Source organism: Scleropages formosus, chromosome 13 (genome assembly GCF_900964775.1).
Source record: "Scleropages formosus chromosome 13, fSclFor1.1, whole genome shotgun sequence".
NCBI classification, from domain to species: domain Eukaryota; kingdom Metazoa; phylum Chordata; class Actinopteri; order Osteoglossiformes; family Osteoglossidae; genus Scleropages; species Scleropages formosus.
Window position 1 is genome coordinate 4,848,690 of NC_041818.1, and position 72,089 is coordinate 4,920,778.

Here is a 72,089-nt window from a genome sequence, read left to right on the forward strand (position 1 = left end):
GTTTAAGTATCTTGGGGTCTTGTTCACAAGTGAGGGGAGAAGGGAGCGTGAGATCGGCTGCAGACTGAGAGCAGCGGCAGTGGAATTTCTCCATGCTAGTAATGTAGATCATGCACCCTTATTCTTTAACCTGCAGGCTTATTTTACATTTGGCATCCACCAACAGTTTCTTGCTCTACCACCATCACAGCAGCCACCTTAGAACTGCTGCTCCTTCTCTATACCAGCAGTCTTGAATGTGATCATTCAGACTCCATTTCCTGAATTCCCCCTGAAGGCGGAAGTCATTCTTCAGGTGGAAACTATATTATGTGCTTTCCTAAAAAACATATGAACTCACCTCACTGACAGAATCAGAGATACCCAAAGTCACTGCTAGAGAAATATGTGCCCCCCTCAACTGGGTTGAAAGCATATCCACACACAAGGTTTCATGGCAAGCCATAGGTCTGCTTCTATCTTTCTGTTATATAAACAGCTCATTTTATTAAGGCAGGTTGCCTTTGCTGATTTTCAGCATTTGACCAAAGTATTTGGATGCATATGAATAAAAGGTGATCTCCTTCAAAAAGCTGATGAGTCCACCATTTGAACCATGGCATTTATTTAAGATCTATTTAAGAACTATAGTAAAATAGTGAGATACTTTATCAACATTAAACATTGCTATGGGAATATAGATTTCTTTGTTCATATTCTTTGTTTTGACCATTGACTATAACAGTATCATAATAACAATATAACTCCGCCATACCCAATCTCCACCATGGCCAGTCCCAAGCCTGGATGAGAAAGGAGGAGGGTTGGATGAGTGGCCAGTAACCCCTCCCTGTAAAACATTGCTAACTACAGAAATGTCAATGAGAGATACTCAGGACATCTCATCCTTGGGAGAAGATAGACCCTCATCAAAAGGGCATATGATGCTGGGCGCCTTCCAGGTGCGGACAGGAGTGAGGCAGGGCTGCTTGTTGTCGCCTTTCTTGTTCCTGTTGGCAATAGACTGGGTCATGAGGACATCCACAGCACAGAAACGAAATGGCATCCAGTAGACACCGTGGACACAGCTAGATGATCTTGACTTTGCTGATGATCTGACTCACCCCTCCCACACCCAGCAACAGATCCAGGAAAAGACCAGCATTGTTGTGGACAACTCAGTACGACCGGACCTCAACATAAACAGAGGGAAAGACAAAGTCCTAAAGGTCAATGCAATGCCAATGAAATTCCCATCACGCTTGAAGATGAAGCGTTGGAAGAGGTAAAGAGCTTCACCTACCTTGGTAGCATTGTCCACAAGCAGGGTGGAACAGAAGCCAACGTTAAAATATGAATAGGCAAGGGTAAGGGTAGCTTTCCTTCAGCTAAAGAATGTTTGGGGATCCAGAGACCTTTCCAACACAACCAAGATCAGTCTCTTCAACTCCAGTATGAAGTCAGTTTTACTCTGTGGAGCTGAGATGTGGAGGACCACTGTTATCACCATTAAGAAGATTCATACCTTTATTAACAACTGTCTGAGTAGGATCCTCCAGATTCAATGGCCGGACACTATTAGCAAGCAGGAGCTGTGGCAACATACAAGACAGCAGTCAGCAGATCAAGAAATTCTCCAACGATGTTGGAGATGGGTAGGCCACACCCTTTGCAGACCAATTTGTAGCATTGCTAGACAAACCCTCTCATGGAACCCCCAGGGGAAGAGGAAGAGAGGGCATCCAAGAAACACTTGGTGCTGTGACCTGGAGGATGGCCATACCTGGGGGCAGCTGAAGAGACTGGTGCAGGTCAGGACAGAGATGCCTGGAGAGCTCTGGTTGACGACCTATGCCTCAGGAGGGGTAGTAGGCATAACTAACTATCTGTAAAAACACCAACTGTATTCACTGCTGTATGTTTGTAAGATACATTGCACTGGGTCTTTTTCATAGCTTATCAATACTGCATTGTCATCACATTTAAATAGTCTGCATGGAGTGTAAAGTGCCATGTTCTTTACAGTAGTTTCCAGTTAACCATTTGCTTTTCTGAAACTGGGTTTAGTAGACAAATGACACAGTTTTTCCTTTTTTATCTCACTTTTATTAAGTCTAGCTTACCCCACCACTAAGTATATGTATGTCATATTATCTAAGCACTGTTCATGTTGTGGGGGTGCAGTGGCGCAGTGGGTTGGATCACAGTCCTCCTCTCCGGTGGGTCTGGGATTCGAGTCCCGCTTGGGGTGCCTTGCGACAGGCTGGCGTCCCGTCCTGGGTGTGTCCCCTCCCCCTCTGGCCTTACGCCCTGTGTTACTGGGTAGGCTCCGGTTCCCCGTGACCCCATATGGGACAAGCGGTTCAGAAAATGTGTGTGTGTGTGTGTGTGTGTGTGTGTGTGTTCATGTTGTATGTCACTAGCATGTATGTAATATGTATTTCAAAGTGATTGTGATTTATTTATTACAGTGCCTTTTTGTCCTTTATTTTATGTATAATGCTGTAGCCTCGTGCAATTTACTTTGGCGATTAATTTTAAAATTTCCATTTTATTTTTCTGTATATTTTGTATGAATGGTTGAATGCAAGGGGGTGCGGTGGCGCGGTGGCGCAGTGGCGCAGTGGGTTGGGCCGGGCCGCAGTCCTGCTCTCTGGTGGGTCTGGGGTTCGGGTCCCGCTTGGGGTGTCTTGCGGCGGACTGGCGTCCTGTCCTGGGTGTGTCCCCCTCCCCTTCCGGTGTTACCGGGTAGGCTCCGGTTGCCCGCGACCCCGTATGGGACAAGCGGTTCTGAAAATGTGTGTGTGTGTGTGTGTGTGTGTGTGTGTGTGTGTGTGTGTGTGTGTGGTTGAATGCATCATTTACGAGTTTACACTGTGACCTGCCACCCTGTGGCCAATGGAGTAACTGCAGGTTAGATATTTTAAAGCGTGCCGAAAGGGGGCGCTAAAGTCACGGTGAGACCTACTGGAAGCCTTAGAAGGGAAAAGGCCGAGGATCGGGAGAACAGTTACATGCGCTATTCTGCAAATCACGGCTGGATGTGTAAATACAAACAATTAAACATTTAAAAGCATCGCTTGAGTTTTATGATGGAACGAAGTCAATGCTCCCAAATCGAAACTGGTGGGTGTCGTATTCATTCGCGTTTGTTACAGAAATGCTAGGGCGATACACCTTGGACAGGATTGAATTGATTTTGATAGCCCTTCTTTTATTTCCAGAATTATATTACCTCATCGCAAGATTTTTGCAGTCGGGACCGTGCAAAAAATCGGCTCAGGTATATTTAAACGATCAGAGGAAAAATAACTCTATTGTTCACACAGTGATGAAAAATGAATAAGTATTGTTGTGTGCTTGCAGGTGCTTGTGGAGGAACTGGAGGAGTATGAGGTACAGTACAAAACTTCATTCATTCATAGCTGAGCAATTTTGGGTCGTGTGGCCGAGACCGGTCCGCATATTGTATTCATGTCTCGGTTTTTAATTTATAAGCACTCCTCTATACAAGATTAACATACATGGGTGTGTACTGCAATATCCTGTCCATTTTTTGCCAGTTGATTCCTAAAAGATGGAGTTGGGACGGGAAACAGCACAGACAAAACTTCGCGGACTGGGTGGGTATTTAATAAGTTTTCTCTACCTGTCAAGCGCGCCCAACAACTTATGCAACTATATATAGTATATCTTGGAGGCAGCGAGCTAAGTACAAAAAAATCACGGTTTGTGGAAAATCGTAGTGCACTATGAGTCATTTATTCTCCCAGCATTTTGAAAAACAATGTACAGTACTGGAAGATGGCAAAATTAATGAATTGAAAATATATGTTTCGGGTGACACAGCGACGCTTTATTGTGCTTGCACTAAGGAGGCGGGGTTACTGGAGGATCGAGAGAGTGGGCAGTATGTCTCAGCCACTGACCTATCATAGGCAAGATTTTATTAATAAACTCAGCGAAATCTACATCCGCTGCCTCTGATTGGTTGGGAATGTTGCTGAAACCCAATAGGGAGGCGGAGCTGGCTGCGTATTATAGTATACTGTACTGGTATTGTTCTCCGCAGTCGCTGAGAAGACACAAAAGATCACTGCGCCGAGTTGTTGTGTATAAATCATAATTTCAGTTCAAAATTCGGGCGTTTTTTTTTTTTTTTTTTTTTTAAATGTTTATTTTGTTATTTTTTAATTCTTAAGATAGCCCAGCGAATTATTGTAACATTTTTTCCGCCGAAGAGCTGACAGCAATTGCCAATATAGCAATCAAAACTGTGCTCTGTTCCACTTGCCCTGCCTCATAAAGCAGTTTAAGCAACAGGAAGACAATTATGATTTTATTAATTAATAATAACACTATTAGCAATATTAATTTGTATGTATGTTTTTGTTAATGTGTTGATAGAAAAGATTTGTCAATAAATTCATTTGGTCCAAAGTTCACTAAAAGTGTCCCTTAGCTAAATAAGCATTTTAACAGTAAATCAAACCCAGATATGTAAATTGCATACATATTGTTTTTATTAGCATGTTCATTATGTAAAAACAAGAAATAAATGTCATTTCATTATCTAAAATGCCCTCGGTCCATGCACTTTATGTGCTCTGAATTGTAGGTCTGTATGGATGGAAGTGTCTGTTAAATGCACAAGGGTAAATTTCTAGTGTTTTTATTAACTCACCAATATTTTTTCATTTAGCTGCTTTCCTATGTAGTGACTTACAAATTGTAGCCACCGACAGTTTATTACCCATTTATACAGCTGCATCGTCTTTACAGGAGAGTGTCTTACGCAAGGAAAAGATGGTAGAATATGGGATTGGAACCTGTAACCCACGTTAATGAGTGAACTGGCATAATGCTGGACTGACACTGTCTTCCCATGTGCTCCAGGTGCTGTTGAACCAGCACATCCCGTCAGACTACCTGCTGCGCGTGTGTCAGCGAATAGGACCCCTTCTGGACAGCGTGGCCCTCCCCAGTGTGCCTGGAGTTCACACCCTGCTTGGGCTCGGACGCCAATCCCTTCTGCGTACTGCCAGGGGTAAAACCGTTCTCTTGAGAGAACACGTCTATCACACTTCTCTGCAGTTGCCTCACTTAGTTCTAAAATGTGTTTTACATCCTTTGTTGAGCAGTCCGTCTATTCTGTTGGACATGTTTTAAGCTTTTTTTGTAAATTCCCATCCAACAACCAAAAGCTTCTTTGCTCTCGAAGTTACAGTGACCTTAGGTGTGTTTCCGGCAGGCTGTGTTCACAATGCGTGGAGCAGTTCTGCTTTTGCTGCCCTTCATCGGGGAAGACCCCCAGAACCACCGGTGCAGCAGAAGAACCTGCCCAGTATTGGTGAGCGCCCCTTTCACTGTGTAAAAACTTGCAGGGTCGGTACAATTGTGGGAGCAGCACATGGACAAAGATTCAGAATTTAAGATAACTTTATCACGCTGTTTGGAGTTAGTGATGAGTCCTTACAGCTTACTGGACTTGCTGTTTTCAGGTTGCATGTCTGCTCTTGTGAGCCATAATGGTCTGCTAAATGGTGGCACAATGTACCTCCTGGGCTCGGGGTTCGGACAAGGGCTCAAATCTAGCTCCATGTCTCCAGGAACACACTTTTATTTTCATAATGTGGAGGCAGCTGGTATCCTAGTAGTTACAACTGCTGTCTTTGGACCCAAAGGTTGCAGCCAGACCACGGTAATCTCTGTACCTCTGTGCTCTTTGCTAGTTCACATCCTGGGTGCCCGGCAGCTCACGGGCAGTGCCCGTTTCTGCAGCACTGTGCCTTCTTCCACTTACCAGCATATGAAGATGCACAAGCGCATCCTGGGCCACCTGTCCTCTGTTTACTGCGTGGCCTTCGATCGCACTGGCAGGCGCATCTTCACGGTATGTATGTGCATCTTGCAGTGTAAGTCACCTTGGTGAATAAGGTGTGTGGGCTGATGGCACTACATAGAGTTCATTGGAAGTCGCTTTGGAGAAAAGCATCTGCTAAATAAATAAATGTAAATGTATGTGTGTATTATCATATCAGCAATTGTGATGTTGTCAGTTATTAACATACAGGGGGTCCTCAATTTATGATAGTTCGACTTGCAATTTTTTCGACTTTACAGTGGTGAGCTGGTGATAGATGTTCAGTAGAAACTGTACTTTGAATTTTGAATTTTGACTTTTTTCCTGGGCAACCGATATGCGGTGCTCTCTCGCAATGCTGGGCAATGGCAGCGATCCGTATCTTCCAGTCTCACGCAGAGGTGTATATTAGGTGTATTAAATGCATTTCTGACTTACGATATTTTCGACTTATGATGGGTTTTGGGGAATGTAACCCCATCGTAAATCGGGGACCACCTATATTCAGTTTTGGTTATATGTGACTAGGGGTAAATTTCTCCTACGTGTGCTTTGTGTAAGCGCTGGGGTATTGGCGTGGTCTTGAATCTTGCGTTCCTTGCTTTGTCTTTCATCCAGGGTTCTGATGACTGCCTCGTGAAGATCTGGGCCACAGATGATGGCCGGCTTCTTGCCACTCTGCGGGGCCATGCGGCTGAGATCTCCGACATGGCTGTCAGTTACGACAACATGCTGCTCGCCTCAGCTAGCTGTGACCGGGTCATTCGCGTGTGGTGTCTGCGGACGTGTGCACCCATCACTGTGCTGCAGGGCCACAGCACCTCCATCACCTCCATACAGGTGACTCATATTCCTTCCCAGTCACCAGGCTTGTGGGGGCTGAAATCTTAGACTCAGGGGTCAGGAGGAGAACAGCAGCGTGGGGAGACAGCTTGCATATACATGTTCATTAAACACCCTGGTGACTCAGCAGCCTTTTCAGACCTGTCCTCCTCTTTCAGTCCTAGTGTGGGTGTAGTGTGAACATTGTCTTTCAACATAACACTTTCAGCCCAAAGTGAGAAATGAACAGTCACCATGTGTGTCTCTCCACCTGCTTTGAGTTGTGGGGTCTACTCTTTGTTCCCAGTTCTCCCCATCAGGCAGAGGAGTGATGCGGTACCTTGCCTCCACGGGGGCAGATGGAGCTGTGTGTTTCTGGCAGTGGGATTCCCTCACCATGAAATTCAAGTGAGTGCATGAGCCTCTCCTTCAGCCCATAGCAGCTGTTGATTTCCCCTCTTGCTCTTTAGTTGATAAACTGTACACAGTACCTTTTTAACTACTGTGTGTGCCTGTAAAATTGTAAGGTTTATGTAGATTTAAAATACAGCCCACTCATAATCCTTGATCGGAACATTGCATTTTCCTTATTTCATTTCTTTTTGCTTGTAGTGAACGTCCAGTGAAATTCACAGAGAGAGCCCGACCTGGTATGCAGATTTCCTGTTCATCCTTCAGCAGTGGTGGGTGCTGCCTCCAAAGTTTTTGGAAGTATTTCTCTTGCTATGAAAACAATGACACACTGGTACCTCATCTTATGAAGGTTTCAGTTGTAAATTTTTGAAGAAACGACTAACACCTGGTTTACTTATCTATGTTTAACTGTGTTTTCTTCATCGATCTATGTTGTAAAATTTCTGTCTTTTGTGGAGCAAAATTGACCCGCATTTCTGCATTCTGCCATTTGTTGGCACTAAAACGCACGTTACAGGAGAAAGACCTCTATTATAAAAGTGTTATGCACTTTTACCGTGTTTACAGGTGTTGATTGCTTTGAACAAAAGTGTTATAGTGCTATATCTAGGATATTATAGAAGCTTACCTATAAACTAAATGCCTTAATTACATTAATAATAATTGTGCATATGGCAATGTAAGTAAATGAAAGTAGCTTATACCTGATAAGATTGGGTGTGTCTGTGATGAATCGATCAACAATATTAAATAAAAGGTTGTAGAGGTGATGCATTATTTTCAATCATTTAAAATCTGTTTTATTTTTAGTGCAGTTCGGAAGTTTCTAAAAAATAATAAAAGTCTGTTGCTGTGATTTAGTGGTGCTGCGGGGGTGGTGTTTATTCTGTCCTGTGCCGTTATCAGACGAGGCTGCAGACCCTGCAACGTGTTTTTGATTGTTTTAACAGAATGTAACTTGTTAGAAAGTAGAGTGACAGGTCACTGATTGCAATACTGTAAAATGGAGTTTTGAGTGACAAACCAATTGAGTTGCGAACTGAACTCTGGGCCCAGTTGTGTTTGGAGCCTTTGGATGCAGTCAATTTGAAAGACTGTTTTTGGTAGCAAAAGTACCTGAGGTGTTCCTCAGCTGATACATACATGCTGTTTTCCTTCACTTCAGGTGGGATGTTTCTGGCCACAGGAAGCACAGATCATGTGGTCAGAGTGTACTACTTGGGTTCTGAGGTTCCAGTTAAGCTTTCACAGCTGGAGGGCCATACGGTAGGAGATGGGCAACTGCACACTACCTCTGGACCTTCCTGACTCCTATCTGATTTCAACATTAATGTCTGCTTTGTTTTCACAATTTTCAGGACAAAGTTGTGGCTGTCCAGTTCTGCAACACCAGTGACAGGTACAGAAACAATAGTGATCATACAGTTTTTTTGCCTTGATAAGTTTTTTGCAAGCTTGTTAGTAAAATCTGTTTTTTTCATAATGGTAATTGTAACTAGATGCTGATTTCTTCACACAAATCCTTTTCCATTCCTCTTAAGTTAACAAAGGATTTGATTTTAAGGATTTCTACTGGTTTCTGTACAGATTATCATATATAGATGGTTTATTATATGGACAGTATATGGTTTATAATAATATATGTAAAATTATATATATAATGAATAAATGTAGATTTTTGTAGTGCTATTTCTATAAATATTTATATACTTATGCAGTATAGCTATAAAAACCTTAATTTATTCATTCTACACATTATTATAAACCATATAATTACATATACACACACAATGTCCACAACTGCTTGTCCTGAGCGGGGTTGCAGTGAACCAGAGCCTAACCTGGCAAAACAGGGTGCAAGGCCAAAGGGGGAGGGGGACACACCCAGGACAGGATGCCAGTCCACCGCAAGGCACCCCAAGCAGAACTTGAACCCCAGGCCTGCTACAGCAAGCCCTAGCAGAACCCGCTGTACCACTGTGCCCCCCAATTACAAATACAAATACAAATACAAATACACAAACATTGACTGAAGCTGTTCGTCCCGAGTGGGGTTGCGGTGAGCCGGAGCCTAACCTGGCAACACAGGACAAAAGGCTGGAGGGGGAGGTGACATACCCAAGACAGGATGCCAGTCTGTCGCAAGGCACCCCAAGCAAGACTCAAACCCCAGACCCACCAGAGAGCAGGCACAGACCAAACCTGCTACGCCACTGCACCTTCCCAATTACAAATACCTTATAATTATATTATTATACTATAATTATGTAATTTCATATATAGTACATATGGAATGAATTAGTGAGTGTTTTATAGCTATATACGGTATATACTGCATATTATACAGGTATTTCCCATAATATGGATCTAATTCTTTCTTAAGAGCAGTCCCTACCTGTTATTTCCACAATCAGCCTCCAACACTTAAAAACAGTCTCAGCAAACAATCAAAACATTAGGCTGACAAGGACAAGAATGAAATGAACAAAGACTTAATTAGGGTAGACATTTTATTTTTTACTAAATTACTCTACACTAAGTACACATAAACATGTGAAAGACACATGCAATACATATACATTTACATTTATTTATTTAAGGGGGTGTGGTGGCACAGTGGGTTGAACTGGGTCCTGGTTTCTGGTGGGTCTGGGGTTCGAGTCCCACTTGGGGTGCCTTGTGATGGACTGGCATCCCGTCCTGGGTGTGTTGTCCCCCCCTCCAGCCTTGTGCCCTGTGTTGCTGAGTTAGGTTCTGGCTCCCTGTGACCCCATATGGGACAAGTGTGTGTGTGTGTGTGTGTGTTTATATTTAGCAGACACTTTTCACCAAAGCAAGGTACATCTCAGAAAACATAAAAAACTAGCATTGCACCAACAGAAGGAGAGATATGGATGCAGACACATGGTTTCTGAGTACAGTCAACTTGTCACATGCCACAGCATAAACCAGTATACATTACACGAGAAGCTGCATAAAGACTTTTCCATTATTGAACACATTGTTAGAAAAAGTTATAAAGCATAACAAACATGTACATGCTTTTTGCCCACTTATGACATCAGGGGAGAAGTGAGTCACAAAGAGATGAGTTTTGAGACCCCTCTTAAATGTAGAGAGGTACGTGAACAAAAAAAAAACCCATTAAAAAATGGAAAACATTGCTCAAAACTGTAATAAAACAACTTGGAAAACAATGCAAAATTAAGAAGAGGTTATTATACATTGCTGAAATATCTCTGCCTCAATGGTGACTTCTACATCATCAGGGAAAAGTCTGCTTCAAACACTGGAAAAAAGTACCAGATACCAGGATCAGTCGGTCCATTTACCAAATACGGGTACAACATTTCTTGAACCGTTATACCAAAATCTGTAAACTGGGAGTCTATATACGTCGGTATACCTCTGTGTGTGTGTGTGTATGTGTGTGAATAGCATTTCTGAGTATTCTGAGTATTTCTGAGCCTATCTAACAATGTATTTCTAAAATACTTTGAATATGATGCCATGCTGTCCTGATTTTTTGTTTTGCAGTCCAGTACCATTCCTGTTTAGGCTGGATCACCATGCTTTGTGCATAGACAGTGCTTCTTCTGTATGTCTGTGTGCTAACTGGCCTTGTCCCCCAGCCTGAGGTTTGTGAGTGGCAGTCGGGATGGCACTGCCCGTGTGTGGCACTATCAGCAACACAAATGGAGCAGCATCACCTTGGACATGGCAGCTCGGTTGCCTGGGTAAGGGCAGTCCTGTGAGGAGTGAAATGTCCGGAGTGGACTGAGATTTTTTTGAGAAATCTCCCCTCCCATTCTACAAACATTTTCACTCATTTACTTTTATTAATTTAGTTGACAATTTTTTCCAAAGTGACATACAGTGTTTAGCTACCTAAAATGATTTACCTATTTATACAGGAGGATATTTGTTTTTTTTTTTTGGAGAAATATACCATAAGAGCCTTACTCAAGTGTACTACAGCAGCAAAGAAGATTCTAACCAGCAATCTCTGAGTTTAAAAACAGCAGTTCTAATTACTGCAACATCTGTAGTACTTGTACTAACTTGTACAGTATTCATGCCAAAATGGTAGTTTACCTTAAAATGGCAAATATATCGGTGTGCAGCGGTGTGGGTTTGGATGGGGCGAAGAAGGACACACAGGCAGCATTCATGATGAACGCTTATTGGAACACCAGGAGACAGGGAAATAATGCTGTCGGTCAGAGGACCCTGTTTCCTCAAGACCTGCACTTCAAGCTAGCCTTCCCAGCCTGCTTAGCACCGCCAGGCTTTCTCTTCTTCCCACTAGTAAACACAGTCACCCCATCATTCTCCCCAGAAGTGCCCCAAGTGGTTGAACACTTTATTTACAATTTACCCACCATTCATGTATTTACAATAAGCAAATCTTCCTGCCAAAACACACAGTAACGCGGGTCGTTACAATATGATGAAGGTGGAAATTCATTTAAAGATCACAGACCTATAAGCCAAAGTACAAATGAAAGGGCTGAAAACAATTTCTGAGGGAGTGTGTTAATACCAATACATTGACAGTAATTTGTTTACAGGTACAGTAGTGGTTAAGGAACCAACAGGTTATAGGCTTTAGCTGAAAGTCAGTCTTGCTGCTTTACAAATTTATTGGAAAATACTTGAATTGCTTCACTAAGTATATAATTGTACTATTGGGTACAAGTCTCCTTGGAAAAAGATGGCCATGAGTAAATAATTTGATTGCGACTGATGGTTTAGGATCCACTGAATGTGCTCTCTACTGCTCCAGGAGCAGTGCTGTGTCCAGGGAGGATAAGATGACCAAATTGGTGGTCACTATGGTGGTCTGGGACCGTCGGGATGGCATGGTCATCACAGCAATCTCCAACTACCTCCTTAAAGTGTGGTGCTCTGTGTCTGGTCAGCTGCGCCACATTCTGTCTGTGAGTAGCTTGCACCTGGGCTCTGCTCTTCCCGGAACCCTAACAAAACCCTTCTAAAAAACCCTAAAAAAATCTTTTCAATTCAAAGGCGTGGATATAAGCATTAAAAATATGGTAAGGTAGGAGGAAAAAATCATTTTTGGAGATGCTTTTCAAACTCTGAATTTGAATGCAGCATCATGACACCAGCTTGAATAGATTTTCTGGAAACTGTTATAAAACCCTGCAGTGCCATGGATCATGCAGTATACAGCTTGAAATTTCCACTCTCCATCAGGGTCATGATGATGAAGTGTTTGTCCTGGAGGCTCATCCCTTTGACTCACGCATCATGCTCTCAGCCGGCCATGATGGCAACATCTATGTCTGGGACTTGTCCACGGGTGCCAAAATCAGGAACTTCTTCAACATGGTGAGTCACCTTCCAAAGCAGACTGTGCTGATGTGCTCTGCTGGCTGGACTTTTACTAAAAGTGGAGAAAATGTGGTGAAAATTCAAGTTTTTCCATAGCTTGTGGACATGTCCTGTTGAAAAAAATATGTCAGATGACCTATTGTTTAAATATAATGCACTGTCAATGGCTAATTTCTAGGTTAAGGTCTTATATAAAGTAAAACAAATCTAAGCACACAAAGGACTGATTAAATGGCAACTAAATAAGTACAATAATGTGTTATTAATGTCATTTTTGAGGTTTTATTCAAGATTACCCCGGTAAATTTTGAGTACAGTTGGTTGCATTATCTATCTGCTGCTGCAGTTGCATAAAATTCCCACAAGGTCATGAAAAAGCTTTGTAAAAAAGTTATGTATGTTTATATGCTGTATATTTATTATACACAAATAACACGTATTACATTTTTTTCCTGTACATACAAGAGATATATAAAAAAAACAGAAAAACAAAACTCCAACTGATAAGAGACTGACTTTGAATAAATTAAACTGAAAGCCAGATACAAATGATTTGTTGTCTATTAAGTGAAGTACTCATTACCAGCTAAATGTCAGTGATAAAAGAGGTAAAAAAAAATCAGCGCATACATGTGTGAGTATTTAAAACAACAAAAGTGTGAAAGTGGGCAAGTAGCCAGTGGCTGTTAAGGGTTGCACTGTTAAGGGGCAGTGTGTCAATAATCATGGTACCATATACCAAACAAAAAAAAAAAAACTGCTCACGAGTCTAACATCAGTCCCAGGAAGACAGACACTTAACAAGACAGCTGCCACAGAATGCCATAAAAGTTAAAAAGGAACTGAGTCAACGCGTCTATAGTTCCATCTGACCAAAAACAGCATAACAAGACCTTCATAAAACTGGCGCTTAGGGTACAACTGCTATAAAAGGCTTTTATGTAAGATAGTTTCTTTCCCCACGCTGCTGTGTGCATGAACAGCTGATTGTTTGTTAGTCTGTACAATACTTTCTCCCTCTTACTTTTTCTCTCCCTCATTATTTATTCCATCCCTCATTATTTATTCCATCCCTCATTATTTATTCCATCCCTTGTTATTTATTCCTTCCCATCCTTGCACTTGTTGCATGTATGTGTGTTGGTTTGTGTAGATGTATGTTGATTTTTTTATCTACACTATGCGCCATTGGGAACAAAAGCTAAATTCCTTTTTTGTGTATGCATACTTGGCCAAATAAATCAGATTCTGATTCTGATTCTGAAGATTAGTGCACAAAGCACAAAATATTGACCTGTGAGTGGTGAAAAAATGTCCACGTGAGTCTTCTTTCAATATCTAGATGGGTTCATATGTAATAAGTCAGATGATACCTTCATCTCATGTAGTTTGCTGCCAATGGCTGAACCTGGATTTGATCTGCAGTGTTTGGTCAGTCATTGCATGGGAGATACTGGGTTTGACCAAGATTGTATAAAAGTCAATTATTATGAAGCTATTTTTGGACATTAAGTGCACGCTATGTTGTAAAAATGTTCTCTTTATGTTTTCATATTTCGTGATGATAAAGCCCTGATTCATGCAGCTACATGGATCAACAGTAGCTTTGCAAACACCAGATGTAAGCATTACTAAACCTTCAGTGAAGTTCTTGAGCACAAGGTGTGGAGTACTGTTCCATCTTCTTCATACCTAAATCCCTTCTTGGTGAATAGTCAAAAATTCACTACACACAGGCTTGATTTAGACTTGGCAGTGTAACTTTAAAGGGAATAAACTGTTCTGAGGGCAAAGGGTTGCCTAACTCCTTTTCAGTTTCTTGAAAGTAATCTATGTTGTGGTGTTTCCAGTATTTTGTCTTCTTTCTGTAGTTGTTTTGATAACTTATCTTGTGTTCTGCCCCTCACTCAGAATTTCTGAAAAGACAGAATATTTCAGGACAAATGATTTTATGGCACTTGACACTTTATGTTGAGACTGCTGTAATCCTATTTATCTGTCACCCTAGATTGAGGGCCAAGGTCATGGTGCTGTATTCGACTGCAAGTTTTCCCCAGATGGACAGAATTTTGCCTGTACTGACTCCCATGGTCATCTTCTCATCTTTGGCTATGGGTGCCGCAGGGCTTATGAAAAGGTAACCCTGGTCCCCCTGGGGTCTTGACACTGATGTCTCACTTATAATCAAGGGCATAGGTTTGCAACCTGAAGGGTTCTGGTTCAAGTTTCAGAACCTGTGGAAGGCTTTTAACCTGAGCTGTGCCTATAAAATAGTATGATATACAAAGGGACAAAGCTGTAAGTTGCCTGGGGTTAAAAGCAGAAGCTGACCAGGTAAAAACCAAATGAAAAAATTAAAAGTAATGATTGTCAGAGGTGTCTTGCTGGTGTGTGGTTCATTGATGTCTATACTTAGTTTTCTATTGCCCTTTGTCCTCCTGGAAGCTGCGGTTACAGGTTTATAGCCCTCAAGGACACCTTATAGCCCCTTAGCCTTGAACACAGCATATCAACTGGCATCACTGTCTCTGATGATTAGTTTCAGGTTTCTTCTTTTTCTAGATCCCCGACCAGATGTTCTTTCATACGGATTTCAGACCGCTGATCCATGACTCCAACAACTATGTCCTGGATGAGCAAACTCAGCAGGCTCCCCACCTCATGCCACCTCCTTTCCTAGTAGATGTTGATGGGAACCCTTATCCCTCCTCCTATCAACGTTTGGTCCCAGGCAGGGAGAACTGCAAGGAAGAGCAGCTGGTACCACAGCTGGGCTATCTGGCCAATGGTATGAGAAACTAGAGTAAAATTCTTTAGCTGAATTAATACTACAACAAAGGCAATAATTAATGCTACAATAAAAATATGGTTGATCTGGATGGTTGTAAGTATAGTTGACTTGAAGCCCATATACTGTAGGTCTCACAAAATCTTTAAAAAAATCTTGAAACTGTCAGCCTTGCACTTGTGTTTAAAACATGAATATACGGCCAGCGCACTTTGTTGTTTGGTAGCTGAAGGTGAGGTGATGGAGCAGGTGATTGGGCAGCGTACAACTGGCGAGGAACCAGAAGTGAGCCCCTTGGATGACCTCATCAGAGGCCTCCAACAGCATCTAGACAGTAACCTGCATTCTGGAGTTGAGTCTGGGGGTAAGAGCACAGGGCAGTATGACTGGACTTAATCTTAATTTTTTTTTTCTTACTTTGTTGTGAGAGTTAATGAAATGCATAAAATAGTTGTTGGATTTCTTATTAGAATAAGTCCTTTCATGCTGTATTTTTGGCTTATCTTAAATGTCTGACAACTGCTTTGTCAACTTTCTTTAACAAAACAAAACTCAAAAAAAAGTTTTGAACAAAATACAAAAAGTCTTGCGTAACCAAACTCACAAACCTGGTGAAGTGGTAACCTTAATTTTGGAGATATATTTCTTTATGTGTTTGGGGTGGAAGCCAGGACACCACCTCTGACACCTTCTTACATTTATTTATGCTTTTCTCCAAAGCAACTTACAGCATGAAGATTAGAATTATTTACCCATTTATACAGCTGGGTAATTTTACTAGAGCACTTCTAGAGTAGCTTGCTCAAGGATACTACAGCCAGAGAGGGGATCAAACCTGTAACCTTTCAATCCAAAAGCAGCAACACTAACCACTATGCTATTAGCTGTCTCTGTAGTGTCCCTTTTTATGTCCTATGTTCAAGACCTTGGATAAACCAAAATGCCATAAATGTATAACAAGACAAGCTGGTTAGTCATGTCTGTAAACGTTCACAAATTCCTGGAAAACTAAAGGACAGTTAGAAGGTATTATTCAAAGGCTTCTATTCATTCCCCTCACAGATTCTTTTAAGTATTAAATAGTTTTGAAATCCAGTTTAGTTATAAGGAACTATTATTAGGGGTACAAGATATGGATAATTTACTGTTATGGCATTTAGACACAAGTGATCACTGCATGGCCTGAGATCCCATCCTTCTCTACAAAAAAGATATGGATTATTCCTAGGTCTAACATCTCTATTATACTCCTTTACAGCTTTCTGTTCTGTCATGGAGAGAGGAAACGCTGTTGCCTTTTAACATTTACAGGCTAGTCTCTGTTAATAAAAATAAAGAGGACTGACTGATGTCCCATGAAGTTCTAGTTCCCTGCAGTTTCGAATGAATTGTTCTCTGGATGAGCTGGTCAGAGATCCACGGGAGGATCCAGTGGCGCAGCATGTTTGTCCTGGGCCTGCTCTCTGGTGGGTCTGGGATTCGAGCCCTGCTTGGGGTGCCTTGTGATGGACTGGCATCTTGTTGTGGATGTGTCCCCTCCAGCCCTGCACCCCATGTTACTGTGTTAGGCTCTGGCTTGCCATGACCTTGCTCAGGACAAGTGGCTTCAGACTACGTGTGTGTGTGTGATCCACTCCTTGTCTCAGCAGAGTAAGTCTGCTTGGAGATGTCTGTTTCGTTCCTGACAAAAGCTGGACTGGAGTGTGGCATAGTCCCAGCCACTGGTGGTGGCCATAGGGTGAAACTTCAATACATACTCCACTGAACTGAATCATGAATCAGTTGTAGGAGGTGATGGTTTTCTGTTGATTCCAGGCAGTCGTGGCCCCCTTGAGTGCTTTGCTCTTCAAGAATGAGATCACAAACTACCTGTACTGGAGGTGTGCTATATGCTCATGGCTGGTGGGAAAATGGAGAGAACACTGAAGATGGAACCTTGAAATTCCCCCTCTTTATCATGGTCAAGATGATGAAGCACATACTGTGCACAATCAATGGTACCAACATGAGTAGAAGCAGTAATGGACTAATGTCTTGATTTTTATAATGGGCCTATAGGGTTTTGGCTCAGTTTGGTTTGTATCAATGGGTTTATACAGTCCATTTTATGAGGTTTTATTTTTTGATAAAGCTAAGTTGTGCTTGCTGCTTACCCCAAACCCCAGTGCAGTTTGCAGGTGTGGGGCTTGGCTCACATCTCAACATGGGGCTGCGACGGAGTGGACAAGTGGAGGGAGTGCGGCAGATGCATCACAATGCTCCCCTCAGCCAGATGGCTACCAAGAGGGACCTGCTGGCTTGGAGCCGCAGAGTGATTGTAGGAGAGATCCCCCCTGCAGTGTGCAGGTAGGAGTGCAAACCCACTGCCTGGGCAGTCCATGACCCAGAAAGAAGTCACAGCAGTCACAATCATTATTTTATTTTCTGGTCTTTGCGTTATTATAAACAAGCTTGCTTTATTGAATAATTTTTAGAGTTCACATTTTAATTTTAACATTTTAATAGATCAGAGTGACATATATTTGAACACAATTTGGGCTCATGGACAAAGACCAGAGAGGAACATAAAGAAACATAAATGGGAATTTCACTAATCAAGTCAAGTGGGTTTTATTGTCATTCCTCTATATAGCTTGAATACAGTGGAATGAAATTCCGTTTCTCCGGGACAATGGTGCAACATGGTCCGAAAGCACACTTCATGTCACAAATCACCATGTTTAAATATAACAAAACATATAAGAATAATGTATAACTGGAAAAACCAAATTGAACTGCTGCAAACGATCAGTGAGATCAAAATGTCTTCTCCCTACATCTGTATGGTAATTTGTTTGAAATGTAATTGTGTTTTTCTTCTGTTTTGCTGTAATGTTATTATCATTAGTATTTCATTGCTCATCTGGCAGTCAGTCTTGCACTTGTTGTCCATTTGTATTTTGTGATTCAGAATTAGAGCAATTCAGTTTAAGTGTTTTGCTTAAGGGCACTTTAGCCAGGCCTTTCATAGGAGAAGAATCAGTAATGTTCTGGTTGCAAGTGCACATTGTTAACAGTTGTGCTACTTTGGTTGTTTGGTTGTTGCATCTACAGTTCTGCAAGGAATTATTTGACCTTTTCCCAATTTTTCTGTTTTTCAGCTCCTTCGCAATAAATTAAATCAGATCTGTTTGTCAGTTCTAGTAGAACAGGCAGTCTCCAGATTACGAACAAGTTCCGCTCCTAAGTCTGTCTTTAAGTCAAATTTGTATGTAAGTTGGATAATTGTAGATTTCATCGGGACAGAGCCTTTTCCATGCTCTGTTATTTTCGTTTTGTCCTTTAAAATTGTCCCAATCTTTGACCGACTGTAGCCTAACGCTTTTCCAATGTTCGTTGATGTTTAACCTTTTTCCGATCGCTTTGTTATTTCCACTTTAGTTTCAGTGGTGATCGTTTTCCTTTTCTTTGATGCATCACCATCGCTTGCATCACGTTTACGCTTTGGTGCTATGGTTACAAAGGTTAAAAACAAAAAAAATTAAAGCCAAATACGGTAACACACAAGACACTGTTAACAGCAACGTGGTCCGACTGGAAAGAACAAATTCTTTGTCCTACCTCGGGCTCACGCGCCCACAGGCCAGTGAACCGCTGTAGACACACAGTGTTTTGATGCGCCTCACAAAGTAGTGCCCATTTGTTATTATGAATCGTTGTATGTAACTCAAATTTTTAATGTAATGGACTTTACGGGGGATGGTTTGTGACTACAGGTTGTACGTAAGTCGGACGTTCATAACCTGTGAACTGTCTGTATATGGAAAGAGCCTAAAACAGATAAAATGACACAGAATTGTTTTTATATTATTTTCTTGGTGTGATAATATGATTAAATGTAATTTCATATTAAGCAAAGGGGTGCCTGATCTAACCAATGACTTTCAGCCCTGTATATGATATGCTGTGTGTCTCAGGGTGATGGAGGAGTGCAGGCTGGCCAAGGCTGAGGCTGAGTGTGCCCTCTATAGTGCAGGAAATAGGAAGAAGCCCCCACCTACTTTTTCAAAGGTAAACACTTCACCCAAGTCCTTTGTATGGTCACAGTTATTTCCTTTCAGAGCCTGTTATCGTTTAAAATTTTTTTATTGTCAATATTATTAAATATTTTTTAATTTGCTATTCAGCTTTAAACTGCTTACAATTATTTACGTATTTATACAGCCAGGTTATTTTTACTGGAGCAGTTAAGTACCTTGATCAAAGGCAGTACAGCAAGAGATGAGATCCAAAACTGCAACCTCAGGCAGCTCTAACCACTATGTTACCTGTTGCCCCCCGAAGTGCTGTCTCTCCTTCATCCTCCACCTCAATTTAATACCTCTGGCTAAATTTCTTCTATTATTGTTTTTTATTATTATGCTTTTACTGGGTATTAGTACATTTTGTGTGATGTGTGGAGTGAAAAAGGGATCGAGGAGCTGCAGGAGCACTCTGGTCTAGCTGTGAGCCACTGTTCTTGTCAGGCTTTCTTATTTACATCATATCGTAAATACTCCTGCCAGTGCACTCTACTCGCATGTGCAAAAGCTGTCCTGCCTCTTACTTGGTAAGAGCTGTCTTTCCACTTGCAATCTGTGTCCCATTATGAATTGCTGTTTCTGTTGCTGCTGCTGCTGCTGCCAGTGCTGAGACATCCCACCCCATGGAGCTGTCCAGGTTTTTGACATGTGCATTACATGCATCTTTATTTAGCAGAAACTTCTTCAAAGCAACGTAAAAATGAGACTAAACAAAAGTGCATTTTGCAAAAGGGCAGGGAACTGATGAGTCCTTGGTCTGCTCTGCTTCACATCTGTGCTATCCATTACATTCTTAATATACCTATTTTATGTGCACTATTGTTCCCAGTTATTTTTGCTGTTGTCCTCCTGCTGTCCTTCAGTGCTTAGTATGTTGACCATCTTTGTCTTAATTGAAGCTGTAGTTCTATTCTTGAGAAGGAGTCAGCTCAGTATTGTCACCTCCTGCTCCTATGAACAAGCTCTTGTACGCTACCAGCAGGGCGAGCAGCAGGGTCTTGGAGTTCGCTGGCTGAGGCAGACCCAGCGCAAGCAGCAGCGCCATACCTACCAGACACGCTCTGCCATCGAACGCCACACACGGGAGAGGCAGATGAGCCTGGACAGTGAGGTTGAGGTACCAGCTATGGCTACACCTGGAAAGGCGCATGTTTTTCCACGGGTTTCTTACTTTGTTTTCAATTTCGGTGGGTGTGCAGAATCAGCAGAAGACAGAGAGGTCCTCCAGTGAGCCTTCCTCCGACTGGCAAAGGGACAGCAGTTCCAGGTGAGTTTCAATCACTACTTAAGTCCTTTGTATGCCTTATGTCATTACGAGAACAGATAACCTTTACCAGCTCACTACCTCATCCCCATAGTGATTCCTCCAGTGAGTACTCGGACTGGACAGCAGACATAGGCATCAACCTACAGCCCCCGAGGCGGTCAGTCATAGCGCTGATACAAAACCTGGGCAGCAGTTCTTCTGAGGAAGACGAAGGCTCCAGAAGGGAGACAGGGAAACGGAAGTCAGAGAAGAAAAGAAACAGTAAACAAGCTCGACAGGTTAGTCATGTAAAGGTGTTCAAAAATATTATTACATTTGTTTGTCAGTTTGTTTAAAACAGACGCAATCCTGATTTAGAGTCTGAGATGTCATTACTAAGAACTGGACAGAATATATCTTTTTTAAATCATAGGAATGGTGTGGATGGTGTGCATGTTGAGCTTTATTAATGCGTGGTCTTGCATCTTGGTGGCTGTGGTGCAATAAATGTCACGTTTCACCATGTAGACGTGCACACGTTCATATTTACAGGTGGCTCCCGACTTACAATGGGGTTACGTTCCGCAAAACCCATCATAAGTCAAAAATGTATTGTATACACCTAATACACACCTCTGCGTGACAGACTGGGAGATGTGGATCGCTGCCGCTGCCCAGCATTGCAAGAGAGTATCGCACTGCATATCGCTTGCTCAGGAAAAAATCTAAATTCAAAATTCAAAGTATGGTTTGTACTGAATGTCTATCGCCAGCTCACCATCGTAAAGTCGAAAAAATCGTAAGTCGAACCATCGTAAGTCGAGGAGCATCTGTATTTGTTCTTAATGTGAAACTTTCCACGAATGTACACTAAAGAAGGAAGAATGTCTGTGTGCAAGTGTTTGTGTGTGGGTGTATGTGTATGCAGACTTACATTGTACATTTACACGTATTCATTTAGCCCACGCTTTTCTCCAAAGTGATGTACATCTCATAGAAAATACAATTTGTGCATTACCTAGTCCAGACTTGCTGGCATTGCTTCTATGTTAATGTTTTCATGAGTGTCATCATCACTACCTCTGTATACATGAGTGTGTTAGTGTGTTTTCTGTATCTACGTGCACATGCTGCATGCATGTGTCCCCTTGTGGAAATGCATTGGGGCCAGCGCTACTGTTTGTGCAGAGACCCAAACTGCTGCCATCTCTTCATGGGAGAGACATGGAGGAGTGGCGGCCCCCACCTTGGATCATGGACACCACGCCTCGGCGCTCACCCTTTGTCCCCCAGATGGGGGATGAGGTGAGTTTCGCAGCCCTGTACCTAAGTATGAACTGGAGACAGCTGTAGGGAGAGACATAATTCCAACAATATATGTTAAAATAGTACCGTTTTAAATGTACATTTATTCATTTAGCAGATACTTTTCTCGAAAGTGATGTACATCAGAGAACAATACAACGGTGAATACACCGAACAAAGGAGAGATTTAGATGCTGACGTGTGATTCTGGAGTGCTGTCAGTTTGACTCATATTCCTGTATAAACCAGTGTACATTACATCAGCAGCTCGTACTGAGTTTGTTTAATTGAAGTATTAAACAGACAACGTAAACATTCATATTTATTATGCGCATAGGAGATCAAAGGAGAAGTTAGTCTGAAATATGTGTGTTTTAGATTTACTCATTTAGCTGATGCTGTTCTCACTTACAATGTTAAGATATTTACAATTATGCACCTATCTATACAAGTGGGTCATTTTTACTCAAGCAATTTTAGGGTAAGTACCTTGCTCAAGGGTACTGCAACCAGAGGTGAGAATTAAACCTGCAACTTGTTGGTCCACAGGCAGCAGTGCCAACCACTATACTACCAGCTGTCCAGCTGTTTTGAGACCCTTCTTGAACATTGAGAGAGATTCAGCAGCTCTGAGTGACAGAGAAAGCTCATTCCACCACATCTGAGACAGAACTACAAACCTTTATGGTTTAAATCCTGGACTTCATGAATGCGGGGATCACCAAGCAGGCAAAGGTGGAGGAGTACAGCTGTCTGGGATTTGGGCATAGTGAGTGATCAGGTCTTGTAGGTATCGGAGCTTTGTGGGCAAACATGTAAACTGAAAATAAGAATTTACTCCATACAGAAACTTCATGAATTCTGTCTTTATATGCAGGCAGCTCTTTAGGGGTATAGCTAAACCAATACACATACTGTAGTTTCTAAAAGAGCATAGTGTCTTTATTTATTGATTTCTTTATTTTGCTAAGTTCTTCCTTGTTCACATATGGAAGCTATAGTCTGGTGGGTTCACTCCTGGTGTGAGATCTTCATTTCTGGTCCCAGAAGGCTGCACTGTCAATCTGCTTTCCAGCTCTCAACACCAAAAGCCTCAGTGCTGACAAACACTGCAACATTATATTGGTTAGGGAAATAATTACTTCAAAATGGCACTTAAGTGCATAGGTAGAGTATAAAAACCTTATTATCGTAGCAGCCCTCTACGACATGGAGTGGGAACCCCTAATCAGTGTGTACTCAAAACCATCCCCATCTTGAACACACACTGAGGAACTGCAGCACATGGCCCATGACATCCTTTGTTTCAGACAGTGTTGAGAACATTGCAGTACGTATGAGGCCTGAATAATAAAGTAGATCTCAGACTGAGTACCATGAGTACTATGTCCACTTCCCTATTACTCCCAGTTTATATAGTTTATCTTTCGTGACCAGTGTTCAAAAAATACTTCGATGAAGAGATTTTTACTGTGGTCAGCTACAGGTTGTCCTCAACATATGCAACTTACAACACCCAGCATCTCAACATTTGGTTGTAATATCTAATGACGACCACTCACCCTGCGGTACAACAATGTGAACTGGCTGTGTTGCCACAGGCCACCATATTTGTTATTGTTTCCATCTCAGTCATTGTTTGGGTTACAAAACGTTTCATTTATGATTCCCTTCAATTTACTTTTTCTTTACAAAGACTAAAAGGGGGTGTGGTGGTGCACCGGGTTGAACCGGGTCCTGCTCTCCGGTGGGTCTTGGGTTGAAGTCCCAATTGGGGTGCCTTGTGGCAGACTGGTGTCCTGTCCCGGGTGTGTCCCCTCCCCCTCTAGCCCTATGCCCTGTGTTGCCAGGTTAGGCTCTGGGTCCCCATGACCCTGTATGGGGCAAGCAGTTCAGACAGTGTGTGTGTGTGTGTGTGTGTGTGTTTACAATGACTAGCAAGCAAAATGAGTGTTTAGCTGTTGGTAAAAAAAAAAAGCTGAAGATAATAGATTACAAAATGCAGGGGAAAATGATGAAAATATAATTCTGTACTCTATTTATTACTAATTGTTATTGGTATCATTTGAAAATGAATAGTGTATGAAATTAGTAAAAAAATATAACAAAGCCCTACTATCACCCATTATATTGTATATCATTCATGCATATTAATTGGTTAAATATGTGTCCTTATGGATCATATGATACAGTATAAGGGGTTTTCAACTAACAACGAAGCTGACTTTTAATGAGGTTGTTGGAACAGGACTTCATTGTAAGTTGAGGACCACCTGTATTAACGACCAGTTGATTACTGTACGAATTAACATACCCAGTGATTGCTGTGATCCTCCATGACTCCAAGATTGCAGGTGTAAAAGTTTCAGGTGGACTCCTGTTTGTCCCGTCTAGCTCATCTACTTCCAGCAGGGCCACCAAGCCTACGTGAAGGCAGTGCGCAGGGTCCGCGCCTATAACATTAATCTGCGGAAGCAGCCCTGGAACAAGATGGACCTCAGGGTAAGATTCTGGATACCAGGAGGGCAAAACAGACCTGACAATCCTGCTTTGAGGATCTAAAAACACTGAACTTAATCCTTGATCCTTGCTCCATTTTGAGACAGTTTAACTTTCAAGATGCATTGTCATGCACTACATTTCATTCATGATTGCATGTATTATACTGTGCATTTTTATTATGATACAGACCAGATTTCTCTCAGGCCTTGCAGATATTCTGTTTGTAAAGAACTGTAGTTGAGCTTTTTTAGTCTGTTTGTGCTGAAAAGTGGCTCCCATGTATAAAAATTTGTTTTTTTTAATGTAACTTTTTTACTACTTTCCCCAGTATTTATTAATCCATCTTCCATTTCATGAATATGAAAAGTGACAGTCATGTCGACAGGGTTTCTCAAGATTTAATAGAATAGCTGTGGTGCTGTGCAGATAGGGGCACATACTTGTTTACTGTTGGCTTTAACTCTATCCATATTTGCTTTTTCAGTATGTCCCAGACTGTATTACAAAGTTTCAAATAATGATCTTTTTCCTATTACAAACTTTTCTGAGAAATATTTAGTATAAATAGGTTCATAAATAGATCTTTCTCCATCAGCTGCTCAGTGGGAGGGAGAGAGAGACAAATAGTTCTGCTGTGTTTCCATCCGAAACACAGAGCTGTCATTTTGCTGACAGTTATATTTATTTATTCATTTAGAAGATGCTTTTCTCCAAAGCGACTTATAATGCAGAGTAAACAAAAGTCAGAGTAAACATTTCATCGGCAGACAGAGAAATACAGAAACACACAGGTGATTCTCTAAGTAAACTCAATTAGTCCTATAGCACTGTTTTGTCTGCACACATTACACAAGTAGTGACATTTAGAATCTGAACAGAATAGAGAAATAGAACTGATTAAGAGCCCTGGGCCACTTCTGGTTGCATTGAACAAACTAACTTTTTGACTAACAAACTCTCAGTCTCACTGTATTTATATGATGTTTTTATTTGAAAGCAATTTTTAAGCTACTTACACTGATTTACCCATTTATACAGCATGTTTTTTTAATGGAGCAATTCAGCGCAAGAACCTTGCTCAAGGGCACTATAGTGGGAGATTTGTGGTTGTTGCTGTTCTGTCAGGACCAGGAGTGCGTGAAGGTGGTGGGCATCAAATACGAGGTGGGCCCGCCCACCCTCTGCTGCCTCAAGCTGGCCTTCCTTGACCCCATCACAGGCAAGATGACCGGGGAATCCTTCTCCCTCAAGTGAGTACACACTGGCTAAATATTTTACTCTCCCAAGAGTACTGCAATGCAGTCTTTTACTCCTGGTTGTCTGTTTGACCATTCAGGTATCACGACATGCCTGATGTCATCGACTTCCTGGTGCTGCAGCAGTTCTATTGTGAAGCCAAGGAGCGCAACTGGCAGCCAGGTGAGCATCTGTCACAGGACACTGCCCTGTATGCTATAGGTGGCAGGTAGTGCTGTTTTGATGGATCCTGCAATAATACCTGTGAGCAAAGTAAGACTGTAATTGTTTAAATAAAATATTCAGCTTTTTTAACTGTAATGCCAGTTCAGCTGAGCATCAGAGTAATAATAATAACAATAATAATAATACAGATTGTATTTTATTGACCACAAGGAAGTGACAGATTGATTACATTAACATATTTGTCTTCCTCCGGGCACCTAATCCTAACCATAAAAAACATCCTCATAGCAAACATGTACCTCTATGCACTAGGTAGCTTTTTATAAGGTTTCTGACAGAGCTATAATAAATAAAAATCAGATGAATGAAATCTGTTCTGAAAATACCTCATCTCATCTCATCTTCTGTCCCGCTTGTCCTAAAAGGGTCGCGGTGGCATCAGGGAGAGCAGAGAGGCCCAGCTGCCCCTGTCCCCTGCAGCCTCCAGCTCAGCCTGGGGATCCCCAGCCGTTCCCAGGCCAACCGTGAGACATAATCCCTCCAGTGGGTCCTGGGCTGACCTTAGGGCCTCGTCCCAGTTGGCCGTGCCTGGTATACCTCCAAAGGGAGACGCCCAAGAGGCATCCTTATCAGATGCCCGAACCACCTCAACTGGCTCCTCCAATGTGGAGGAGTAGTGGCTCTAGTCTGAGCTCCTCCCGGATGTCCACACTCCTCACCCTGTCAGAGAGAATGAGTCCCAACACCCTGCGGAGAAAACTCATTTCAGCCGCTTGTATCTGCGATCTTATTCTTTCAGTCATCCCCCAAAGTTGATGACCATAGGTGAGGGTAGGGACGTAGATCGACCAATAAATGGAGAGCTTTGCCTTATGGCTCAGCTCCCCCTTCATCACTACAGTCCGGTACAGCAACCGCATTACTGCTGCCGCTGCTTCCAGTCTGTGGCCGATCTCACGCTTCCTTCTTCCCTCTCTCATGAACAAGACCCCAAGATACTTGAACTCCTCCACCTGGGACAAAAACTCTCCCCTTACCTGGAGGGGGCATACCATCCTTTTCCGTGAGAGAACCATGGACTCAGACTTTGAGGTGCTGATCCTCATCCCCACCGCTTCACACTCGGCTGCAAACCGTTCTAGTGCGTGCTGGAGGCAACCATGTGACAGTGCCAAAAGGACAACATCATCTGCAAAAAGCAGAGACGTCATTTTCCGACTCCCATACAGAATGCCCTCCCGACCTTGACTGCGCCTTGATATCCTGTCCATGAAAACCACAAACAGGAGTGGAGACAAGGCACACCCACACTGAACAGGCTTAACTTAATGCCAAGTATGCAGACACAGCTTTCGCTCCGTATGTACAAGGACTGAATGGCCCGCAGTAGTGGCCCCGGTACCCCATACTCCCGAAGCACCTCCCACAGAATTTCTCGAGGAACATGGCCATAGGCCTTCTCCAAGTCCACAAAACACATGTAGACTGGATTAGCAAATTCCCATGCCCCTTCAATTATCTGTGAGAGGGTAAAAAGCCGGTCCACTGTTCCACGGCCAGGGCGGAATCCGCATTGTTCCTCTTCAATCTGAGGCTCAACTATCGGCCGGAGCCTCCTCTCCAGCACGCCGTCATAGACTTTCCCAGGGAGGCTGAGAAGTGTGATGCCCCGATAGTTGGCACACACTCTATGGTCCCCTTTCTTAAAGATAAAGACCACCACCCCAGTTTATCAGTCCAAGGGCACTGTCCCCGAGGTCCATGCAACATTGCAAAGGCATGTCAATCATGACAGCCCTGCAACATCCCAGCATTTCCAGGCGGATCTCATCCACTCCCGGTGCTTTGCCACTGTGGAGCTTACCAGCTACCTCAGTGACTTCCATCAGGGAAATGGACTCTGACAGCCCAAAAGTCTCTGGCCCTGACTCCTGTAAGGAAGGCATATCACTCGGGTTTGAAAGTTCTTCAAAGTGCTCCTTCCACCTCCCGACAATGTCCTCATCAGAGGTCAGAGTTTCTCCAATCCTGTTAAACACAGCCTGAGCGAAACTCCTCCGACCCCTTCTGAGCTGCCGGATGGTTCTCCAGAACCAACTGTATGGCAGCCAATCGGGGGCTTGTGAGTATCCCCACACCCGCCCGGCGCCTCTCACCTCGTGCAACTCCTGAGTAGGAGAGGGACCACCCCATATCGAGGAGTTTGGTTCCAGAGCCAACACTGTGAGTGGAGGTGAGCCCAAGTGTATCTAGTTGGTATTTCTCAACCTCCCACACCAGTTCTGGCTCCTCTCCCCCAATAAGGCACATTCCACATGCCAAGAGCCAGTTTCTGTCATGAAGGGGCTGCAATGCCATGCACCACCCTGCCCTCTCCTGCTGCCTGGTATACATTGCACCCAACCCCTATGTTGGACCTTGTGGGTGGTCCTCCCACGATGCCTTTTCGGGCTGAGCCTGGTTGGGCTACGTGGGCTGCCTGGCCACCAGGCGCTCACCTAGGAACACTACCCCCAGGCCTGGCTCCAGGGATAGGTCCCGGTGACCCTATTCCGGGCAGGGTTAACGATCTCCTGTTTACTTTTTCCATGGAGGTTTTTGGATCACGTTAGTCTGGATCTTCACTCCAGACCTGTTCGCCTTGGGAGACCCTACCAGGGACATAGTGCTCCCAACGACATAGCTCTGGAGATCCCTAGATCGCGCAAGCCCTTCCGCCACGCCAAGGCCCTGATCCAGGAAGGGCTGAAAATACCTGGGATGCTAAAAACCACCCCCTGCCTGACACTGCTTCCCCTGCCCTCTTTTTGCTCTCCCCGCTTCACCGTCTTCTAGTCCTGCTGAGTGCATTTTGCTGCCAACTAGTGGCAGAATGCAGAAATGCAGGTCCTTTCACTGTACAACAGACCTCGAAAATAGCATGAAGGGTGAAGTAGCAATTAAAAATGAGTAAATAAAATGTTAAAATTTTTGAAAATTCATAACAACAACAACAACAACTACTACTACTACTACTACTACTACTACTACTACTAAAATAGGGGCAGCACAGCAGTGAGTAGCACTGCCACCTCACAGCCCCTGGGTAGTGCAAAATAATCTGGGTTCAATCCATGCTTAGTTCATGTATAGATTGCATTTTCTCCCTGTGTTTTCCTGGGTTTCCTCCCGCAGTCCAAAGACGTGTAGTTCAGGTGAACTGGTGACACTAAATTCCCTATATTATGTGAATGAGTGAGTGTGTGTGTGTGGTTACCCTGCGATGGACTGGCATCCTGTCCAGAGTAAAATCCCCTCACTCTTGCTCCCATATGGTTCTGGGATAGGCTCCGGTTCATCACAGTCCTGCACAGGACGAGTGGTTCTTGAAATTGTATGGATAGATGATAATAAAGTAATAATAATGTTTCACATTCTCATTCTATGTATGTGTCTTTCTTCTGAAAGGGTTGCGCTTCCGCAGCATCATAGACGATGCCTGGTGGTTTGGCTCTGTAGAGGACCAGCAGCCCTTCCAGCCTGAATATCCTGACAGCCTGTTTCAGTGCTACTCAGTGCGGTAAGAGTGCAGGCGCCATCAGTTCCGTCTGCCCCTACCATCAGGCCATGGTTATTGCCAGGCCTTAGAATAACTAACAAAAGAAGGTATAAAGAGGTTATCTGGAGGACAGGAGTAACAGTGAAATGGATATAATTTTTTAACCCTCACAGGCTAACCTCCTTAGTAATCATACACTAGTTACCATGGGGTGGTTTTCTCACCCCACAAAGTTTTAGAGCTCCAGAAGCAAGTTAAATTGTTTTTACATTTATTCAATTTATTGAATAAATAATTTAACTAGCACTTCTCCCCACAGCAACATTAAGCCCTCTGCAGTTAGTTACCCATTTATAGAAATGTTTAACTTCACTAGAGCAATATAAGATAACTACCTTTCTCAAAGATATAGGAGGTGAACCTGTAACTTTCGGGAACCAAAGGCAATAGCACTAGCCGCTATGCTACCTGCTGTCCTTTGTTGTTATTGAACAAATACACACAAAGGCAGAGTAGTAAACATCAATCTTCTCAAATTTGGAGCTGGAGGACGTCAATACCAGTTGCAGCTGTTTTTGGCACACTGTTGAATCCAAGGTTTACAGAATGATTTTCCCAATTGTAAGATGAACATTCTGTGCACATCCCTCCTTCTGCTTCCTGGATATGCACTCCACCCAGGATATTGTCTGGTAACATTACAAAGCTGTTGTGTACAGAGTGAAAGCAAAGTGAAAAGCATTGACAAAGACTAGCGATGAGTTCCATGATCCACAGATGTAGATTGACACTGGCATATCAAAAGTTGGCGCAGACGCTTAAAAATACATGGTTTGATTGCAAAGCTTTGGAAAGTGATACTACAAAAACTGGCATGAAGTAAGAAATTTACCCCATCGTAGCTTACAGGGGTTAAGTCTAAGGTCAGTGTAAGTAAGGATGGGATGTGATGTGATTAGTGGACTTCTTCCTATAGTACAGATGAAACAGATTCATTAGCCATATTACATTTATTTATTTAGCAGACACTTTTCTCCAAAGCAGCTTCCAATGAACTCTATGTAGTGTTATCAGCCCACACACCTTAGTTACCAAGGTGACTTAGACTGCTGGATACACTAATTACGATGGGTCACTCATCTATACGTCAGTGGAACACACTCTTTCTGTCACTCACACACCATGGGTGAACCTGAACAGCATGTCTTTGAACTGTGGGAGGAAACCGGAGCACCTGAAGGAAACCCACACAGACACAGGGCAAACATGCAAACTCCACACAGACTGAGTGGGGATCAAACCCACATCCTGTCACACCACACAGGCACTGAGAGACAGCAGCACTACTCGCTGTCCTGCTGTATATTGATTGCTTTGTAGAAAGGGTCTGGTGTTAATGCTTTAATGGAAGTATGAGCTTGTGTGTGTCTCATGGCGTCCAAAGCAGATGCTGTGAGCCTGCTACTGTGGTCTTCTCCGCAGGTGGGATACTGGCGAGAAGGAGCGTGTCAGTCCCTGGGACATGGAGCCTATTCCAGATGGAGGTTGGTTGTGCAGATCTCCACCTGAGTCTTGTTCTTTCAGCCACATAAGCTGCTCAGCTCTGGATCTGGAAAGAATTAGAGTCAAAGCAATTGAAAGATTGTTGTAATAACAACAGTATAAAGATTTGCAGTTTAAACCCTCCCGTTCTGGGTGTGTCCTCTCTCCTCCGGCCTTGCGCCCTCTGTTGTCGGGTTAGGCTCCGGTTCGCCACGACCCCGCTCGTGACAGACAGTTTCAGACTCTGCGTGTGTGTGTTTAAACCCTTAAGCAAAGTGTTTTTGAATCTGTCCAAGGTGACTTACAGGTTAGGTACAGTACAGTAATGTATTTAATATAATTATTTGCACATCTTTGCAGCTGGGTGGGATAGACACATACATACAGTAGGACACCACCCCTTTTCAAAATTTGTATTTTATGCTGTATGACACTTAGAAAATAAAAACAAATTAAACTGGTATTTTTCCATGTTTATTTAAACTCAGCGACCCACATTAACCAAGTGAAAACACGATTTTAAAACATTCTGGAAATTATTTTTTATTACAAATTAATTACATGTATTATAATTACCTGATTTGGATAAGTAAACCCCCTCCTTAAAATATATTTGTAAACTTGCCCAAGTATAACCTGTCACCTTACAGCTCACACAGCAAACTGTGATGATTTTGCTTAGTTCAGGATTAAAGCAGCTGTTTCTGCAGGATTCCACTGCTTGGAAGTGTATTCCAAAGTGAAGAATTCACCATGGCCAGAAGAGTGCTTTCAAAAGAACTTTAAGAGAAAGTAGTGGAAAAGCACAAATATGGAGTGGGTATTACAAGTAATAAAAAGATTTTAAGGCTTAAATGAGCATGGGCATGAGCATTTGTGATATTGATGCCATGCTCATTTAAGTTGGCATCAATATCACAAATGCTCCACAGATCAGGTCTGTATGGGAAGGTGGAAGACTGCATCAAGTCTCACTTATGTTTGGCTAAGAAGCACCTTGAAGATTCTGTGGCTACATGACAAAAAGGTGCCACTTGGTCAGATGAGGCCAAAGTCAAACTTTTGATCTGGAATGCAAACGGAGCATCTGGAGAAAACCCATAGAACCATCAAAAGCATCTCCTACCATCCAAAGAACACCATTCCCGCAGTAAAACACGGTTGTGGCAGCATCCTCTTGTGGGGCTGTTTCTTTTCAGTTGCAACCAGGGCACTCGTCAGGGTAGAAGGTGGTGCAAAAACAGGCAAATTCCTGAAGAAAACCTGCCGCTCTCAGATATCAAGTTGAAAATGGGAAAATAGTTCACCTTTTGGCGCGGTGGCGCAGCGAGCTTGGCCGGGTCCTACGCTCTGGTGGGTCTGGGGTTTGAGTCCTGCTTGGGGTGCCTTGTGCTGGACTGGCATCCTGTCCTGGGTGTGTTGCCCTCCCCCTCCTGCCCTGTCCTGTGTTTCTGGATTAGGCTCCGGCTCAACACGACCCCGCTTGGGATAAGCGGTTTCAGCAAGTGTGTGTGTGGGTTCACCTTTTCACCATGACAACGGCACTGCAAAAGCAGCTATATAGTGGCTGAAAGACAGGAAGGTGAATGAATATTCAGAATATTCAGAACCCCAACGTAAGTCTTATGAAAAATCTTTGGAATGACTTGAAGAGGGTAGTCTATCAATGGTTATCATGCAGTTTACAGAATTGCACTTGAGCAATTCTGTAAAGCGGAAGTACTCCTCTCTTGGGGAGCTATATGCTGGTATAGATGTTTCCAAACAGACTCAGGGCTGTAATCCAAGCAGAAGGTACTTCCACCAAGTTTTAACTCAGAAAGGTGTTCTCTTATCCAACCGAGTTCTTCTACTTCATTTTCTCTTGATTACTTTTCACTTGAATTTTGCAAGGGACAATTTGCAAATAAAACTGGAAAAGTCTGCTTGTCTTTGTCCTTTTTGTAAACATTTTGAAAGGGGGTGATGACATTCTACACCCACTGTACATACACTCTTTGGGCAATATAGTGTCACCAGTCCACCTGAAACACACATCTTTGAACTGTGGGAGGAAACCAGAACACCTGAAGGAAACCCACTCTGTTTATCTTCTTGCATTACTGGAGTGAAAATCAACTTTTTAGGGTGAAAAGACCTTATAATTTTAAGAAGTTGTTATAATTCATTAATTCTCACTCTCCATATTGTGCTCTTGTTCACTACACCAGCCTCTTTGCCAGTGGAGACAGGCCACAGCGTCCCAGTGAGGGGGGAGGAGCTGAAGGCACTGCTGTACTGCCCCAAGCAGGGTGAATGGGGTGCTCTGACACAGGACAAGGACAGTGATCGGGTGATCAAGGGTATCAACGACCTGCTCACGCTTGGTAATCCATCTTTACTGCTGCTGTCAGCTTTACAGCCGTATCCTGTTTTGCTGGTGTTATTGCACCAAGACTATAGAACCACTACAGATCTGGTTGGAGCTTTGAGTAGCAATACCACTGTGACTACAAAACACATTCTGTCATTATCTTTGTAATGGGTTCCTAGTCAGTGACTAGGACTGGAAAGAGAAATATGGATCACTGATTGATGCCAGTGATTTTGTCTTTTTGTCAGACATTGCAAAAGCATTCGTCTCTCCAGTGGACTTGAACTCTTCCCCCGAGTACTATACTGTGGTGGCCTACCCCACTGACCTTAACACCATCCGCCAGAGGCTTGAGAACCGTTTCTACAGGTGAGCCTTGGCTACTGACTCCTCCCTGATGAACTCCTTCACTTGGGTGACCAGGCCTCTTCCGTCTGCCATTCAATTTCCTACACCCCTTCTTTGGTTTTCAACACACCTCATTTTGTTTGACCCATGGTTTTATGGCCATACATATGTCATTTGCTTTGACCACACCCCTGCCCTTGGGCTTTGACCAACAAATTGAACTGCTTGCTCGCAGAAGACGAAGTTATCTATATTCTCCCTCTACAGGCGGATTTCTGCTCTCATGTGGGAGGTGCGCTACATTGAGCACAACGCTCGCACCTTCCATGAGCCACAGAGTCCAGTTATTGCTGCAGCCAAAACGGTGACAGATGTCCTACTACGCTTTATTGGGTGTGGCTCTCTGTCAATTACAGTACCCTGGAAAAATTGTTGTTACCTTTGTACCTTAGCTTTAGCGTGTTGATTACTTCCTTTATTATAAATTCAGTGCAGCTGGGTAAGTTACTGTCTGAAGTTTCACTATTGATACCTGGTCTTTTTCCTGTTTGTCTACACTCCTCTCTCAGGGACCAAATGTGCATGGACATCCTGAAACTGTACCATAAGATGAAGGTGGAGATGGGCAGGGGAGTGGAAGAGGTGAGGTTTCGGAGGGAGCAGTTTGGGATCTCTGGGTGTCACTTGGGTGGAGTTCTGTAGCGGAAGGTACTATCAGAGTGTACCAGTCTCTTACATCCACAGGAGGAGAGGGTGGACATGGGTTCGGATACCCCTGGGACATCTACAGGGCAGCAGGTGAGTGGAACTCTTCCAACATCATGGCAATAAAGAGAAAGAAAATACATTTCTGGAATTCAGTAGAAGATATTATTTGTTATTATTTCTCATGGATTAAAAGAACAGCGACTAACAGAAACAGCTTCCATAGTGACAAACTGGACACCGAGAGGATGTGCGTTTGATCTCGGCTCAGTTTTTGTGGAGTTTGCATGTTTTCCCCATGTTTGTGTATGTTTCCTGCTACACTCCAAGCTTTCAAGTGAGTAGATGATTCTAAATTGCCCGTAGTATGTATTGTATATACGTGTGAGTGCGTGTGTTTCACTAGTATGTGGATGAGTGACTCATTGTACGTATTATGTCTAGAATTGTCACTTTGTGGGAAAGGGTGTGGGATAAATACTACTATGGGTACTGTGCAAAAGTTTTAGGCACTTGGGGGGGGAAAAAGAAACTGTGAAATGAGAATGCTTCCAAAAATAACGCTCTTAATTAAACTTCCTACAAAGCTTAGGACTATCCATCGTCAACAACCGCTCGTACCGAATGGGGTCACAGTGGGCTAGGCCGGGTCCTGCTCTCTGGTGGGTCTGGGGTTTGAGTCCTGCTTGGGGTGCCTTGCGACGGACTGGCGTCCCGTCCTGGGTGTGTCCCGTCCTGGGTGTGTCCCGTCCCCCCCTCCAGCCTTGAGCCCTGTGTTGCCGGGTTAAGCTCCCATTCACCGCATCCCTGCTCAGGACAAGTGGTCTCAGACAGTGTGTGTGTGTGTGTGTGTGTGTGTGTGTGTATATATACGTACTTACTTTAACGACATACGAAACCCTTACTGTAATACTGAAACTTTTTGCAAAAGGAATGCTTGGAAGTCTAAAATTTGCTCTTTCCCATTGACACCAATGCAGAAGACATTAAATAACTGTCTAAAACAAATATTTTTTGAAACATCTAAGTACCTAAGACTTTTGCAGAGTACTGTATGTAGTGTTCACTGGAAGTCTATGTGTGTGTCTGCTAAAGGAATAAATGTAAATCTACAATATATCAAATGAGTGGTCATGTACTACCATCTAAGAAGATCTAAAAGTTTGACTCAATTATCATGCAGGTCACGTGTTATTTTTTCTACTTCGGTCATCCATATCCCGTATTAACAGAGGAAATATCAGGTATACACTGCAACAATACAATACATTTCCTTGCCAAGTGTGCATTTCATGTTAAATTGGTATGGATTGCTCCTGAATTCAAAATACATTTCAACACACACTGATCAGCCGCAACATTAAAACCACCTGCCTAATATTGTGTAGGTCCCCCTTGTGCCACCAAAACTCCACAAAACCTCTGAAGGTATTCTGTGGTATCTGGCAACAAGATATTAGCAGCAGATCCTTTAAGTTGCGAAGTGGGGCCTCCATGGATCGGACTTGTTTTGCCAGTACATCCCACAGATGCTCGATTGGATTGAGATCTGGGGAATTTGGAGGTAAAGTCAACACCTTGAACTCCTTGTTCAGGAATGGTTTGAGGAACATGACAATTTGCCACTTCCATCAGGGAAGACCGTTGCCATGAAGGGGTGTACATGGTCTGCAACAATCTTTAGGTAGGTGGTACATGTCTAAGTAACATCCACATGAATGCCAGTACCCAAGGTTTCCCAGCAGTACATTGCCCAGAGCATCACACTGCCTCTGCCAGCTTGCCTTCTTCCCAAAGTGCATCCTGGTGCCATCTCTTCCCCAGATAAACGATGCACACACACTCGACTATCCACATGATCTAAAAGAAAACGTGAATCATCAGACCAGGCCACCTTCTTCCATTGCTCCATGGTCCAGTTCTAACGCTCATGTGCCCATTGTAAGCGCTTTCGGCAGTGGACAGGGCAGCATTGAGGTTTTCAGCAATTTGTGCTACAATAGCTCGTGTGAGATCGGACCAGATAGGCTAGCCTTTGCTCCCCACGGGCATCAGTGAACCTTAGTTCCCCGTGACCCTGTCGCTGGTTGTCCTTCCTTAGACCACTTTTGGTAGGTATTAACTAGTGGTTGCCCAACTTCAGATTTTTAAAAAAATCGACAGTTCTGTGATGAAAGCAGAGTCGACGTTGACTAATCACTGATTACGTCATGAACAGAAACACAGGAGAAGGGGATGCTTTGCAACAACTGACAATCTGTATTTTCAAACTGAATAAATATGCTGAAAGATAGCTCATACATAGGCTGCATTTATAACATAAGATGGGACATTGTAGCCGGGTTAAAAAAAAAGCCGTTTTTTTCCATCTTAAAAATAAAAAACAAATCATGAATTACTGTTTAAAAACCATTTTTTGCTCAAAATGTAAAATATTTCTCATTTACAGTTTCTCGCTGTCTTATTTTTTGACTTTCAGTTATTTCATTTTGTGGTATTCTTGAAGAACCTGCATGTAAACGAATTGAAACCGCTCATAATCCATCAGTGGCTTCATCAAACATGCTGCCTTCGCTCTGAGTTATTGATCATAAGTTAATATGGATCACTAGGTGCTTTTCAAAAGCAGCAAGAGGGTGTCTTACAACGTTGCGCTGCGACAGAATCTGACACTCATTGTAGAACAATCCCGTGCAGCACCACGTTGTACTAGATCGTCTGCTATCTCTGAATGTTGCTCTAGTTTGTATCATTTATAATTTGAGCAAATGGCTCCACAGTGGACATTTTTTCCCAAAGACTGCCAACAAAGCTCACTTTTACATCCAGGTTAGGCTGCTTGTTAGACGTTTACATATTTAGCACTTTTCTCCAAAGCAACTTCCAAAGAACTCTATGTAGTGTTATCAGCCCACACATCTTATTGACCAAGGTGACTTACACTGCTAGACACACTGCTTACAATGGGTCACTCATCCATACATCAGTGGAACACACATTCTGTGTCACTCACACACTACAGGTGAACCTGAACAACACGTCTTTGGACTGTGAGAGGAAACCCATGCAGACACGGGGAGAAAATACAAACTCCACATGAACTGAGCGGGGATCAAACCCACGTCCTCTTGCACCCCCCTGGTGCTGTGAGACAGTAGTGCTACTCGCTGTTCCACCATGCTGTTACATTAGAAATATTGTGCACTTTAGGGCATTCATCATATTTAGTATTGTGAGATTTTGATTTCTACACTTTGTATGATTAAGCAGAAAGAGAAAATTAATAAACAAGTCCTTTCTTTGTATATGCTCAGAAACCATAAAAAGCAGTTTCTCATTTTTCTCTTAGATAATTTGTTGTTTTTCATTTTTAAAACAAAAAAAAAAAAAAAAAGGCAGTGTAATTCACATTTTTTCAATTTCAAAGAAAATGTATGAACGCAATGTACACGGACAGATTTGGATTGTTAGCGGATGCCTTTTTAGATGAGTGTGCATTGCACTTTTACTTTTGCTGTACTTCATGATGAATTTGCATATTTTGCAAGTGACAGTAGCATAGGCTTCATCTTTAGAGAAGTATTTCCACACACTTGATTAATCGCTGTTGGTTTGCTCCAATGACCTACAAGGCTCCTCACCTTTTGTCTTCTAGGAGGCTTCCATGTTATTAGTGCCATAATCACGTGGTCAGCAAATAGTCAATGTCAGGCAGTAAAGTTGACAAACTGACCAGTTGAATAGTCTGTGCAACCCCTAGTACAAATCACTGCATACTGGGAACACCACACAAGACCTACCTTTTTGGAGACGCTCTGACTCAGTCATCTAACCATCACAATTTGACCCTTGTGAGAGTCGCTAAGATTCTTATGCTTGCCTATTTTTCCCGCTTCCAACACGACATTCAAGGACTGACTATTCACTTGCTGCCTAATACTGTATATCCCACCCCTTGACAGGTGCCATTGTAACAAGATAATCCATGTTATTCACTTCATCTGTCAGTAGTTTTAATATTATGGCTAATTGGTATAGAGGGAAAATAAACAAAAAATGTGTGTGTGTACTGTCGCTGCTGCAATGGGATTAGAGGTTTAACTGCAACTGTGTCTTTGTATATTCAGTCATTGCTATATGTGGGAAACTTTGTAGACTTGTTTATAACAAAGCTCCTGGTTTAGACAGTAAGTATACTTCTGCAAGGCTTTATTATGCTGGTAAAGATATAAAAGCTGCATATATCCATTGTATAACAGGCTATGTACAGAGGGGGGAAAGTACCTAATGCATCAAATTGTTCAGTTGCACAAGAGAGGAGGTTTCAATGGCTCTCTGAGATACAGATTGGCAGGGGACAATTTTCCTGCGCAGAATGGCAGGAAAAGGTGAATAATATCCTGTGCACGCCTTAGTTTCGTTCCTAGCCAAGAAGGTAAACAGGGACTTTCTTTCTGAGACAATTTGTTGAGAGTGAAGTTGAATTAGCAGGGGGTGTGGTGGTGCAGTGGGTTGAACCACAGTCCTGCTCTCCGGTGGGTCTGGGGTTCGGGTCCCGCTTGGGGTGCCTTGCGACGGACTGGCGTCCCATCCTGGGTGTGTCCCCTCCCCCTCCGGCCTTGCGCCCTGTGTTGCCGGGTAGGCTCCGGTTCCCCGTGACCCCATATGGGACAAGCGGTTCTGAAAATGTGTGTGTATGTGTGTGAAGCTGAATTAGCTGAGTCAAAGAAGCACTGGTTCACACTGCTACTTCAGGGTGAGAATGGATAAGCGGGGACACTAAAAATCTGAAGAGGTTTATGACATAGGTTTGACAGCAGACTTATTTTTCTGCTCAGATACTGAGGTGCACACTGGCAAATGTGTCATAAAGTTTGAAGCGGACCTGGTTGTTGCTGTAGCCAATGTGATGTATGGAATAGCCCCTTGTAATTTACACAGAGCTAGCCACACTCAGCTATTTGGTGCCTTCTACTACAAATGCTTCAGTAGTGTAACTTCCGTCAGCCACCTTTGACGACAAACCATACACTGACATGGGCAAAAGACCTTACTGCAATCAACCAAGATGATGGTTGCCTGTAAACAGGTTAGAAAGTGAATGAGGGCCTTGTAGAGCTGGCCTTAGTTTTTGGCCATAAGCAGGAATGTAACCCCCTATAGTGTAACCAACACTCCAATATCCTTTTTAAAATGACTTCATATAATTGCAATATACAAACTTATAGTGCACATATAAATGATGATATATGTGCCATCATGCTGACCCTGACTCATAGCAACCACTTGTGTGGTTTGCAACAACTATTTTAATGTCACCAAAATACAAAATTACAAAGTGTAATTTAGCAATAGAATTTTGACAAAATACAAAGATAGCAATGTCACTATTTGTATTTTTGCAAGAACAATACTATTAAATACATAATATAATATTTTATAACTGCTTGAATCATTAAATAAGAATTTATGAAATAACATTTCATTAACAGATTAACCTAGAATAAACACACAGAATACATAGTTGAACTATTTTAATGTCAAAAAGTAAAATAAAAATGGCACTTCCACTTATTTTTAATTATTCTTTACATTTTGTTATGCCATTCACTCTATGGTATTAATTTATGTCTTTTAATTTAATTTAACCCATTACATCTTACTTGTAGGCCTTCCCTTTTCTTCATCTGCTATCTCAGGATGTATGGCATAGGTTGTCTCTTTTATGGTCTCACATAGATAAATCACAATGATATAATACAGAGTAAATAACAGTAATAACGTAATTGTGGAAAAAGTAAGCACACTCCCACACTGCTTTATTGTTTTCCCCCTTCCTTGGCAGGTGAAGGACAAAAAGACAGATGTGGAGGAGTGGCAGGACCAATGCCGACAGCTCCTGGACCACATCCTGGAGAGAGAGGACTCTGTGCCTTTCCGTCAACCCATCAATCCCTCTGCCTCTCCGGTAATCCATCCCATGTCTTGCAGTGTTTGGACATATTTGCGTACTGCTTCTGGCTAAAGCCCTGGCCCACATTCTACAATTAGCAAAAGAGAGCATCAAAAACATGCATTCATAGTCCATTTTCAAAAGTGGCTTGTCCGATACAGGGTTGCAGTTTTCTGGTGTCTATCCTGAAGACATAGCATATAAGGCAGGGTACACCCTAGAGAGGACATCACTCCATCACAGAACTGTCATACATGCTCATTCTCTCACACCTTCACTTAGTACAGACATTTTAAAGCCAACAGTCACCAATTTACAACCTTAGACTGTGCTAGGAAACAGGAACACCCAGAAGAAAACCCCACAAACATGGGAGAATATTTAAATGTCACAGGATTGACCTTGAACATACTAAAGCTACTAGGTTTGCACTGTGGAATATAAAATTCGACATGGATTTCTCTTCAAGGAAAAGCTATGATTTTAAATTATTTTTAATCAAGTTTAAGTATAAAATATTAAGCCACAAGTAAAACAATAAACTGAAGGTTTCAGCTGCAAGTTTCAGGCATTTTTATGATTTATTAATTACTTCAAAAGACTGGCAGTCCTTCAGTTATGGAACTTACAATCGCTTGGACTTAGGATGGCCATCTCATTAACTTTAGTAAATTATTTTTAAATCCTAACATACTGTGGCATGAGGCACTCTGGGTTTGGATGGGGCAAAGGAGGACACACAGGCAGCGTTCACTGTTACTCATGTTTTATTAGAACACTGGCACACAGGGAAATAATACTCTTGATCCAAGGACCCCATTTTCTCAAGGATCTGCACCTCAAGCCAGCCTTCCCAGCCTGTTTAGCAGCCCCAGCCTTTCTGTCCACACACTGCCAAACACATCTGCTGTATGATAACATTGACTGGGTGCACTGCTGCAAGACTACATATTTCTTATTGCTTGGGTCTCAGTCAGTGTTTGACTGCCTAGCACTGGACTGTGTTTTGTTTACAAAACTTTTCATTTGTGATCCCTCTTAAGATAATTTTCATTTAAAATGGCTAGCAAGTGAAAAGTGTGGTGGTGTGAAAAGAAAAATATAATAATAATAATAATAATAATAATAATAATAATAATAATGTGCACACCACCCTCCATTTCACCTGACTATGAGGGTGGTGCCTGGGTTCTATTCTAACTAGTAACTAAAATGTTATAACCCAACTCAAGTATTTCAACAGAACCACTTATTAAATTCTCCAAACACCTTAATTAAAACCCAAAAGAAATATTCAAAGTTATTGTCCAACACACAGTCCCCTAAATCCCATCAGTCAAGCAAATTAAATGCAAAAATAACCTAAACATAAAACAAAAACTTCACAAATACACTCAATAATATATTACAAACAACGAATAACCTCACTACTACACTTCAAAACACAACAGCTCTAGAAGTTTCTAGCAGAACGGAACCTTCTTTTGCGCGCACACAATGATGATTAGTGCCTGGAATACTCCTTAGGCTTAGTATTTCGAACATAACACACCCCCTCCTGATCGCCGCTTGTGTACGTTGAGACCCAAAATAAATGGTCGCTTCACTCTTGCGAGTGCAGAGAAAAGAATCGCAGTTTACCTTGTCAGTCGTCTACTTGCGTTTTGGGCAGGTGAAAACGGAACTTCACGCGGTAGCACGAAGAGCCGGGTTCGCCTCAGTTCTCCTCCGTCACTCTGGCAGTTCGATGCGACGGACTGAAAACTCGTAATTTCTTAGCGGGCTGTCTCGTGGGACCACGCACGAGTAAACCACGTATACTTAAACTTCAGTAATACACAAGCAGCGTGAAATGACATTTTGCCTCTTTTTGGTTGTTCTTCAAACAACCAGGAAAAATATCACCTCACACTCTAGTCCGAAGCGTTCTCTCTAGAACACCTCCTTTTTTTCCCTCCCTGGGACCTTTCTAGAAATGTCTGGAAACTTTTCCCACTCGTTCCATCCCTCTTTTCTCTCATTGGTTCTGCGCCAAACCGAAACCCAGTCAATTCACAATAAATGCAAACTGACATAAGTATAGGTTGCACCTGTTCCAACATGTGTTGGTATGGCTTCAACCAAACTATATCAAATTTAAGAAGCTTTATTTAAACCTTCCAAATGAACACACAAACTAGTAGTGCTGTAGGCTACAGGGCTACAATAATAATAATAATAATAATAATAATAATAATAATAATAATAATAATAATAATAATAATGTACAGTATTTCTAACAGGGGGGCGCGTTGGTGCAGCAAATTTGACCGGGTTCTGCTCTCTGGCGGGTCTGGGATTCAAATCCCGCTTGGGGTGCCTTGTGTCCTGTCCTGAGTGTGTCCCCTCCCCTTCCAGCCTTATGCCCTGTGTTGCCGGGTTAAGCTCCAGTTTGCCGTGACCACACCTGGGACAAGTGCTTTCAGTCTCGGTCTTAGTACGTCAAGCAAAACCACCTACCAGCAACATCAGCAAAGAGGAATTAAAAGTACTGCTAAAACAAGTACGAGAACACCCAAACATCGTTGTTCTCCCAGCAGACAAAGGTAACGCAACGGTTATTTTAGAGACAACAACTTATAAAAACAAAATGAAGGATCTACTAAAAGACAGCTCCTACTGTAAGATACGTAACCCAACCAGCAGCATAAAAACGAAACTGCATGGATTGAGCAATAAGTCATCCATTGATGAGACCAATAAAAGAAATTACTTTCAATTGACCCTCACCCGCTACTCCTCTACGGGTTACCCAAAATACATAAACCAGGGATACCGATCAGACCCATTGTCAGTGCTATTGGCTCTGTCACACATGAAAATGCCTGATTTTTTGGCACAAGCACTCCAGCCATTCACCGTGAAAACTCCAAGCTACATCAAGAATTATACACACTTTACAGAAAAGCTGAGTTCAGTGAAAACCCAAGACGACGAAATTTTGATCAGTTTCGATGTCATCTCCTTTTTCACCAGCATTCCTATCAAAAACACTGTTTCCCTCATACAAGAAAAACTACCAGAGGACGTAGCCGCAATTGCAGATCTCTGCCTTCATTCCACCTATTTCTTGTTCGATGGAACATACTACAAACAAAAGGAAGGTTCACCGATGGGCAGCCCTCTATCACCCGTCGTCGCCAACCTGTTCATGGAGGACTTCGAGGAATGAGCGCTCCGATCAACAGTACAAAAACCCATCTGCTAGTAGAGATACGTTGATGACATCTTCCTGATATGGAGACATGGAGCGACCGCCTTGGATGATTTCTTACAGCACATAAACTCAAGACACATCAACATCAAGTTCATGATGGAGAAAGAAGAGAACGGCAGCCTCCCCTTCCTAGATGTTCTCGTAACGAGGAAGAGTGACGGCAGCCTCAGCAACAAGGTTTATCGAAAACCGACCCACACAAACCGGTACCTCAATGCAGCTTCCCACCACCACCCGGCTCAGAAGAACACGGTCGCGAACGCCTTGATCACAAGAGGCATCCGACTAAGCGATGAAATTTCCTGGAAGGAAGAAAAACAGATACTTCTGAAGCGCTCTCGGTGAACGGTTTTGAGCACAACTAGGTCATGAAAATCATTCGCCGGCACGAAAATCAAAAAACATCAGGCAATAGGAAACAAAGAACAATCAAACCAACCAGATTGCCTACCTCTCCTACGTAAAAGGCACCACTGACAAAATAAGTGAATTACTCATAAAGGACGGCATCAAGACCACCTTTACTACCAGTTCCATTACAAAAAGACTACTCGGCACAGTAAAATATAACCTGCCATTGAAGATTAGCGGATGTTGGCGCAGCCATCTCTGCATTAGAGAAGTGGTAAATTAATTATACTTAACGGAGGTAACAAAGTACACGCTCACACCGTCGGTTTTCTTAAACCGGAAGAGAAGAACATTTATTTACATACGTGCTTCATCAGAACACACACACACACACACCTTCAGAACCGCTTGTCCCATACGGGGTCACGGGGAACCGGAGCCTAACCCGGTAACACAGGGCGTAAGGCCGGAGGGGGAGGGGACACACCCAGGACGGGACGCCAGTCCGTCGCAAGGCACCCCAAGCAGGACTCGAACCCCAGACCCACCAGAGAGCAGGACTGTGGTCCAACCCACTGCGCCACCGCACCCCCTCATCAGAACACATCACGTACAAAGGTCATGTGATCGATACTTCGCCAACATGAGAGCACACTGAATAGAACCTCCAACAGCGGAGTCTACCAAATACCCTGCAGCTGTGGAAAAACCTACATCGGGCAGACAGGTCGACTTATCTCAACACGGCTCCAAGAACACATAAGAGCGACAAGACACAATAACTCAGCAGTGGCTGAACACTCACTACAAACCGGTCATGAGAGCCATTTTGAAGAGACCACAGTGATTGCACCTGTTCCCAGATACAGGAGCCGTGTAGTACGTGAGGCGATCGAGATTGAGAAGCACCCCAACAACTTGGAGGAGGGCTTCAAACTATCAAGAACCTGGACACCTCTCATTTCGAGTCTTTGCTCCAGACTCAAAACGACCCGACTGCCTCTCATTGAAGCTCAGTTCAATGAGCCGACCTGTAACACGAAAGATACAGCGCAAGTGGAAAACACAGTGGGGGCACTACCTATGAGGACCACCCACTACGACCTCCAACCCCGATCCCGCCCATAAATACACCCACCCTCGTCGAACACTCCAGTTCACATCGAGTCTCTACAAGATGTGGCAGCTCCCTGATGATACTTCCAACAGGGAAAGCGAAACACTGGAACCAGTGTCCTACACGACACGGTCGAATCCAGAAGAGTTAACTCCCCAGTCAGTTGACACCAACCGCGGAAGCCTACGGGTTTTGATATGGTTTCAGTCAGTCAATGTGTGTGTGTGTGTGTGTGTGTGTGTATGTATAACTTCAAATTGTAGGTAGACTAACATTGTAAGTAGCTTTGGAGAAAAGCATCAGCTAAATTAATTTTCATTTATATTTACATTTATTTATGGGAAGCATGGTGGCACAGTAAGTAGTGCTGCTGTCTCACAGTGCCTGGGTACTGTGAGAGGACATGGGTTTGATCCCTGCTCAGTCTGTGTGGAGTTTGCATGTTCACCTGTTTCTTCGTGGGTTTTCTCTGGGTGCTCTGGTTTCTTCCCACAGTCTAAAGACATGCTGTTCAGCTTCACCCATAGTGTGTGAGTGACAGAAAGAGCGTGTTTCACTGATGTTTGGATTAATGACCCAGTGTAAGTAATGTATCTAGCAGTGTAAGTCACCTTGGTGAATAAGGTGTTTAGGTTGATAATACTACATAATGTTCATTGGAAGTTGCTTTGGAGAAAAGCGTCTGCTAAGTAAAGAAATTTATTCATTTAGCAGACACTTTTCTCCAAAGCGACGCACATCTCATAGAAAATATATTGTGTGCATTACATTAGCAGAAAGAGAGACTTAGATGCAGATTCGTGATTCTTAAGTGCAGTTAGTTTTTACTTTCAATCAATGTACATCACATGAGTAGCTTTATAAAACTTTATACAAATATTGATGATTCCTATCCATCCATTGTGGGGGGTGCGGTGGCGCAGTGGGTTGGACCGCAGTCCTCCTCTTCGGTGGGTCTGGGGTTCGAGTCCCGCTTGGGGTGCCTTGCGACGGACTGGCGTCCCGTCCTGGGTGTGTCCCCTCCCCCTCCGGCCTTACGCCCTGTGTTACCGGGTAGGCTCCGGTTCCCCGTGACCCCGTATGGGACAAGCGGTTCTGAAAATGTGTGTGTGTGTGTGTGTATCCATCCATTGTTTCACAGACATGATCTCAAAGTTATAGGGCATGAACATTCAAACCTTACATGAACTTAATGGGTGAACTGAGTCTGGAAATGTGAGTTTTAAGGCCCTTTACAAATGTGGACAGAGATTCAGCAGTTCTGAGTAAGAGGGGGAAGTTGTTCTATGAACAACGAAGCCAGAACCGAGAACCTTTGTGCTTTAATACTACATACTGATAACGCTGCATAGTATCCATTGGAAGTCACTTTGGAGAAAAGCATCTGCTAATAAATAAATGTAAATGTGCACTTTACCTTTCATGCGTGAGAACACCAAGCGGGCAACTGTGGAGGAGAGTAGCAGTCTGGTTGAGGTGTAGCGAATGATCAAGTTTTGTAGATAGCTGGGAGCAGTTCTCTTGATGCTTTTATAGGCAATACATTTAAGTTTAAGTTTCAAGTTTATCGTCACAGTTACAAGTACTATGTACAAGTATCATGAAATCTTTCTTGAATGCTTCTCCACAGAACAAAAACAATGGAAATACTGCACAAAAAAAAATGGCAATGATTAATGCTAATAACAATAAATAACGGTAACAATAATAACAAGTAACACTAGTCAGCCAGAGAACTCAGAATATGAGAATGAGAATACATTGTCATTTTAAGCAATCTACCAGTATGCTTGGAAGGACCAGTCCAACTCTAATTACAAAAGGTGGCACATTGGTGAGTGTTGTATACTCTTACAGCAGTGAGGTAAAAGCTGTTCCTGTACCTAGCAGTGCAGGTTTGAATAGACCTGAGCCGCTTTTCAGACGGCAGAAAAAAGAAATGTGCTTGTGCGGGGTGACTGATCTTTCATGATGCGCATTGTCTTTCTGAGGCAGCGTGTGGTGTAGGTGTCCTGGACTGCTGATAGCTGTGTGCCAATGATTCCCTGAGCTGTTTTGACCACCCTCTGTAGGGCTTTCCTGTCCTGTATGGAACAGCTGCCACCCCAGGATGCAATACACCCTGTGAGGACAGACTCCACGGCACACCTGTAGAAAGTGGTGAGGACTGTAGTGGACATCCGGGCTTTCTTCAGATGCCTGAGGAAGTGGAGACATTGATGGGCCTGTTTGATGGTTGATGCTGTGTGCTCAGTCCATGTGAGTTTGGCAGTGAGGGTGACCCCTGGGAATCTGAAGCTGTTGACCCTCTCTGCAATGTTCCCTCCTATGCAGATGGGTGCATGAGTCGTATCCTGTTTCCTTAAGTCAGTCCCCAGCTCCTTAGTTTTACTGACATTGAGAGACAGGTTGTTGCCCTGGCACCACTCTGCCAGGAGCCTCACCTCCTCTCTGTAGGCCGTCTCATCGTTGTTGGTGATCAGACCCACAGTGGTGGTATCGTCAACAAGCTTTATGATGGTGTTGGAGCTGTGATTGGCCACACAGTCATATGTGAACAAGGAATACAGCACCGGGCTCAGGATGCTTTCCTGTGGAGTGCCATTGCTGAGGATCAGTGGGGAGGAGGTATTACTGCCAGTCCGCACACGTCTGTTGGTGAGGAAATCCAGGATTCAGTTGCACAATGTAGCACTCAGCCCCAGCCCTAGTAGTTTGTGGATCAGCTTGGTTGGGATGACAGTGTTAAATGCTGAGTTATAGTCCACAAATAATAGCCTTGCATAGCAGTTTTTATTGTCCAGGTGAGCCAGAGTGGTGTGAAATGTGTGTGATATTGTGTCTTCAGTGGATCTGTTGTGGCGGTAGGCAAACTGCAGTTGGTCCAAAGTGTCTGGGATGGTGTTCTTAATGTGTCCCAGCACCAGCCTCACAAAGCATTTCATTGCAATGGGAGTCAGTGCCACTGGGCAATAGTCATTAAGGCAGCTCACTTTTTCTTCGGAACGGAGATCGTGTTGTTTTTGAAACAGGTGGGTACTGTTGAGCTTTTTAAGGAGGTGTTAAATATGTTTGTGAAGACAGCAGCCAGTTGCTCACTGCATGTTTTTAAAACTTGCCCTGAAATTCTGACCAGCAGCTTTGAGGATGTTGACTCAGCTAAAAGTTTTTCTTACTTGTGCCACAGAGATGGTGAGACTGGAGTCATGCAGCGCTGTGGGAGTTCGTACTGGGGGTCTTTTTTTGCGAGCTCGAAACGGCCGTAAAACACGTTCAGTTTGTCAGGGAGAGACGCAGCGGCACCTGTCAATGTCCGCGTCTGTGGTTTATAGTCTGTTAAAGTTTGGATTCCCTGCCACAACCTATGTGTGTCTTGAGTGAAGTTAAACTGTGATTCTACCTTCTTGCTGTATTCCCGTTTCGTGCTAGTGATGGCTTTGTGGACATCGTACTTACACTTCTTGTACGCGTCCTTGTCTCCGGACTGAAACGCGCAGATACGAGCGCAGATCTTATTTTGGATTTTGGCGGTAATCCACGATTTTTGGTTAGGGAATTAGCAGACTGTGTTATGAGGTATGCAGACACTCACACCGTACCGGATGAAGTCCGTGACCACTGTGACATACTTGTCCAGATTGGAGGATGAGTTTCTGAACACGTCCCAGTCCACGGAGTCAAAGCAGTCCTGGAGCCTTTTCTGCACAGTATGCAATAACCAGGATCTTAAATTTGATCCCAGCGGCTACAGGAAACCAATGCAGAGAGACGAGGAGGGGAGATATGTGGGAAATTCATAAAAGATATTTATATTATGGGGGCGCGGTGGCGCAGTGGGTTGGGCCGCAGTCCTGCTCTCCAGTGGGTCTGGGGTTCGAGTCCCGCTTGGGGTGCCTTGCGGCGGACTGGCGTCCCGTCCTGGGTGTGTCCCCCTCCGGCCTTACGCCCTGTGTTGCCGGGTAGGCTCCGGTTCCCCGTGACCCCGTATGGGACAAGCGATTCTGAAAATGTGTGTGTGTATTTATATTAATTTATCTTGCATAATGTGTGAAATTATTGAAAAGATTAAACAAATTCCAATTATACCAAATAGCATAAGAACAAAAGCTAGCCCGTCTGATCCAATCTCACAGAAGAGTTCCCGTAACACAAATCGCTGAAAACTTTAATGCTGGCCATGATAGAAAGGTGTCAGAAAACACAGTGTATCGCAGTTTGCCACATATGGGGCTGTGTAGCCGCAGACCGGTCAGAGTGCCCATGCTGACACCTGTCCACTGCCGAAAGTGCCTACAATGGGCACGTGAGCATCAGAACTGGACTATAGAGAAACGGAAGAAGGTGGCCTGGTCTGATGAATCACGTTTTCTTTTAGATCATGTGGATGGCCGGGTGCATGTGTGTCATTTACCTGGGGAAGAGATGGCAGCAGGATGCACTATGGGAAGAACGAAAACCTCTGGAAGCAGTGTGATGCTCTGGGCAATGTTCTGCTGGGAAACCTTGGGTCCTGGCATTCATGTGGATGTTACTTTGACATGTACCATCTACCTAAAGATTGTTGCATACCGCATACACCCCTTTATGGGAACAGTATTCCCTGATGGCAGTGGCCTCTTTCAACAGGAAATGGCCTTGACAGACTGTAAAAATTGTTCATAAATGGTTTGAGGAACATGACAAAGAGTTCAAGGTGTTGAATTGGCCTCCAAATTCCCCCAGATCTCAATCCAATAGAGCATCTGTGGGATGTGCTGGAAAAACAAGTCCGATCTATAGAGGCCCCACCTTGCAACTTACAGAACCTGCTTCTAAAATCTTGCTAGATACCACAGGACACCTTTAGAAATCACACACACATTTTCAGAACCGCTCGTCCCATACAGGGTCGCGGGGGACCGGAGCCTACCCGGTAACACAGGGTGTAAGGCCGGAGGGGGAGGGGACACACCCAGGATGGGACTCCAGTCCATTGCAAGGCACCCCAAGCAGGGCTCGAACCCCAGACCCACCGGAGAACAGGACTGTGGTGCAACCCACTGCGCCACCACACCCCTACCTTTAGAAATCTTCTGGAGTTAATGCCTTGACGGGTAGGAGCTGTTTTGGCAGCATGAGGGAGACCTACACAGTATTAAGCAGGTGGTTTTAATGTTTTGGCTGATCAGTGTATATCCGTATGGTTCATATAATAAATGGCAATTTTTGACTTAAGGACAAGGTCAGTTTACAGCAGAGCTTTCGACAGGCATACCATTATAAGCTACGGGTCACTTTTAGTTGCATTTTCCGAGTAAAACCTCCATGTCATAGAAATGAGCATCATTTCACAGTTTGTAGAAGGTTCAGCACAGGGTACTTCGAAGTTGCACCTGCCGTATGCAGGGATTAAGTGGCTGACGTAAATGATGGACCTTCCTTCTTTTTTTCTTTGTGTGGGGGAGGGAGTAGGTGCTGTCTGGAGACTCCCCAACTCCTCTCTTCTCAGGCTGTTCCATTAGAATTTCAAAAGTAAGAACCAAACATTCAGATTCATTCTTTCATCCCTTTTCCCCTTCTGTAGGGTTACAGAGACATCATTAACATGCCAATGGATCTGGGCACCATCTCTGAGGTTCTCAGCAGTGGGGGTTACAGCGATCCCCTGGAGTTTTCCAGAGATATACGGCTGGTCATCAATAACTCCAACACCTTCCACCCCCATAACAACTCCCAGGTGAGCCCTGTCACCCAGGATGTGCAGACCTGGACAGAGAATTAGCTCAGTGTGGGCAGGAGTGCCCCACACACATTGTGTCAAAGAGCTTACACTTAATGGACTGCAACATTTCGAAAGGTGCATTTAGCTTTGTCCAAAGAAGGTAATTTGTTGAGCACAGTGTTCATTAAAATGAACTCAGTTTTGCTTTGATGGACTGTAGCTTTCAATGTTGCAGTGAGTCAGAGTGCAGATGAAAGCAGAGGATGGAATGGGTGGGTCTGGGTATCAGATTTGTTTTACCCCTCTTTGGTGCACCCGCAGAGCTGGCGGAAGAGAGCTTGGACAGGAAGTTCAGAGTGACATAGGCCTAGACTCATGAGTGTTCTGCATGCTTGCAAATCTCCCTGCCTGACAATCAGACTCCAGGGCACTGTCCCTTCTGCTCCTGTTTGCTTGTGGCTAATTCTGCGACACGCAGCCCAGCTCCCTATGATGAAGTGTCTGCTTGAGGTCTTTTAGGGCTCCTGACACCCTACGGATGTGGCACTTAAGTCCTGCCAGTGATCTCCGTAATAGAAGTGTAATTGAAATCAGGATTTATAGCCCATCTCTCAGACTAAGACTGACATCCTAATTGATAGCCTTGTCCCGAGCGAGGGGTTGTGATTGTGTAATCACCCGCTACCGATGGGACCGCTATGCTCGGGGTGAGGGATATGGGCAGTGAGATAGGTTGTGGCTTTTGTATCAATTACATTGCAGGAATCTGTCCTACCCTTACTTGTCTCACTCCCAGATCCATGGTATGACCCAAAGCCTCTCGGCCATGTTTGAAGCCCAGATCCTGCCTATCCTCTCTAGCTATGAGTCGGCAGTGCAGAGACAAAGACTGTGCCAAGGGCCACGACCACGCAAGCGGCTGCACAGTGGTAGCAGCTCCACATCTGCCAGCCTACCCTCCAGGTGTGCACCAACCAGCCACTCTCAGGATATGCTACTGATGTTAAAAGTCAACCTTAATGCAACTATGTCTTTCTCCCTGCCCTGTCTAGTCCTAAAGGGAAACGGAAATCAGGAAAAATGTGTATAAAATCTGCATTGAATCACAGCTGCACTTTTGTAAAGAGCATGGCCTTTCGAGGTAAGTGGAAAGATATGACTGCTTTCTGTTAGCTGTGGCTCACAGCAAGTAAAATATTCAATTTCATTAAGAATCTAATTAATTAAGGTGGTAACTTCTGTTGAATCTTTTTGAGTTTTTTTTAATATTGAACTGCTTCAGTAAATCATCCAACCGTACAAAGGACAAACCACAGTTTTAAGATACTGAATGCACATCGTTCTGGATGAGATAAACTAAGTTATATAACTTTTCATCAGTTCAAGGGCTCATTTGTGTTGTATGCAGTCCTGTGCAGTCTCAGCACTGCATGACATTAATATCCCTCACGCAAAGGCACTTCAACTCATGTCTCAGTAAAGTTAAGAGAACCTGACAACTGAGGAATTTCCCTAGTGCAGACCTCCCCTCCCATCTCTGCTGTAGCTGCATTATGTTCCAGATGTATCCAAAGAGTCACAATGAGGTATTAGCTGTAACATTGGAGTCTTGATCTTCACAGCGGCAGAAGCAAATGGCTCAGTAATAAATGATGTGGATGGGGACAGCCAGCCTTCCACTTCAAGTTCTTTGACAGGGGCCCAACAGGAGGACCCTGGAGTTAACCGAGTGACGCGCAGTCGAGCTACATCCACAAAGCTCACAGGTGCCACTGAAACATCACCTAGCTATGATGTACACATCAATGCACAGTGAAGCACTATCTGGGACTGATAATGAGAACTACTTTCATTAGTTTGGTCAGTTATTGGGATTAACTGTTTATCTTCTCCTTTTATACAGTTGAGGTGAGTGACAGGGGTCTGAACAATGGGAGCTGCCAGATCCTGAATGCTTCCAGTTGGAGACACATGGGATTGAGTCCAGAAGATGATGGTTCAGCATCAAAAGAGAGCAGCCTAAGGAGGTCAAAGAGCTCCAGAAATGCTTCTCCATCTTCCTCCTCCTGCTCTTCCTCATTATCATCTACTGGGTCTTCAGACAATGGGAGCAACTCGGAATGTGAGTTTCACCCTGTGAAACTGGTCAAAGGCAGCAGACATGACAACACTAAAGTTCTACAGCATAAAGCTTGGGGAAGGCCAGTCAAGATTAAAGAAGAGAGGGGATGCCATTGTCATGTGCTCAAGGGAAAGCGGGCCAGGCAACAACCAGAGGAAGAGGAAGAAACAGTGGAGACTGATCAGGAGGAAGAGAGCCAAGACCAGAAACCAGCTAAGGAGAAGGAGAAAGGCAGCCAGAAACTGATCCAGCAGGTTCCCTCCCGAATCAACACCCGAAATCAAGGTCGGCGAACAGTGCTGTACAATGATGACTCAGAGGATGACAGTCCATTACCCACTGTGGACCCCCTCAACCTTGGTATTTCTCGCTCAGGCCGGGTGCGCCGCATGACCGAGAAAGCTCGAGTCAGCCACCTCATAGGTTGGAGCCACTGAAGACTGGCTTCCTGCTTTCTCCTGCCTCAGACCCATGTGATTTGATGCTGCATTCTGCAACAAACATCAGGGTATCTTTTCCTAGACATTGTGTAGGAGAATCAGTCATACAGAGGATCAAAAGTTTACAACATCCCAGTGTGTAGGTAACTCCTCCCAGGCCCTTGGTAGTACTGGTTTCTCAGTACCAGGTTAGCTTTACTGTACTCTAAGGCCTTAACAACATCAGGTTCCCTTCAGCCTCTCCCTCACTCTCAGGTCCTTCTTCAACCACTGTTTTTAAGCAAGGATCAGAAATAACAACTCTTGTTTCTTTCTTTTTTACATGTACATGGCTTCCCTCATTGTTTACACACAAAATTCTCTGGGTCAGTTATGTCAGTGGGTGACTTTAACGGAACTTCAGATGTGTTTCCTTACTGTTACACTCCTTCTCCACCACAGCAGCTGGTGTACACTCAGTGAGGGTCAACCTGGTGCTTTTCAGACCTTCATACAATCATGAGCCCCAGGATCGAAAACCATATTCATAAAGCAGACCTTCCTCAGCGATCTTCAGTGCGGCTGAATGGTTTTATAATTGTCTGTCTTATAAACTGCACATGTTGGCTGAACTGAAGTATGGATTTATGATAAAAAAGACATGCTGGAAATTAGTATTTCAAGCTATGGATTGATTTAAGTGTACAACAGTGCTGATGTCATGTATTGTTTCCCATTCATGACTTAATACCGTTCGCCTTGGTCCATAATGTTAAACACTGCTTAGTTTTGAATGCATGTTAAAGTGAGTTAGTTTTTTGTTTGAGCCCACAAAGTTTACACTTTTTACAACGAAGTATTTGTATTTTTACATTATTATACACCTTGGCCAAAAACTACTCTAACAGTGAGATGGATATTTGCACAATCCTGTCTGATTTAGGTGCAAAGTGAACAACCAAGACACAATGGCTACGCTTAAAGTTTGGAGCAGCTGTTTTCTGACACATGATTCCATGGAGACATTCGTCAAGAGGAACTCTTGGAACCAAAATATCCTGGAGCTATTTTAACAACAACGCAGCTTAATTTCAGCAGAGGCAATCTGTCTTGACTAATGGTGCTAAGTGTCAAACCTTTGCAGAATATTGGTTACAGGTTTGTGTGTTTGTTGTGCTACTTGTTTTAAAGGTGTCTATAGCACTAGATATTATTAACTTAATCATGCAGGGATCCTCTCAGTTAAGAATCTTAAACACAGAGATCCAGCTACCTCTTTCCAGATCCCACAGAGTGTGGTGTTAAGAGAAGGGATTGGGTTGTCTTTCCCTTAGCCATGTATCACAGTTCTACTTATTAAAGGGTTCAGTGTCTGTTTTTTCAATATTTAACTCAACGGTCACTAGTGATGCAGACCTCTCGCCAAGTCCCTTTTCTTAGTCTGTCTTCCTGGATCATTGGGTTTGGTCAATGTTAGCTGTTGTAGTCCTTTTCATTTGATTACAAAGTGTAACATTTAAAAAACTCTTCCTCAATCAGTCCACATCAAAGATGGTGTCTGTATGGTGTCATCTAATAAAAGGATGGCATCTGGTCTCTGAAATGTCCAGAGTCTAGAGACATTCCACAAAGTCTTGGTCAACCTTTATGGAAACTGCAGAGCAAGCACCCCAAGCTTTATGGACATATTGAGGGATTATGAATTATAGAAGGGAGTTTTTCCACTAATATCCTGTACATATTAGCATTTCTTTAAAAACTGAAGGAGCAATGAGACTGCTTCAACCTTGTAGTGGACAAAAGTTGTCCTTCTAATGTGATGTTCAGCCTTTGAATAATCACTCTTACAGCTGAGGAGGATCATTGGTCACCATAATGAGCATAATTAACATAAATTAGCCCATTAGTCAATTGATGTATTTCACATGGGTCTTTTATACTGAGCTGACTTTAGGATGGAATAATAATAGAAAAGATAACATCACTCACTCAGGGTCCATAGTCCATATCAGAGTGTATTTTTTTTTTGTGTATTTTTTTTAAACTTATTTATTATATCATTTTTTTTTTTCTATTGTGTTTTCAGTTGAAATGAATCTCACTTTGTCTTGTTTGCCAAGAGACAGACATTCTCCGATGTATAAATGTGCAGGAGGGCAAAGAAAAGTGAGAGAAATAACATCTGATTATCCTAGACCATCAGTGTGAGGAACTGACTGGATTACTGACTTGGTGGATGCTTGTATCAAAGGTTTTTTATTGAAATACCACTACGTTACAGAGGGATTTCTGCACAAATGTGGAAGAGTCATCTGTCCGAACTGATTCGATGTGCAGACCGGCTCTTTATGGATACACATACAACTGTTCAAATGGTGCCAGTGTGATACAGCTGGAAATCTGTGCTAAGTGTAGGTGTGTTGTATACTTCACATAAAGTTCAGGGCGGGTGTTCCTCTGATGGTTTAGACACAGCTGGCCTTAGGTTAGTTGAACCTATTTCACCCAATGGGACCTGATGCCTACAGGAGGCCCTGCATTGGGGTTTTCATAAGGGAAAATAAGGAATGCCCTAGAGAAGAGATTGTGGGTAGAGAAGGTGGCAGAAGTATTGTTTTGTTATATAAATACAGTATAGATAACTATAAAAATAGATAAAATTTTGTTTTTACTACAAAGTAATAGTATATAGTCCCGATTACCTAATTTTAAATTAAGTTACACCGAGGAGGGCCTAATAGAATGGTCCAAATTGGGCTCTGCAGTTGCTAAGGCTGTAGCATAAATAACACAATGTAAGTATACACACACACACACACACACATTTTCAGAACCGCTTGTCCCATACGGGGTCGCGTGGAACCGGAGCCTACCCAGCAACACAGGGCGTAGGGCTGGAGGGGGAGGGGACACACCCAGGACGGGACGCCAGTCCATCGCAAGGCACCCCAAGCGGGACTCGAACCCCAGACCCACCGGAGAGCAGGACTGTGGTCCAACCCACTGCGCCACCGCACCCCCCTTCAATGTAAGTACATATACTTGATTTTTTACATTTTCCATTCAGTTTTTGTTAGATTAAGCATACTTTTGGTGTTAGTTCGTACTATATGTGTCACGTCTAGAGGTAAAAGGGACACAGACGTGTGTTGTTGCGCGTCCTAATGTGGATGAAAAAGCGATGTTCTCAAAAGTACAGTGAATATGTATATGTTTGTGAATATATGTATATGCAAAGAACGAAAGAGATTGCTGAAGTGAGATGAGGAAGATGGAGCGAAAAGATGCGCTGAGTGTCTCATAAAGGAAACAGTACACAGAAACTTGACTTAGACCAGGAAGGACATGGGACTGGGATAAGGGTAGGAAGGACAAATGCACATGGGACTGGAGTGCTGGACTAGAACACAAGCACACTGTGAACAGGACCTCAGAAGCATTTGAGTAAACATGGAATGAGAATCACTAGGTTATCGCTAGGAAATGCAGTAGAGAGCTGATCAAGAATCGGGCAAATAGATGTTTGTCCATCACCCCTTTTATGGTGCTGAGGATTTAAAGGTTTGGGTGTGCTTGATACAGCTGAATGGCTCCAGGAGCGATACCTGCTACGTTCATCCCGAATCTGACTTTCCGGGATCGTGACAATATGTCGATTTTTGGAAAAATATCCGACGTTCTTGGAATTTGCAAATTTCAACAACTTTTGGCAAAGCACCAAATATTCCAGTACGTTTTAGGATCTGATGCTTTCTAGAATGTTGTGGTCTATTCTAGAATGTTTTGGTGCCTTCTAAAATCTTCCAGTGCCTGTTAAGTACCAAACTAAAACTGACACTCTGCAGAACTAGTGTTATTTCTGAAATCAGTAAAATTTAACTAATTTTAATCAGTGAAAAAATTGACATTACTAAGAACTTATGAATAACCATAAAAACCATAAACCATAAAAATGTTGTTGCGTTGTGAATGTATCAGTTTGTACACCCTATTAATACATCAGGGAAAAAGACACTAGTGTTTTCTGTTTTCTGCGAATCAACTGATTGTTTTTAGAGGTACGTTCCAGTGGAGTGATTAGTTTTGTTGTCATTCAGGGGATTTGCTCTACTGATTCACATAGATGAACATCTGACACACACTGTACTCTAGTTTTCCAGCTACTTATATAATTATGATTCTGGACTGAGTCTAAACTGCATGCTTGGGCTTGTTTACAATAGTAGCAGAGTTTCTTGTTGGAGGACCCAACCTAGATGTGCATCATCACAGTTTGATATGATAAGTGATTTGAGATGAGTTGTTGCTCTGCAGTTTGTGCAGGAGTCTCACTGACTGCAAAGAGTATAGTCACCCCCAACATATAGCCCATCTGAGTTATGAGAATTCAATTTTATGAGGAGTTTCATTATATTCTGGTTAGGATTTCACTTATCTCCCAACAGCTGATGGGTGTTAGACATTTATATTTACATTTACACTGATCAGCCATAACATTAAAACCACTGACAGGTGAAGTGAATAACATTGACCATCTTGTTAAAATTGCACCTGTCAAGAGCTGGGATATACAGTATTAGGCAGCAAGTGAACAGTCAGTTCTTGAATTCTATTTGTTGGAAGCAGGAAAACTAGGCGAGTATAAGGATCTGAGCAACTTTGACAAGAACCAAATTGTGATGGCTAGATGATTGGGTCAGAGCCTCTCCAAAACGGCAGGTCTTGTGGGGTGTTCCTGGTATGCAGTGGTTAGTACCTACCAAAAGTGGTCCAAGGAAGGACAACTGATGAACTGGCGACAGGGTCATGGATGCCTAAGGCTCATTGATGCACATAGGGAGCAATGGAAGAAGGTCTGATGAATCACGTTTTCTTTTAGATCATGTGGACGGCCGGATGCATGTGTGTCATTTACCTGGGGAAGAGATGGAAGCAGGATGCACTATGGGAAGAAGGCAAGCCGACAGAGGCAGTGTGATGCTCTTGGCAATGTTCTGCTGGGAATTCATGTGGATGTTACTTTGACATGTACCACCTACGTAAAGATTGTTGCAGACAAGCTACACCCGTTCATGGCAACGGTATTCCCTGATGGCAGTGGCCTCTTTAAGCAGGATAATGTGCCTTGCCACATGACAAAAATTGTTAAAAAGTTCAAGATGTTGACTTCAAACTCCCCAGATCTCAGTCTGATCGAGCATCTGTGGGATGTTCTGGAGAAACAAGTCCAATCCATGGAGGCCCCACCTCGCAACTTACAGGACTTAAAGGATCTGTTGCGAACATGTTGGTGTCAGATACCACAAGACTCCTTCAGAGGTCTTGGGGAGTCCATGCCTCAACAGGTCAGAGCTGTTTTGGTGGCATGAGGGGGATCTACACAATATTAAGCAAGTGGTTGTAATGTTTTGGCTGGTTGGTGTATTCATTAAGCAAATGCTTACACAACAACATGTAATAGCTGTGAAAGAACTGAGCAAGCTCAGATATGCGGCCATTCAGCATTATAGGGCAATTAATGAAGGGAAATTGCCTAGTTATGATTACTGATTGTTGGCGCAGCCATCTCTGCGTTAGAGAAGTGGTAAATTAATTATACTTAACGGAGGTAACAAACTACACGCTCACACCGTCGGTTTTCTTAAACCGGAAGAGAAGAACATTTATTTACATACGTGCTTCATCAGAGCACATCACGTACAAAGGTCATGTGAACGATACTTCACCAACATGAGAGCACACTGAATAGAACCTCCAACACCCCCACTTGCTCTCATTCTCTACAGGCCCATTTACAATACAACACACGGTTACATCCCTGTATCAGCAACATTTATGCCCAAACATAAAGCTTTCAAATTTTTCTTTCTTATACTTCATCATTGGTTTAGTCATCACATCCGCAACCATTTCTATTGTTGGACAGTATTCAATTGTTATCTTACCATCATTGATTGCTGATCGAATAAAGTGGTACCTAACGGTCAACGTGTTTACATCTTTGTCGACAAACAGGGTTTTTGGAAAGAGCAATTGCACCTTGGTTATCCTCAAAGATTTTTACTGGTGCATACTGACATCCATTTTCCAGTCCATTCATCAGTTGTAGAAGGTACAGACTTTCTTGTGTGGTCGCAGCCAGTGCCATATATTCCGCTTCGCATGTTGACAAAGCAACTGTAGGCTGCTTCTTTGACTTCCAGGAAATGAGGGGACCATTTTTGGTTAGACTAAAACAGTATCCAGTTGTACTTCGTCTGTCATTCGGATCTGATGCCCAGTCAGCATCGCTGTATGCCGTAAGTTTCAGCTTCTCGTTACTCTTCTTGTACGTCAGTTCTTGGTTTAATGTACCTTTCAAATACCTCATCACATGCTTCACTGTACACCAGTGTTGCTCATTTGGTTTTGACATAGATTGAGAAAGTTTACTCACAACCCAACTAAGATCTGGTCTAGTACATGTCATTAGATAAATCAAACTACCTACTGCTTCACGATACTTTGTGTGGTTTACAGAGTTTCCATCACTGTTATACTCCAGCTTTTGTTCACATGGGGTCGACCTGGACTTACAATTCGACATGTTGAACCTTTCCAGTATTTTTAAGATGTACCCTTTTTGATTCATTTTTACAACTCCATCCATTTGCTCAAAATCAATGCCTAGGAAATGTTTCAATTTACCAAGGTCTTTCATCTTGAATTTAGCTGTGAGCATCCTTTTCACATCATTTAGTAACTCGTTGGTACTAGAAGCAGTAATCAGATCATCAACCCAGATTATCAGCATCACTCTCTCTTTTTCAGTTTGTTTGCTGTAGACACAAGAGTCTGCAGGGTTTTGCATAAAGTCATTTTCACTCAGGTAATCATGCAGTACCTTATTCCAGTTTCTACCTGACTGTTTCAGACCATACAATGACTTGTTCAGTTTACAGACAAGTTTTTCACCGGTATCCGATTTTACCTCAAAACCTTCTGGCTGTTCCACATAGATCTCACAATCAATTGGAGCATGTAAGTAAGCCGTCTTCACATCCATCTGATGTAGAACAAGGTCATACTGTGCTGCCATTTGCATCAAGACACGAACTGATGTGATATTTGCTGTCGGAGAAAAAGTTTCCTTATACTCTCTTCCCATTACTTGACTATAACCCTTAGCAACATATCTAGCCTTATACGTTTCACTGTTATCTGCATTGTTCTTGATTGCATAGAGCCATCTACCCCCCACTGCATGTTTGCTTTTGGGTAGAGCCACCAATGTAAAAGTTCCATTTTCTTTTAGAGTATCCATCTCTTCTTCCATGGCTTTAATCCAGACCTGTGATTTGGTTGAACTCATGGCTTCCTTGAAGGTTTGTGGTACATTACACTTTCTGTAACAGTAGTTAATACTAGTAAGTATCTGATAATCATCTTCAATATCAGTTACGTCGTCAGATAAGTATTGGGGAGCTTTCCTGTTCCTTTTGGGGTTGCATCTGTTCTGAATATTTTCAGTCAGATCATCATTTTGAAGATCTGTTTCGTCTCCACTATCTTGAGACTTCCCTGAACTCTGTTCAGTGATGTTTGTTGTTACCTTAGATGGCAAACAACTTCCCCCATAAACATCCTCATCTGGTATTTGTGGGTCAGTTTGAGTTTGCTGCTCGACAGCACATTTCTTGAAGAATTTGACAAGCCTGTGTTTAAGGACTTTTCCAGTGTTGGTGTAATAAACTCGGTATGAAGGGCTATTCTTGTCATACCCAACAAATATTCCCTTCTCACAACGTGAATCTTGCTTCTTTTTGTGGTGTTTGTATGCATAGCACATTGATCCAAAAACTCTCATCTTTGAAAGATCCGGTTTTCTTCCTGTCAACATGTAGTATGGAGTCTGCTTCACTCCGTTATTAATGCATCTGTTGCGAATTACTGCAGCAGTCATCACAGCATAAGTCCATAACTCTTTTGGTAATCTACTCTCAATGAGCATGCATCTTGCCATTTCAAACAATGTTCGCCAACTTCTCTCAGCAGTACCGTTTTGGTGGGGTGAATATGGTGCAGAGGTCTCATGTTTAATGCGATTTTTGCTTAGCAATGACCGAAACTCTGTTGCTGTGAATTCAGTGTCGTCAATCTCGTCTTCGTTCGCGCTTTCTCTATCGCTCGGTGTGGGGACTTTCAATATGGTCTCTTTCAGTCCCAGCAAACGCAGGTGCCCCAAAAACTTTGTCTCCCAAAGTTCGTAATTCTTTTCATCTCCGTCAAAACACAGTCTACTCAGTCTATTACCTACTTCTCTCCTGGGCCCATAACCTATTGGCGCAGCCATCTCTGCGTTAGAGAAGTGATAAATTAATTATACTTAACAGAGGTAACAAACTACACGCTCACACCGTCGGTTTTCTTAAACCGGAAGAGAAGAACATTTATTTACATACGTGCTTCATCAGAACACATCACGTACAAAGGTCATGTGATCGATACTTCACCAACATGAGAGCACAGTGAATAGAACCTTCAACACTCATGTTAACTATTGAAGCACTGTTGTCCACTTTAGTAGGACTTGGTAATATTTTAGGGAAAATTGGTGCTAATTTTGAAGTGCTGGAACAGATAAAAATATTGTAGTCGAAACAAATGATAATTAAATCTTTAAATTATGAGAATTCACCTTTTCAAAGAGTTTTTCAGGAACACACTAAATTCTTATTGTGGGGTAAGACTACTGATAATACAAACAATGGACTTACATTTATTTATTTAGCTGGTGCTTTTCTATAAAGTGACTTACAATGTTAAAGTACTTAGAATTATTTAAGGATTTGTGCAACTGCAGGATAAGTACCTTGATCAAGGGTACTGCAGCAGCAGATGGGATTCAAACCTTGGTCTTTAGAGTGCGAACCAGCAGCTCTGAGCACTTTACCACCAATTGCTCCATTTTGAGGGTACAGAAGGAGGCAAATGTAACAGTTTGGTGGATGTGAAAGTGTTTGACTAGGTTGGAAGAGGATAAAGGTGGGGGGCATATTGGGATGGAGTGATGGTATTTTCCAGCTGCCTAACTTGTGTTTTTTTACTTGATCCAGTGCTGAAATATTTTTCATGTATAGTATAAGCTCTACGTTGTATTACACTAATAACATTAGTGTCCAGTGTTGTTGAGTCACTCTGCCTATACGATCAATGTGATCAGTGCCTTTCTCCTCATAATGTGATGGCTGCTTTCCAGTGACTGGAAACATCTACAGTGGGATTAATCAACAAGGTTTTTGTAGGTTTGACAGCATTTTCCCAGTGTCCCTGGCTGTAAGGATGCTGAGGAGCTCAGATAAACACAGCATCCCCAATCCCATCTAGTCAGTTTCAGTTTCATTTCTTTAGTTGTTGGCTTCTGCCGTTTCAAGCACGTGCCACTCAGCTCCACTCCAGAGAATGAACTCAATCGGAGGTCTGTATGTGATTCTCCCAGTCACCCCCATGACACCACCATCTTACAGGCCCCACTATGTTCACTCTGTACACTACAGGCATACCTAGTCAATCATCATCATTGGCATCCATCAGTCTAGAAAGACCATGGAATTGCGCCTTGGTTTTGTCCACTTCACGGTGGTTTGCATCGCCGGCCATGACTGTGAAGGCCCAAACGAGAATGACAATCCTTGCCGCAGTTGCAGCAGATGTGCTGGGTGCTGTTCATATGTTCCACTTGAAGCCTGACCTTCCTGCGTCTTCGCCTCTCCTCAGCCTGTAGTCGCAGCTTTCGTTCGCCACGTCCCAGACCTTGATGAAGTTCCCGCCTCCAGCTGCAACGATCAGTTGCCAGCTCCTCCCAGCCGTTCACATTAATGTCAAGCTCTCTCAAATCCTTTTTGCACACATCCTTGAAGCGCAAATGAGGCCGTCCGGTTGGTCGTACACCAGAGGCCAGTTCCCCATACAGGATGTCTTTCGGGATCCTTCCATCATCCATCCGACGAACGTGCCCTAGCCACCGTAGCCTGCGTTGCCTGAGGATGGCCTGCATGCTTGGCAATCCAGCCAGATTAAGGACGTCACTGTTAGTAACTTTGTCCTTCCACGAGATCTGGAGGATGCGTCTGAGACAACACAGGTGGAATGTGTTCAATCTTTTCTCCTGGTGGGCATACAAAGTCCATGTTTCACTTCCGTAGAGCAGAACTCCAAGAACGCAAGCGCAGTAAACTTTGATCTTAGTACGCCTGGAGAGCATGCCATTCATCCACACTCTCCTGCTGAGACTGGACAGAGTCATGGCGGCTTTTCCTATTCTTTTATTGAGCTCAGGCTCCAGTGACATGGTATCTGTGATGGTCGACCCGAGGTAATTGAATGCATGAACAACCTCAAGAGTGTAGTTGCCGATGGAGATTGATGGAGGTTGAGGGGTACTTTGTCCCATAACATTGGTTTTCTCCAAGCTTATTTTGAGACCAAAGGCCTCAACTGTGCGAGAGAAGCAATCCATTTGCCGCTGAAGCTCTTCCTGTGTATGTGACACCAGAGCAGCATCATCAGCAAACAGCATATCACGGATGAAAACCTTTCGTACCTTCGACCGGGCCTTAAGCCTTGCGAGGTTAAACAGGTTCCCATCACTTCGGGTATGTAGGTAGACCCCCTCTGTGGAATTTCCGAAGGCTTGCTTCAGCAGCACTGCGAAGAAGATCCCAAAAAGAGTTGGAGCGAGCACGCATCCCTGCTTGACACCACTTTTGATGCTAAAAGCGTCAGACGTTGATCCATTAAAACGGACTGTGCCCTGCATATCAGCATGGAAGGATTGAATCAGCTTAAGTAGCTTAGGCGGACAGCCGATTTTACTGAGAACCCGGAAAAGCCCACTTCTGCTGACGGTATCAAACGCCTTGGTCAGATCAATGAAAGCGACGTACAAGGGTTTCCTTTGCTCTCTACACTTTTCCTGCAGCTGCCTCAAGGAGAAGATCATATCAACGGTTGATCGTCCGGCACGGAAGCCGCATTGTGATTCCGGGTAGATCCGCTCTGCAATTTTTTGAAGCCTTCTGAGGACAACTTGAGCAAAGAGTTTCCCAGTAACACTGAGGAGTGAGATGCCACGGTAGTTGTTACAATCACTTCGGTCTCCCTTGTTCTTGTAGAGAGTTACAATCGTGGCATTTCGCATATCCTGTGGAACCACACCTTCTTCCCAGCACTGACACAGTAACTCATGGAGAGGTTGCAGAAGAGTATCTCTAGCACACTTGATGACTTCTGGTGGTATACCATCCTGTCCTGGAGCTTTACCAGCAACTAGGTGGTTGATGGCGTTCTTGAGTTCCTCCACCGTGGGCAGGTCATCCAGCTCACTCATGAGTGGCAACTGTTCAATGGCTTCAAGAGCGGTGTCTGCCACTATGCTCTCGAGGTCACACAGTTCGGAGAAATATTCCAGCCAGCGCTCCATCTGTTTGGTTTTGTCGGTTATAATATCACCTGACTTGGACTTCAGAGGAGCTGTCTTATTCTGCCTGGGACCAATAGCTTGCTTGATGCCATCATACATCTCCCGGAGATGACCATGTCTTTGGACCTAAAGGTTGCAGGTTTGAGCCTCACCTCTGGCTGTAGTACCCTTGTGTAAGGTACTTACCCTGAATTGCTCCAGTAAAATTACCCAGCTGTATGAATGGGTGAATAATTGTAACCTCAACACTCTAAGTGGCTTTGGAGAAAAGCATCAGCTAAATGAATAAATGTAATGTTCAACCAGCAAATCACAGCTCTATGATAAGTCAACTGAGTGTCTTTTCATGGGATTTAACACCACAGCCATGTCAATGTTTTATAATGGGTTAATGACACAACCCAGATTTGAGCTATGCTGCAGCAACCAGCATGGGCTCCTAGTGCTTTAACCATCTTGCACTTGTGTGTAAGGTCCCGCACCAGTTCTGGTGGAAGTAGCCCTATATTTTGGTTAAACTTAATTTGGTTCTGATGAGTACTAGCCAGTTTTCACAGTAAACAAACTGATGTTCTGTGGTTCCAGTCAGGATGACTGGGGTAGTACTGCCCCAACAGCTTTGGAATATGAGGATTATGGTAACATCCATGGTGCTTTATTGTGCCCTGTGGTTCATCTGTGGACACCCTGACGTGTCTCATGGTGTTTTGTGTATAACAAATTAGGTGATTTCACACACTGAAATTGGATTATGACCCCTGTGTTTTTGCTTGGGATTTTTCCTTTGCATAATGGTGATAATGAAATTAAAAACATGGGACTGCTTTGAGGACAGTTTTGCATCTTGAGGGACAGGCATCTAGATTATAGAAAGTACATTTTTACATATTTCTGTTCCTCTTACTGGGAATGTGGTGGTGCAGTGGGCTTGACCTGGTTCTGCTCTTTAGCGGGTCTGGGGTTCGAGTCCTGCTTTGGGTGCCTTATGATGGACTGGTGTCCCATCCTGGGTGTGTGCCTTCCCCCTTATGCCCTGTGTTGCCAGGTTAGGCTCCTCCTTGCTGCAACCCCATTCAGGAAAAGCAGCTTTAGCCAGGGTGTGTGTTCCTGTCACATGAGCAGACTGTTCCCTTATTTATTTATGTTTTAAGCAAGCAATAATTGAAATTCAGTAGGTGTGACCTGTTTGTTTCCTGGGTTGCTGAGAAGCAGCTGTCAACATTCCTTCCACTGCCCATCTCTTAGGAACAGATTATTGGAGACACAGAGTTCTGGGATCATTGATCACTGAGACAAACCAAACAGTATTACATGCAATGCAATCACCGTGGATTTACACCCTGGAGATGTTTTCCGCTGTATACACTTTTACACATCTTCATTTTGATGGAGACCGGATTCTAATTAAACTTTTCATCCCTTTGTATCCAGTTCCTCTCTTCTCCGGCAAATTAATAAAGCTGATTGTCATCTACACATCTGTGACAGATTATTTTTGTTCTGTAAATATCAATTTAAATTGTGTAGATGTGTTTTTATGCTTCTCACAACAGCACCTTGCACTTACATCAATTTACCTGTTTCAACAGCTGAGTAATTTTTACTGTATCAAGTCACTGTAAGTACCTTGACCAAGAGTACTACAACAAGTGGTGGGATTTGAACCTGAGACCTCCAAATCTAGAGCTAGCAGCTCTAATCACTGTGCTGCCTGCTGCACATGTAACAACTATGTGGCTAATTTACCTGAGCAAAAAAAGATTGCAGTTTTGGAAATGTATTTGCTCTAAAACAAGTATGATGGAAGTGGTTGATTTTCTTTTCAAAGCGCCAGCTACTGGTGTTGTCAAAAGCCACCCAGATTTATTGGGCATAGCTTGTTAGTGCTAGTAGTGAAACATGGACACTACCTAACATAGTGAAAGAGCAAATCTTTACTCAGTCTTTATAAGTGTGCCTCCTTCCTCTTCGACCCACTTTATGAGTTTAATTAAATCAGCTTTTTAAATAGTGAACTCTAGAGTTTCAGCGTTAGCTGCTTGCTAATAATGCAAGGGGCTCTTATCGAGTTTACCCGATCCCTGGCTGGCATGTGAGCCGACACTAATGCAGGGACTTAATTTGCTAGCAGAAATTAAATACAGGCCAGGTGGAAGTGTCCACAAATAGGTTTGATGAAGCTGTTTGCAAAGAGTGCTGTTACACGTGCTAAGAAGGGTGGTTGTTCTGGTGAGAGACCTTCCAAAAATGGCTAAGGAACTATAGTGAGAAACATGTGACACTGCTTTGTAGCCCCACCTTTATTTGCATACATGGAAGGACAAAGTGGTTCACATAATAACCAGTTAGTGTGGTTTGGGGTAGGTAACCTGTTTTTTTTTTCTTACCCATTATTGTGTCCAGTCAAGCACAGAAATGGTTGCATTGTTATGAATATTATGATAATGATTATTATTATTATCATTATTGACATTCAAAGTCATTTATACACCAGACCAGAAAACAACCAAAAATTTTGACAAAGAAATTTGTTTGAAAACATACACCAACAATTATTCATATTCTTATGTCAATACTAATATTAATATTATGAAAGACACACACACACGCACATTGGCTGAAACTGCTTGTCCCAAGCAGGGTTATGGTGAGCTGGGGCCTATCCTGGCGGTGCAGGGCACAGGGCTGGAGTGGGGAGGGACACACCCAGGGAAGGACTCCAGTCTGTCACAGGGCCCCCCAAGTGGGACTCGAACCGCACACCCACCAGAGAGCAGGACCCAACCAAATCTGCTGCACCATCGCACCTGCCACCCCCCAATTACGAAAGATTGATGTTAATATTATTATTATTAATTTTATGCTATACCATAGCATACAGTGACATACAGCATACAGTAATTCAAAAATATCTGAATATTTAGAAATTACCATTTTCATATTGGTCACACGATTTTTCCACAATGACCACCAAATTCTGGCATAAGGTCACCAGAAAGCTGTACAGGAAGCATCTGTTCAGAAAAATCACTGGCCAGTACAGGTCTTTAGCGTAAATGGTTTAACTATTGTGCACAAAATTGAAAAGCAAATTTTCAAAGGTCATACATGACTCTTCAGTTTGCCATGTGTCATTTTTATACTTTTCATGTCAACTTCCCCTCCAGCTTTCAGTGAAATGATAGGTGTACTCTGTGAAGAGAAAACATATGAAAACATAAAATATGATCTGCAGAGGCAATGAGACCCCTATATTAAAAATTATAAATATAGGGTATATGTTTTATTTTGTTCCAGAATTTATTATAATAGGAATATTAAATCATGCAGATGAAAATAAACCACTGTATTGCATATGCTTCATGTTGTAAAAATTTAAAATACAAAGATTTTATTCATTATTAGTTTACACACATGCATGCTGACTGAAGCCACTTCTCCCAAACAGGGTTGCTGCAAGCCAGAGCCTAGCCCAGCAGCGTAGGGGATACACCCAGGATGGGATGCCAGTCTGTTGTAGAGCACCCCAAGCAAGGCTTGAACCCTAGACCCCCTAGAGAGCAAGCACAGGCCAAACCCACTGCACCACAGCCTCCCTCCATATTGGGGTGTATGTATATAAACTTTTTAGGAATTTGTTGGGGAATAATAACAAGCTCAACTTGATGAAATGTCTCCAACTTCATTCCCACAGTGCAGACATCAGTGCAGAATGGCCGGTGCATGGAGATGTGGTGCAGTAGTCGTGCCTGCTAGTCTTGCGAATTTCTATCCTCGGTCTTTATTGAGATGTGTGTGAAGGGCTCAGATGGAACCTTAACCACACTACAATGTCCAGCAGCTCTCATGTGGCCTTGGGTCACATTTTGCTGAATGTGTACTATATATGAATTTGTGTATGGCTGTGTGCTTTTAGAGACCAGTAAATTGATTTGGGAGGATCACCAGACATCAGTGGTTTATGTGTTGGAGATGTGTGACCAGCACAGCAGAGACATTTGACTGAAATGAAGGGGTTTTCTTTTGGTCCCTTATCTGTTGGATAGGAGGTGTATAAGAAGGCAGCTGTGTGACACATTCCAGGCTGACTTCTCCAAATGAATTAAGTCCATAATGATCGGGGCCTTGGCGTGGTGGAAGGGCTTGCGTGATCTAGGAATCTCCAGAGCTATGTCACTGGGAGCATTATGCTCCTGGTAGGGTCTCCCAAGGCGAACAGGTCTGGAGTGAAGATCCAGACTAACACGATCGAAAAACCTCCATGAAAAAAGTAAACAAGAGATTGTTCACCCTGCCCGGAATAGGGTCACCGGGACCAACCCCTGGAGCCAGGCCTGGGGGTAGTGTTTCTAGGCAAGCGCCTGCTGGCCGGGCAGCCCATGTAGCCCGGCAGGGCTCAGTCCGAAAAGGCATCGTGGGGAGGTCATGTTGCCCTACCACTTGCAAGGTCCAGCATGGGGGTCGGGTGCTATATACTGGCGGTGGGAGGGGGCGGGGTGGCGCAAGGCGTCACGGCCCGTCCCAAAGAAAACTGGCTCTTGGTACGTGGAATGTCACCTGACTTGGGGGGGAAGGAGCCGGAACTGGTGCGGGAGGTTGAGAAATACCAACTAGATATACTTGAGCTCACCTCCACTCACAGTGTTGGCTCTGGAACCAAACTCCTCAATAGGGGGTGGTCCCTCTCCTACTCAGCAGTCGCACGATGCGATTTAGGGTCACAGAGAGGAAAACTTTGACTGTTGTGTGTGCTTATGCACCAAACAGCAGTTCAGAGTATTTGGCCTTCTTGGAGAAGGTGGGAGGGGTTCTGGATAGGGCCCCACCTACAGACTCCATAGTGCTGCTGGCACATTGGCAATGACTGGGAAAACTGGAGGGGGGGGATTGGAAGAACGGCCTGCCTGATCTGAACCTGAATGGTGAAATGTTATTGGACTTCTGTGCTAGTCATGGTTTGTCCATAACAAACACCATGTTCGAATACAAGGATGCTCATAAGTATACTTGGCACCAGAACTCCTTGGGCAAAAGGTCAATGATCGACTTTGTAGTCGTTTCTTCTGACTTGAGGCCACATGTTCTGGACACTCGGGTGAAGAGAGGTGCTGAGCTGTCAATTGATCAGCATATGGTGGTGAGTTGGATCAGGTGGCAGGAAAAACTGATGGACAGACCTGGTAGGCCCAGGTGTTTAATGAGGGTGTGCTGGGAACGACATTCAGAGGACCTTGCCTGGAATGATTTTAATTCACATCTCCGGGAGAGCTTCTCCCATGTCCCGGAGGAGGTAGGGGACATGAAGTCTGAATGGACCCTGTTCAAAACCTCCATTGTGGAAGCAGCCAGGCACAGCTGTAGCCAAAAGCTTGTTGGTGCCAGCCAGGGCAGCAACCCAAGAGCCCGCTGGTGGACACCGGTGGTGAGGGAAGCCATCAAGCTGAAGATGGAGGCCTTTAGGGCCTGGTTGGCTCTGGGGACTCCTGACTCAGCAGACAGGTACTGGCAGGCGAAAAAGGCAGCAGCGGCTGCAGTTGCAGAAGCAAAATCCCTGGCATGGGAGGAGTTTGGAGAGGCCATGGAAAACGACTATCGGTCGGCTTCAAAGAGGTTCTGGAGAACCATCCGCTAGCTCAGAAGGGGTTGGAGGAGTTTTGCTCAGGCTGTGTTTAGCAGGAGTGGAGATACTCTGACCTCTGATGAGGACATTGTCGGGAGGTGGAAGGAGCACTTTGAAGAACTATCGGGGCATCACATTTCTCAGCCTCTCTGGGAAAGTCTATGCCGGGGTGCTGGAGAGGAGGCTCCGGCCGATAGTTGAACCTCAGATTGAAGGAGAACAATGCGGATTCCACCCTGGCCATGGAACAGTGGACCAGCTTTTTACCCTCTCGCAGATAATTGAAGGAGCATGGCAATTTGCTAATCCAGTCTACATGTGTTTTGTAGACTTGGAGAAGGCCTACGACCGTGTTCCCCGGGAAATTCTGTGGGAGGTGCTTCGGGAGTATGGGGTACCGGGGCCACTACTGCGAGCCATTCGCTCTTTGTACATACAGAGCGAAAGCTGTGTCCACATACTCGGCATTAAGTCAGGCCTGTTCAGTGTGGGTGTTGGACTCTGCCAAGGTTGTGCCTTGTCTCCACTCCTGTTTGTGGTTTTCATGGACGGGATATCAAGGCGCAGTCGAGGTCAGGAGGGCATTCTGTATGGGAGTCGGAAAATGACGTCTCTGCTTTTTGCGGATGATGTTGTCCTTTTGGCACCGTCACATGGCTGCTTCCAGCACGCACTGGAACGGTTTGCAGCCGAGTGTGAAGCGGTGGGGATGAGGATCAGCACCTCAAAGTCTGAGTCCATGGTTCTCTTATGGAAAAGGATGGTATGCCTCCTCCAGGTAAGGGGAGAGTTTTTGCCCCAGGTGGAGGAGTTCAAGTATCTTGGGGTCTTGTTCATGAGAGAGGGAAGAAGGAAGCGTGAGATTGGCCACAGACTGGGAGCAGCGGCAGCAGTAATGCCTTCACTGTACTGGACTGTAGTGGTGAAGGGGGAGCTGAGCCATAAGGCAAAGCTCTCTATTTATCGGTCGATCTACGTCCCTACCCTCACCTATGGTCATCAACTTTGGGTGATGACTGAAAGAATAAGATCGCCGATACAAGCGGCCGAAATGAGTTTTCTCCACAGGGTGATGGGACTCACTCTCCATGACAGGGTGAGGAGTTCGAACATCCAGGAGGAACTCAGAGTAGAGCCGCTACTCTTTCACATTGAGATGAGCCAGTTGAGGTGGTTCGGGCATCTGATAAGGATGCCCCCGGGGCGCCTCCCTTTGGAGGTATACCAAGCACGGCCAACTGGGATGAGGCCCCGAGGGCGGCCCAGGACCCGCTAGAGGGATTATATCTCCCAGTTGGCCTGGGAATGGCTGGGGATCCCCCAGGTTGAGCTGGAGGAAGTTGCGAGGGACAGGGGCAGTTGGGCCTCTCTGCTCTCCCTGCTGCCACCGTGACCCTTTTAGGGCAAGCGGGACAGAAGATGGATGGATGGATGGATGATCGGACTTAAAGAAAAATATTGTCCTTTGATGCTTCTGCATAGGCTTTTGCTGCAGTTTCATGTCATATATTTTTTGATTGCAGTGACCCATACACCATGTGCAACGCTCTGTATAAAAATAAATGAAGATGAGTTTCCAGTGTTATTCACCTTTTGACTTGGTGTAATTGATTTTTGCTTTCCCCATGTTTAACCCATGCTGAAAACAAAACAAGCAGAAAGATAAGTGCCCAGATGAGGTACACTAAATTGAGTCACTTTTGGTCTTCTGAATGGCAATTGCAGGTTTAGATGTATAAAGCAACTTGATGCACCCCCATGGTTTTCTGTGGTGGGGTAATATAATTTTATAAATCCATTTTTAGCATATAAATCAGAGTCCTTAATCTGTCATGTGCCCATTTTG

The 72,089-nt window shown here is 43.6% G+C and overlaps 1 protein-coding gene across 1 annotated transcript; it reads left to right on the forward strand.

Moving 5' to 3' along the window:
- The first annotated feature begins 2,952 nt into the window (after window positions 1–2,952).
- LOC108925313 (bromodomain and WD repeat-containing protein 3-like) lies at window positions 2,953–54,697 on the forward strand. The gene is made up of 40 exons (XM_029257488.1): window positions 2,953–3,105; window positions 3,204–3,307; window positions 3,346–3,375; window positions 3,543–3,602; window positions 4,876–5,026; window positions 5,231–5,329; window positions 5,712–5,872; window positions 6,461–6,682; window positions 6,972–7,072; window positions 7,277–7,347; window positions 8,244–8,344; window positions 8,437–8,477; window positions 10,711–10,815; window positions 11,865–12,018; window positions 12,296–12,430; window positions 14,442–14,570; window positions 14,996–15,221; window positions 15,448–15,585; window positions 17,387–17,567; window positions 19,178–19,271; window positions 20,265–20,405; window positions 20,482–20,549; window positions 20,641–20,836; window positions 21,717–21,833; window positions 24,228–24,335; window positions 25,461–25,585; window positions 25,672–25,754; window positions 29,205–29,316; window positions 30,778–30,839; window positions 33,048–33,203; window positions 33,439–33,559; window positions 33,806–33,931; window positions 34,108–34,180; window positions 34,283–34,336; window positions 40,089–40,211; window positions 50,484–50,636; window positions 51,418–51,584; window positions 51,674–51,762; window positions 52,244–52,387; window positions 52,525–54,697. The coding sequence occupies exons 1-40, from the start codon at window positions 3,069–3,071 to the stop codon at window positions 53,178–53,180; spliced, it is 5,214 nt and encodes a 1,737-aa protein (XP_029113321.1). The 5' UTR covers window positions 2,953–3,068; the 3' UTR covers window positions 53,181–54,697.
- Window positions 54,698–72,089: the final 17,392 nt, after the last annotated feature.

Coding starts and splice junctions, on each gene's coding strand:
- LOC108925313 (XM_029257488.1), top strand. CDS start 3,069: ATGATGGAACGAAGTCAATGCTCCCAAATCGAAACTG. Junction 29,317..30,777: donor TTTCAGTGCTACTCAGTGCG/GTAAGAGTGCAG, acceptor TCTTCTCCGCAG/GTGGGATACTGGCGAGAAGG. Junction 33,560..33,805: donor CTTGAGAACCGTTTCTACAG/GTGAGCCTTGGC, acceptor CTCCCTCTACAG/GCGGATTTCTGCTCTCATGT.